The sequence below is a fragment of the Quercus lobata genome, chromosome 3 (assembly GCF_001633185.2).
Source record: "Quercus lobata isolate SW786 chromosome 3, ValleyOak3.0 Primary Assembly, whole genome shotgun sequence".
Classification (NCBI taxonomy): domain Eukaryota; kingdom Viridiplantae; phylum Streptophyta; class Magnoliopsida; order Fagales; family Fagaceae; genus Quercus; species Quercus lobata.
The window spans coordinates 19,212,727-19,280,218 of NC_044906.1; the positions used below are offsets into that span (position 1 = coordinate 19,212,727).

The window sequence follows — 67,492 nt, forward strand, 5'->3', positions numbered from 1 at the left end:
AATGAAAATGTGCATTAGTTGAATCAGCAAGAGACAGTCAACTGATGAAACAAAAATATTGCAAAAATTATAAAAAAAAAAAAAAAAAAAAAAAAAAGCATCGAAGATACCCTGTACAAGACCGTGAAGAGTCAACTTGGTCTCATCATCAACATAAATTTCCATTGGCTGAAAAAAACGAGTGTCAATATAAAGTGCATCAAAATACCATCTTCTACAGCAACCAAAACTCAAAAACAATAGATAAACAAATAACTGGCAATCCAAAAAGTCAATCCTTATGGAACTACGATGTATTGATTGAACTTACTCATCTCTCAAATAGTAGAAACATCCAGCTCCTACCCAAGAAATAAGAAGTGGAACCAATATCCTCACCAAGGCCCCACAAACACAATCACCCAACCATATATAACCAAAAGGATCAAGAGAAATGGTTACGCCCAAAGAAAAGTTCAGACTAGAAGTAGGAAAAACTAAAAATATTGCTAGTACTACAACTACAAATTCATTCCCTTGCATGACAAATTGAAACCTAAGCCACAAAACCGCACAATTGACACAACCAACAAGGCAATGACATGACATTTATAAATACAAAGAATATCATAACTTTATGATGCCTTATCACACCTCTTGCATAAATTGTTTGCAAACAGGGCGGATCTCTTTACTGAGAGTTGCTGAAAACATCATAGCTTGCTTGTCATGAGGAGTCATCTTGAAGATCACCTGCACATCTCTCCTCATGTCTGTAAAACATACAAGAACATGGACAACAGAAGGCTTAAAATAAGAAAATTATTATCGCAAACAATGCAATACACTGTAAAGAGAACAAGAGAATTGCAAAGTATCACATTTCAGAACTAATTCACATAAACAAGGGGATAAAAGGCAGAAGAATAAGAAGACCATACCCAGTGATTCTAGCATCTTATCACACTCATCAAGAATAAAATGACTCACATTCTTCAATCCAAGATCTTTATCCCTTGCCAGAGCCAATATTTTTCCAGGTGTTCCAACAACAACAACAACAACAACAACAACCACAATAACAATAATAACAGAATTAAGACTTGATTTCAATTCCTAAGCTAAAACCCCAAAAAAGAGAGAACAGAACTAAATTCAGCCCCAATGAGAAAAAGATGTACAGTTCTAATATACTGTTTTTGTATCACGTTGGTAGATTTTAATGCCAGAGAAAGCATTTTTAATTCCACAATCACTATTTTTGTATCAAGCATTTTTAAACAATTGACAAAAATTGCAAGCAATATAAGACTTGATTTCAATTCCTAAGCTAAAAACCAAAAAACAGAAAACAAAATTAAAAAATAGAGATAAAAGAAAACAGAGTTTATTAAAAATAATAGAGATAAAAGAAAACCCTACCGAGTGGTGGTCTCTCTCTGAAACAAGCCCGCCCAAATCGGCAAGGATAATTTTCATCACAACCACCACCTCCGATGGTGGCTTCTTGTCTCCTTCGACCAAACTCTCTTTCTTTCTCTCTCAATCTCATATCCCTACATAGATCTAACATGAAAAAGCATCAAACCCTAACCCGATTCTCCCCAAACCCCAACCCTTACTTTCTCTGATCTGGGTCTAAAAAGGGTGTGCGTGTTTGGGAGTCGGGATCTCTGATGGTGAGCCGCCATTTTTTCTTTGTTTTTGCTCATGGGTCTGATGTGGGTATGCGGGAAGCGGTGAAGACGGGGTTGACGGAGAGGCAGAGAGCAAGCGTGAATGTTGAGAGAGTGGTGGAGGCGCAGTCGGGGTTGAGAGAGTGGAGAGTGACGGATAGAGCTCGGAGGTATTGAGAGAGAGGAGAAAGAGTCTTAAGTGAAATTCAAAAATGGGAGAGAGAGTCAGTGAAATTCAAAAATAAGAAGCTGAAATGAAAGTTTGGGTGAGTACACGGATTGCCAGCGTATCCTGGTGAGGTGTCAAAATAAGAAGACATTGGATTAAATGGGTGGCTGGGATTTGAGGTATTGCACACCGTGCAATACCCTAGGTATTGCACTGGATGTGAATCCTTAAAATCTATACCAGGATCCTCTGGCACAGACCAAGACTTAACACTGGTCAGACACGGTATTATTGGAGGGAGTGGGACCCTATGAGATCTGATGGATTTTACTAATGTGAGAGCATCTCCAACATAACTAGGCATATCTAAAATTTGAAGAAAAAAACCACTACTTACGCCCAAAACGAAGTCCAGCAGCCTCTCTATCTCTATTTTTTTTTTTAGATTTGCTACAGTGACTCTCCAGGCCTGGAGAGCACTGTAGCAATCACTGTAGCGTTTGCAAAAAATATTTCTCATTAAACTAATACCGGTTGAATTAAAAAAATAGTTTTTTCTCTTTCCCTCCTTTCTCTTTCTTCTTCACTCCGTCTCTCTCTTGCTTCTCTTTAGAAAAAAACTCTCTCTTTGCTTCTCATCAGAAAACGACGGTGAAGCATAAAATCGATGAAGCTCTCTCTCACAAAACGATCTGCCCAGATATTTTGAAGCCCAAATTGTGGCTCAACCACCAGTGAGGAAGAACGAAAATCTGAGAACATCGGTCAACAATGGAAATCTGAGAATATCGGTCAACAACGAAAATCGGTACCCAAAATTTGATTTCATGGTTTTTTTTTAATAATGTTTGAATTTATTGGTGGTTTTGCATGATTTGCTATTGCTACTGTCTGGATTTAGTTTTGGATTTATGGGTTTTTTCTATGTATCTCTGATTTGTGTTTTTCTTTTCACTCTGTTTCTTGATCTCATCTATAGCTATTTAATCAATCTTATTTAGAGTCAATAAGCTAATCTGATTCCTTTTAGTTTCTTATTTTTTAATAAATTTTTTGGCTTCATCTCTATTTTTGCATGCCAACTGTTCGACTTAAGGCCTTCCCTGATACAAAGCTTAATCCCTTTCTTTCTTCCTTCCTTCTTCTTGTTCTTTTATTTTTTTTCAATGCATTTTGATTCATGTGTTACAGTAATATGATTGAAATCTTGCTCTGAGGAAAACAGAGAAGGCAGGGGGAACTTGGGAAAATTTTTCTTAGACAGTAGTTGTTGAATATATATATATATATATATATATATACATACATATATATATAGACACACACCAACAGAGAGGTTTCTGAGAGAAGCAATGGGCGGGAATAAGAAAACGGCGTCATCTTCTTCCTTGACTTCTGAACTTTTTAGGTCCAATTAAAGAATCTTCTTTGTCATCTGGGATTTTTGGGTCTATCTTTGTGCCTTCAACCAAAGTATTGGTTTTAATCTCAGTTCAATTCTGTTGTTTTGAGCTAATGTTTAGAATCTATAAATATGTGATGTATTTTCTTTGATTGTTTCGATTTGATTTTCATTGATTTGATTTTTTTATGTTCGTCTGTTTTTTGCATTTTATGGTATTGGTACCAATTTTGTTTTTACAGTGGGCGCCTTCTACAGTTTGTCTATCTCTCTCTCTAAAACTTTCTCTCTCCATCTCAATTGAACTGATTCATACTCCCTTGTCATCTCCAATTGAATTGATTCATCTCAAAGTTCAGGGAGTGTGTGAGCTTTTTTTCCATGTTCTGTTATATGTCTTTATCATACTTTATGTTTCGGAACCTAAAAGATTGGAGATTGGATATAATTTTCAGTTGCAAGGGTGATACAATAGATTGCAAAGAGATGAAGTGGTAATTCCACAGTGCAAGCATCCTATATAATCGTGGTAATTCCACATTGCTAATAAGAGGGTATTGAGTTACAATTGGAGGGTAGTAAGTCTTGTAATTCCACTTCTAACTGTAGCTTGATCTTCATGACTATATGTCTTGTACAAGTACTTTAAAAATTCTATGTAATTTGAAATTTATCAAAACTATGTAAATCTTAAAATTTATCAAGTTTTTTGAAACATATGACTATTGAGAAATATTACCATTTGAAAAATATGACCCTTAAAAAAAGGCCTATATAATTGTTGAAAATTTTGAAAAAGTTTTGAAAATTTTGAAAATGTTACCGTTGGGAAGTTTAAAAATATAGCTGTTAGAAATTTGAAAAATATAGTTATTGGAGAAGAATAAAAAAATAATAAAGAAAGATTATAGAAATAATAAAGAAAGAATGTAGAAATAATATTTAAATGAGATGGAAAAAGAATAGAAAGTCTGTTGGAAAGTGTATTTTAAAAAGTGGGTAGCTAAAAACTAAATGTTACTGTTCATTCTCCAAACAGGAAAAAATTAGACAAAAATTTAAAGAGGCTGCTAGAGATGCTCTGAATTTAGGATCATTATCTGATGGATTTTTAAGAGCACAATTAATTTTCATTTTTTAAAAAAAGCTTTCTCGAAAATTGAAAAAAAATTGACTATTTTTAATTTTCAAAAAAATATTTTTAAAAATAAAAAACTTAATATGTGGTTTTGGGACATACATTAACTGGATCTTCGTCTGATTAGCTCCATAGAAACGGTTGTTCCTTAAACTTTTGAAGAACTCAATAAGGACCTCAAATTTCTTGTGTTACTGTGTCACGTGTGTGATAGTGGCTTTAGGTAAAGGAGCTGTTTTTTTTTTTTTTGATAGGATAGGTAAAAGGAGCTGTTCTTTCTTGGTAATCCACTAATATTATGTGATCTACAAAATGCTTGTACACTATACTCATATTTCTTTCTTGGCCTTTATGAGTTTATTCCCTCCACTAATATTGAATTTTATGATATATATATAAATATATATATTTTTTTTCTCTCTCTCTCTCTCTATATATATATATATATATGAGTAAATTATAAAAAATTATCTGAAGTTTATATGAGTAAAAAAATTGACCAATTTGTTCCTTGGTTACTAACACCGTTTGTGCACCATTTATTAAACTTTTTTTTTTTTCTCCCTTTTCTTCTTCTCTTCCTTCACGACAGAAAATTTCTTTTCTCTGTCTCAACCTCCAACAACACACTAGCAAAAATCACAAAAAAAAATCCCTTTCAAACTAATAGAAACCCAAAAGAAAAAAAAAAGAGCAAAAATCCAAGCCAAACAACTCACCTAAATCTCTCTGTAAATTCCCAATGAAATCTTTTAAAAATCCCAACAGAAACCCCAAAAAACTAGCAAAAATCTCAGCCAAACGACATAGAAAATCAAACCCCAACTATCATCAACCTCATAAGAGAAAACAGAAAAAACACACCATATCACAAGATCGGCTTCATCGTCTCCTGACACTACCCAAATCCGAAATCCAAAGGCCAGCCACAATCCACGACGCTGCCACAAAAAGGACGAGAGAGTCTGTTGAAGGCAAGATCCAGATCAAAGCACCGCCACCATCACCATGTGGGTTCCGATCTGACAAAACTCCGATAAACGGCGTTGATGGCGTCGAACCTGCGGTGGAATCGGGAAGTCCTTTGTGTGGTGGTATAGCCGGTGACCAAACTCATGGGTTTCACCGGTTAGAGAGAGCTCTAAGAGAGAACTCAGAAGAGAGTTTAAGAGAGGTTGAGCCTCATGGGCATATTTGAATACCTACTGGTTGGTTTGGATCTGCGTTTTCAAACCCGTTTTTTTTTTCTTATAAAGACCAGCGCTGATTACTGTTCATGAGACATAAACAGTATATTAAGCCTATCAACAATAAAAAATTAATAAAAAATTAATGCATAGTACTTTTCACACATTTAAAAATTATATTACTATAATATTTTCAATTTTTAATTTTTAATTTCAGTAAAAATAAATTGTATTCAAACGGCTCTGAGCATATTTGTAATGAGTGAATAATTTAGTTTCAAAATTTTTATATTTATTGTCTAATTGCTTTCGTATATGTTTTTGTAAAATTCTTGCATTTATTTTTGCCTTTGGAAGTACAAAATATGTGATTGTAAATCTTTGGGTCCAAGTTGTAGTAATGTGCTTCAAGTTGCAAAACACAAACAAAAATGTGCTTTTCAATTGTTAACAAAAAGAGAGCTTGATAAGATTTCTTATTCTGGTGTACAAGGACGAAGTTGCCAAGTTTAAGCTAGTTTTGCAATTTGTTGATGTGCAATCTTATGACATTGGTAGAAGGGAATGGAGGTTGTTGAGTGCTAAGTGATGAGAGTTACTTTCTGCGCTGCATAGTTGTCCAAGGTTGTTGGTTTCCAATGGCTGATTTGTTCAATTGTCTAAGATCATTTGTGACCTTGAGAAGTAAATGATTATACATGTAAATCTTTGATTGTAATATTATTCTAGAGAAATCTAATTGAATTATGGTAAGCAATCATTTTCTATAAGAATGATGTGTTTTTTCTCTCAATTGTCGCTCCCTTTGTCTCTATTAACTATTTGCCCCAATAAATATTTGGTCTTAGCCAAGTGATCTCTTAGTCACTATTTTGTTAAGGGATCTTAGTTTTCTTTATACTTTTTAAAGAAGTAATAAAAGCTGGGAGATTTCTTTGTATATGGTTTATGAGAAATATGATACGAAAGTTTGCAACAATTGTAAAATTAACAAGCAATCATGCAACTTACTTGAATTACTAGCTAGTTTTAACACTAAAAGGAGTTGGTTTTAACACAAAAGAAATTAGGATTGCAACACAAAAGGTTTTATACCAGCAATTACAACATTTAAATTTGAAAAATAAGGAATCACAACCACTAAAATGAAGGAAAGAAAATAGCTAATAACTGACACACTAGGACTTAAAAACAAGAGACTCAATAAACACAACTGGTTAAATTGTGATTCCACCTACATGGTAGACATCACACTAAACTGACTTCCATAACTCTTAGAATGGTTCATAACACGCAACAATAGAACAACTATATAACACCAAAATGATAACAAGGGTCTATACAAAAGGAGCTCAAATCTTGTGTTTTAAATGGTTCACAAAAGTTAATAAACTAATCAAACATTATTTATTCCATGTGGCTGAATATAAATCAACATTACAAGCAATTGATAAGCATTCTATGAGAATCTACCCAACACCATAAGCTAGCTAAAGCTTATTAAACCCAATCTAAACTAATAATATTAAAATACATGGGACTTAAACTTCATTTTCATCTCCTTATCAAAGTGGATGTGTTTAACTTGATCCCTATCAATGTCTCTCCAAAAATGTTGCATAATTTGGTCTTGCACGCTTGCCGTGACAAACATGTAACACATCTGATAGATAACATATACAAGAGCATCATTGTTTCTTTCTTCTTCAGCAAACCCAACAGAATAGAAGAATCGCATGCCTGCACTACCAAAAAAAAATTTATTATTACAAAGAATGAACCAAAATCTGAAAATTCCAAGTAAGCTTGCAAACTTTAGTTGCATCTAAAAGAAAAAATCATTAAATTGCAGAGATGAAAACGAGCAATTCTTTCAAGGTTTAACATTTTAATTTATACTATGCAAACATCCTAAAACCGTTTCAAGTTGCATTTTTCAAACACCATTTATGCAAAATTATCAAACATATGTAAATAATAATTTTTTTATAAAAAAAGTTATGCTCTTACATAAACCTCATTCATGCCAAAGCTTGATATAGTATATTTCCTTTTTCCCCTTCTAAACAATACCACCACAAATGACATCACAACACCCATCCATGAAAATTGCCAAGCAAATAAGTGTTTTCACAAAATAATGTTTGAAAACTCAACAATCCAAATTCAAATAAAACAAATGTACAAAGCTAGTAATCATTGCTGCATTTTATCAAACAGATGGAGTTCATAAGAAATGAACACAAGTTGAAAAATCAATAGGACATAAATTCCTATGTACCCCATACAAAAATCATTCAAGATACATCATTCCATCAAAGACTAACCATAATCATCAAAGAGATCAACATGGATATCAAAGGAATCAAAAGAAAAAAAAAAATCATCAAGAACACGTATGGCAGAAAATTTTAGGGGCCAAAAAAATTTGGCAATTTCAAGAAATCAATCTGATTCAGTGACTAAGTCTATCAATTTGATCTTCCATTTGTAATTCTACACAGATTCAGTGAAGTATTACAATCAAATTCATGAAAATACATAATTACACGATTCAGGTGGTGAAAAAAAAAAAAAAACTGAGAATAGAGAAGTGTTGAGGGCCATTTATGGAAGCCCAGGCAAAAAGAAAGCCCAATAATGACGACAACAAAGAATTGACAAAATAGATAGCAAAAGCCCATTAGGCCCAAGCGGCAGGAATAATGGATCACATGCCCAATAAATAAATAAATGGGTCTTGAAGAGGCAAGCAGGCTCAAAGAAGCTAGGAAAAAAAGAAATAGCATCCCATGGGTAGTGTACGAGGTAGAAAAGTGAGAAAGGGCCGCCGCAGGCTCAAGATAATGCAAACTAAGAGAGTAAGGGGTTTATGGCAGGCCCATGAACCCCAAAGATAAGAATAAGGTTATTGGGCTGGAGAAGCCCAATGAAGTTAGTAAAAAGCCCATGGGAGTGTGGAATTAGCAAATGGGCTGAGGAAGCCCAAAGAAAGTAATCGGGCCGTGGATGCCCAAAGGAAAACCCAAAGGGACATAGGAGCCCATAAGTAAAAGCAAAACAGTGCCCATAACAGGCCACTGAGAAAAGGGATAAACGGCTGGCCCAAAAGAGGTCCAGCAGGATTAAGTTATTGTGGCAAGAATAACAGTCCAACGTTGCAAGAAATAAAGAAAATCAAGAGTGGATCGAAGAAATGTAAGGCCCATCATCAGACAAAGCCCAGCTTTTGAATGGAGTGGTAAACCAAAGAAAAGCCCACATAAAAGGTCAGAAAACACGGACGGAGAGCCTTCAGATTACGGCAGACGCATGAGCAGCAGGCAGACTCTTGGACATATAAAGGGAAGCACGCGCAAGGTCCAAGCACCACCAGCCTGTACCCAACCAATATAGGATATGGTGGGGTCATGGGCCAGAGGTAAGAGGTAAGGGGGGTATGGTTTGGTGGTGGGGAAAGGGAAAAAGATCTATTTTGCGCCTCCTGCTCAAGCCCTTTTGGGAGGTACGTCCTGCTGGGATGACAGATCACCAAAAAAAGGCAAGTTTGAGGGGGAACTGCTGGGTGCATGCCTTGAGAGTAGAAAGAGAAAGCATTTATACCGTGGCAGGAAGAAGTGTTATACAGAGGAACGAAATAAACCTGCCTCTGTCTGGCAAGAGTGGATGTCGCACAGACTTGGTGGTCAGCAAGTACGCCAAGACCAGACAAAGACGATTAAGGGGCAAAACAGTAAAACATTGGTCACGGCAGGCACTATAAAAGGGCCCTTGTCGTGCCCTGAAAAAGGGATCGAAAAACAGAGCATTTTACGGAGTAGAAAGAAAAACAGAGTAAAAAGAGGGGAAAAAAGATAAGAAAGAAAACAGAGAAGAAAAGAGAGAAAATTAAAGAAGAAGGAGAGGAAATACAGTAGGCATGCACCGGTAGATTGGTTTCCCTCTCTCCCTCTTCAAATCTTGCTTTCTTCCAAAACGTAAACAATGACTCTTTCTTTTTGGGCAATAATCATTCAGGTCCGACTCCCTCAAAACCATTAATCCCCACGACATGATCTTTTTCCTGGGAGATTATTTGCATTGAGAAGAGACGTTCTCCCCTCTTTGGCTTTGCTTCGGCAGACTAAGCTTAAAACTTGATTTATGCCCATTTGATTAGCTCGTATTATTTTCTTTACTTTCTTGTGATTGACATTATCATGACTGTAATCATGTTTTATAAGTAGGGATTACATAGCCATTTATTTAAATAGTCAGAATACTTTGTTTTGGTTATTATTATTATATTTGCCTGCCGTAACTCGTCTGCAACAGTTCTGCTTGCCGTAAGTTTACTCTTGATAGACAAGGCATAAGTTTGTGCACAAACCGGCCTAAGTTGAGTTACAATTGAACCGGCCCCAACTCCCTTACTCAGAAATATTCAGGCCCATCACCGTAGGAGGCAGCCTAGCCCAACACACAATACACAAAAAATGCCCCTACAAGAAGAGAAATAGAGACAATAAAAAAAACCTGTATTTGGGTAACAAAAAGTAAAATTTGAAATATCTTGGAAAAAAAAAATTACTTACAAGTTTAGAGGAAAAAGAAAACAAAGATTCACAAAACCCATGAAACGGTTGAAGGTTCGCTTCGTCAACTAGAAAAAGAGGAGAGTTAAAGCAGAGATGAAGGTGGGCATGTAGATGTGGTTTGGGTAAGAAGCAGAAACTGAGGGTGGCGATGGCGGTGGCGGTGGTGGCGACAGCAGAGGGAGGAGGACTGGAGAAGTGAGAGGGTTTTTTTTTATTTATTTATAAATTTGTATTAGAGAGGTTGTTTTTGAAATAACGAGATGCGGCTTGTTGGGGATTTTCCTCACCTTCACACAGATTGATGAGCTGGCACTTCACAAGAGCCATTGGATGCTTTCAACGATTGAGATTTGTACTATTAGAAATACTAATGAATGTTCTTAGGGTATTGGTTAATAATTTATTTAAAAAAAATTTTTATGGAAAAAAAAAAAAAAGCAATGAATGTTTTGACAACTTTTTCATTTCTCACAAAAGTGGTGTCAAAACTTTTTTAAAATAGATTGTTAACCATTAGCCTAAGGGTACTCGTTAGTATGACCCTTTTTTCAAATACCTCTTTTTTATGGTAAAAAACAAAATTTATGACAATATTGATTTAATTATTTGTTGTGAGTTTTAAAGAAACAATTGAGAGTTTTACATAACTGTATGCAAATGAATTGAAAGATGAATAGTTGAGGCATTCTGTAATTAGTAAAGATTTTTAGATATCACATTATAAAGTATATTCCAAAATAATATGATTATAGTAAAGTTATAAACATATGTTTACAATTGTAGACTTGTGTGAAGTGTGAAAGAGTGAAGTCAAAGTATTAACGAAATTAGCATAAATTATGAATGCTTAGACCAATTTTTTAATAATTCATGTCCAAAATAAATAGTTTTTTAACAATAAATTATGATATTTTCTAGAGTAAACAAGCCCAATTTCATGTATATTCTCAAATTGAAATAAAGTGTCAACCACAATTAATAATAGATTATAAAACTAATTTTTAAGATTGTAAATTTCTTATATGTTTTTATTCTTTGTCAAATGAGTTATCCAATAAGTCATTTATAATTTTCTTTTTAATGTTTTGAGATGTTGATATATATTGTGTAGAAATAAAATTTGTGTATTTTTTTTTTACTTATCTTTGTGCTATTTTGATTTGATTAGCAATGTTGGGATTTGTATAATTTTAAAATTATTGAACAAGTATTAATTTTTTTTAGCTAAGTTCATAATTGATATGAGTGGTGAATTTAAAGTAATGCATTTTACATCATCAAGTAATTTATTGCGTGACTTTCCAAATGAGAAATACATGTTTAAAAAAAAAAAAAATCATGTGAAAAAACGAGCAACCTTTCGACCCGTTTTTTACCCCCTTAAAATGACCCATTTTGACCCATAACCCAATTGACCCGACTTATCCGTTTGTCTTGTCTACCAAAAATTATAGTGGGATTCAAATCATGCTCGAAATTATTGTGAGGAACAAGAGAGCTGCCAATGCTTCCCACTGTAATTTATGGCGATAAGGGCTCTCTAACAGCTTGGTTAGGAACCAGACGAAACCTTTTTTGTTTTTGTTTTTAACTCCTTTTTTGCCCAGAGTTGTAAAACCCTACCTATTGCTTTGCTAAAAAAACTTTAGCTATCTTTGAGCAACTTTAACCCATCATCAAACTAATTACACTAACCATGATTTCAGAAGATTATACTCTTCCAGTCTCCCTTAAATTGTTAAATAATGATATACTTACCTTAAAATTTGTTTAATAGATGTAACAAGCAATTATCATTTGCATTTGCATCAAGTGTGCCCAATGCTAATTTTTTCGCATTTAACACACAAAATACCAAAAAACCATACTTTATGTGATGTGTCAAATTCCAATTTTTAGAAGGGTATTGTAGCATGTTGTAAACAAAATTTATTTATTTTTTTAATACAAGATAGTGAAGAGAGAAAGGTTTCAGGTTTAGAGGAATTAAATGATTTTTTGTTAGTTATTTATTTTATTTTAATGTGTTATAATGTTAAAATACAACATTTTTGTACGGTGTATTGTCAAATGCTATATTAAAGTAGCAAAAGTAGGTTTTTGTGTATTATATTAGCATTTGGCATAATATAGCTGATGCTAGTACTCTAATAATTTTTAGAGATTATTCTATTTTTAAAAATATTTTTACATTTTTATTAACATTTTTCTTAACCAGGATTAATCGTAATTATTAAAACAACTATAGTTTTAACTGTACTTTAGTGCAAACCCAAATTTCAAGTAGGACCGTAGGACCATGCATGAAAAGAGCCAGCTTGTTTATAAAATATATAAGATTATTCCGATTCTGAATTTGAGGCTAGGTTTGTATAGTGCTTGTTTTCAAAGATCTGAATCAATCCAATTTGAAGTTTTGAGTACTCTTTTAGAGGACCTTGGATGGGCCCAAGTACCCATAAGGGCCACAGCCATATACTGGCACTACATGGCCTGGTGTTCAATGCGAGATAGGCCCAAACCCCTGGGTCTTTCATGTAACTAAGATCCACATTGGCCCTAAGTTGTAACATTTCAATTCCTAATTTAAAAACCCTATCTTTATTCTTTCTTCTTCTTCTTCTTCTTCTTTCTTTTTTTCCATTTTTTTTTTCAAACCTATCTTTATGTTTTGTAACATCTCCGGCTGCACTTTCTCCAACTATTTTTTTTGCTTTCTTTCCTTAATTTAGCTCCTATATGATTATATCCAATCTAACCCTATCTGGAGAAATTCTCATGATGAGCATTTGAAGTAATGATTTATTACTTGCTTATATGTGTTTAAATTGAATATCATATTATATTTCACATAGCAATTGCATGTATATATGTGTGTGTTTATAATCTTCATTTTTATTTCTTTAAAATAAATTAAGTATTAATCCAATAATTGAACAGATGAACCATATATCATACCACTTCTTTAAAGGTTCAGTTTTGATAACTATAGGACTCACCAAAAGCCTTATGGCTTAATAGCATCGCTTAATCTTATTTTTAAAGAAAATCAGAGTTCTAAGCTCTCTTCACCCATTGTTTTATAATAGAAAAATACTGAACTTAAGTAAAAGATTAATGTAGTCAAAGGGATACCAATTTGGGGTAATCTAGTTTGCTCAGCCAGCTTAATTTTTCTTTTCTAGAAGAAATGATCTATTTGGAATATTAAATGATGTTAGATGTTAAGTAATTAGATTGAGAATTAAGGGAAACAGGGTAGATTATTTAGGTGTTTTTATTTGGGCTTGTAGCTTGAACATGGCCTCTCATGGGGATGCGGATTTCGCAAGTGCTCCAAAGCCCACCTTTGTAAATTCCTCCTCTTGGACCCACGTGTAAGCTCTATTTATTTGCCTCCCGACTATAGTCTTTCAAAACTCCCATTAATTTTATATGGGCTTGGACAAAATAAAATAAAATACCAAACACCCACAGACACATCTTATGGTCTATTTATTTTGATACAAAAATTTATGTAAAAATTGTTTTTCATGTTTTTCAATGTTTAGTAGCATAAAAAAAGTTGAGTTAAAGGAAAATTATATTTGGTCAACATAAAAAGTATGATTTATTTTTAGATATTTTTTTCTACTAATTAAAAAAAAAAAAACAATTCTATCTCATAATAAACTAAATAAGGAAAGTTAGAAGATTGTTTTTCAACTTAGTTAAAGTTGCTATCAAACATTGAAAAATGAGATTATTTTATAGAAAATACTTAGAAAATAACTCATTTTCTATAAAATATTACCGCTGAAATAAACAGAGCGTGAAAGAGTAAGAGTACTAGGCATAGTATATAATAGTAATTCTTTGAGAGGCCAATAAACGTACGGTCCAAATCCTTTGACGGTTCTTTACTAAATTTCCACCCTCTGACTTTAGAGCCTTTGCATCATCTTGTGAAAAAAAATTTGTCTATTTTAGTGTAAGAGCCTACTTTATCTATTTTAAATATTCACTTTTTAAAATACTTCACATCAAATTATTTATTTTATAATACATTTCATTAAAATATAAAATTTTCTTGATTTTTTTAATTGTTTTTATTTCTTCATACACAACGACCACTATCTACTCTCTTCCTTCATTGTAACAAATTTATAAATTTACACAATTACACACGATTATTGATGTGGGTTATTTTTAGACAAAACTATATAAATTATACACATTTTTCTATCATATATAAATGCTCTTATATTATTAGTTTAAGGTCCATGTCAAGGACGTGAGGGTCGAGGAAGATTGACCAACATATACTAGTACCCACTTTTTTTATTATTTATTTGATAAGTTACATAAGGTAACTTAAATAGATAAAACTCTGTGTATTACCAAGAACTTAATGAGATTATTATCATAGGCATAACATATTGTTGAAGCGTTGTTACTCAAACTTCTCAACTCTTACCGATGTTAATTACTACCAAGCCACATTCCGATGTACCAATACCCATGTGCCAAATAATCGAAAGTGAAATAATTACTGCAATTAAACTGGACGCCGTTTTTCTGGGCAAAGAAGCGTATCTCGTACAATTGGTCAGTGTTGCTGGCTTTATTGCATTGCTGTCTCGACCATAGCTCAGTGGCATGAAAAATGGCCCTCATGATTTCTCCAGTCTTGTAAGTGTTACCAGCGACAAAGCCTATTCCAAAATAGGGAAGTCCAAGTTAGCTATATATCTTCAATCATTAAAAAAGAAAAAAAAAAAGAAGTTACAAACAAAGTCTATAATCTATATCTATCTATATTCTATATATAATAATACAATGTAAAAATATATACAACCTTTCATGAGTTGAAGCTTTTGAGTCAGATCTCCAAGATTCTGCATCGTACAAACAGTGGAAAGGAAGTAATCATATTGACTTTGGAAGACGCAAGAGCCATGCACAAAAAAAGAACAAATAAACGCCAAACTATATAAATATATATACATAATAGTGAATGATGATAGCAATAATATGCATAATATGCATAATTTGTTGAATCTGAGACTCGTATATAGTACTCTCACTTTCAGTCCTCCTAAGGCCGAGACAACCACGACCACCAAAACCAACATGAAAACATAAAACACTTCCATTTTTTTTGTCATCCTACGCCAGACCTCAAAAACCCTACGAGTTCCACAATGCATGCATCTGTGGGGTTAATTTATATAGAGACCATGAAAACGTTTGGTGTTTATTTTTTTTGCCCTAAAATATTTATTATTATAGATTGTACGTTTATATTTTGGATCCGGATATTGGGTGTGTTTAATAAATAAATCATTTAAGGAAAGTAAAATATGCCCTAATTAAATGACCTTAGGGTTTTTGTTAACAAAACCAAACAAAAACTGAACTTCCGTGAAATTAAAAACGCATTTATATATCTAGATAAGTATCGGTAATTCGATATGATATGTCATATGTGAGAAGTGATAACTAGAATATCGTGTTATATAATATATATTAATTATTGGTTTTTTTGTAATTAACCTTTCAATAACTTGCCTGGGATGATAGCTGTGTTTTCGTTGAATATATGAAGTCAAACATGAGCACAAGAAAATGTGATTTTTCCTTTGATAGTACATGTAAGTAATGGACCATTGGTGTTAGAAAAACTGAATGATTGTATTGTATTTCTCAAGTAACAGAATATACATGAGTGCCTTTTATATAGAAGGCAAAGTGTGTAGTATAGTAAGTATGCTATACAAGTAAACAAGGTGAGCCTAAAGCCCAACATACCCTAATACATGTTAACAGCACCCCTCAAACTCAAGGTGGATGTGAGACCAACTTAAGGTTGTCAACCAAATTACGAAGACATCCCTTAGGATGTGACTTGGTGAAGATATCTGCAAGTTGATCTTTAGAGGAGATTGAGATTAGCTTGAGAGCACCATGGACAAGATGATAACGGATAAAATGACAATCGATCTCGATGTGTTTAGTTCGTTCATGGAAGACATCATTGTGAGCAATATGAATGACACTCTGGTTGTCACAATAAAGAGGAGTGGCAGAGGATGTGGACACACCTAAGTCTTTGAGAAGCCATCAAAGCCAAAGGAGCTCAGATGTGGTATCAGTAAGGGCACAATATTCTGCTTCAGTACTAGAGCGGGCCACATGAGTTTGTTTCTTGCTTCGCCAAGAGATCAATGAAGAATCAAGAAGAAAGCAATAACCAGTGGTGGACCTACGATCAGTGGGATCTCCTGCTTAATCAGCATCAGAAAATGCACGGAAAATAATAGGAGACTGAGTAGAGTAGAAAAGGCCATGGAAGAGAGTGTCCATTAGGTATTGAAGAATGCGCAGAACAGCAGCATAGTGAGTCGATCGTGGAGCAGAAAAATACTGGCTCACCTGGTGAATAACATAGGAAATGTCTGGACGAGTGACAGTGAGATAAACTAGGCTACCAACCAAGCGTCTGTAAAGAGAGGGATTAGACAATGGTTTCCCTCCTGTGGGAGTCAGATGCGCATTAAGTTCAACTGGAGTGTCAACAGTCTTGCTATCAGTTAGTCCAGCTTGAGACAATAGCTCAGAGGCATACTTGGCTTGAGTAATATAAAGTCCATCTGTATAATGAGTGATTTCAAGACTCAAGAAGTAGCTGAGATATCCAAGATCTTTCATCTCAAATTACTGATTGAGAAAATCCTTGAGTTATTGAATGCCAATAAGGTCATCGCCAGTTATGATCATATCATCCACATATAGGAGAAGTAAAATAGTGCCTTTGTTAGTGCGACGAAAAAATAAGGTAGAATCATAATGACTGGCCATGTAACCCAAGCGAGAGATGGTAGATCTGAATTTGGCAAACCAAGCTCGTGGAGCTTGTTTAAGGCTATAAAGTGCACGTCGAAGGTGATCAACAGAGAGACCAGGAGGAGGTTATATGTAAACTTCTTCACTTAAATCTCCATTAAGGAATGCATTTTTGACATCCATCTAAAAAAGGTCACATTTACTGGCAGCAGCAATAACTAAGAGGGCACGAACAGATGAGATACGAGCAACCGGAGCAAAAGTCTCTTCATAATCTATCCCATACTTCTGTGTAAAACATTTTGCAACAAGATGAGTTTTGTAGCGCTCAATGGACCCATCAAAGCGAGTCTTAATATTGTAAATTCACTTACAACTAACCACAGATTTCCTAGAAGGGATGGTCACCAAGTACCAAGTATGGTTTTTAGAGAATGCATCAAGCTCCTCTTTCGTTACAATCTGCCATTAAGGGTCAGTGGAAGCCTCACGATAGGTGTGAGGCTTGTGTAGTGTAGCAAGGGCAGTGTAACAATGATAGTCAAGTAAATGTGCAGGAATGGATCTTATCCGAGTTAAGTGATGAGGTGGAATGTCTTGTGCATGATCTTCAGGCGGAGCAGGAGCAGGGGACCCAAGCTCAGGGTTAGGTAGCTCGTCTTCAACCTGTTCATCTTCCACTTGTTCATTAAAGGGTGAACTAGGAAAGGGATAAAGGATATCCGATGGTTGGACAGAGAAGTCTACAAGAGAATCAAGAGCAACTATAGGAGGATCAGGAGCAGCTACAGAAGGAATATGTGCCTCATTTGGATCATAACACCGATACCCCTTTTGAGTTTCGCCATAGCCAAGAAAACAACAAAGACTTGACCGAGGCTCAAGTTTGTTATGCTCATGTGGCTGAAGAAGAACAAAACAAGCAAAATCGAAGGAGCGAAGGTGGTGATAGTCTGAAGGTGACCCAAAAAGGTGCTCATATGGAGTTTGATTTTGGATAACAGGACTCAGAATGCAATTAATAGTATGAACAGCATGAAGAGCAGCTTCGCCCCAAAAAGGAGCAGGAACTTTGGCAGAGAGAAGAAGAGCACGAACAGTGTCAAGAATATGACGAAGTTTTCGTTTCGGCTCTACCATTTTGTTGAGAGATACCTGGAAGAGTTAGTTGATAAACAGTGCCATAGGAATGCAAAATAGTTTGGAAAGCATATTGAGTGTATTCAAGAGCATTATCAGATCGAAAAATTTTGATGCGTTTGGAAAACTGAGTTTCAACCATTTTTGCAAAATTAAAATATATTTGCAATAATTCAGAACGATATTTCATATTAAAAATCCAGCTATAACGAAAGTAATCATCAACAAAGATAACAAAATATCGAGACCCACCAATACTAAAGACAGAGGAAGGCCCCCAAATATCAGAATGAATAAGGTCAAAGATATCAGTGGATATTGATTCACTAATATTGAAAGGCAAAGCTGGTTGTTTTCCTAATTGGCATGAAACACAATTAAAATTTTCGATAGACACTGAACCTAACAAACCTCTAGAAACCAATTGTTGTACCCGAGAGGAAGATGCGTGACCAAGTCGAGCATGCCAAAGAGTAAGGGAAGGATTTGAAGAAACTATAGCAGCTGCAGCAACAGAAACAGGAGCAACAAGTGGAAGATGAAGGTTGTTCACGGGAAACATACGCCCAACTCTAGGACTAGTCCCAAGCTCCTGTCCCGTCCTTGGATTTTGCACAATACACCCAAAATAATCAAATATAATGCAATAACCCAACTCAGCTAATTGTCCCACAGAAAATAAATTGTAAGAAAGGTCAGGAACATTAAAGACCCCAGGAACCGAAAGGTTGGAGGTCGAAACAAAACCTATATTATGATCAGACATTGTGGAACCATTTGCTGTGCGAATATTAAGAGGGTGTGGTGCAGGTTTGAGTTCAAAAAATAAGGACGAGTAAGGTGTCATGTGATTGCAACAAGCGGAATCCATAAGCCAAGAGGAAGGAGACATACCAAATAAAACTGAGAGAGAAGAGGAATAAGATGCATTACCAATCATACGAATGACATTGACGATGATGTTTTTAAGGTCATCTGTGGACATGGTGAAAGTGTGTTTTGAAGACTTAGACTGTGTAGAGACGGAAGCCATTAGTTGGACACTCTCAGTGTTAGCAATAGTAGCAGCAAAAATTGAAATAGCTGATTTGTTGCGATGATAGCAAGTCTCAATATTGTGGCCAAAACATTTGCAAAAATTGCAAAAACGTTTGTTGGATTCTCGGCGACGATTATTGCAACAAGAAGAAGACCTGTCCTTATTCTTCATTTAGAAGCAAAATATGCAAAAATGGACTGCAAAAATGAAATTTACGTGAAAAACTGGGCAAGGAGCACCTGGACTGAAAAAAGTCAACTCTGAGAAAAAGTCAACGGTCAAAGTCAAAGTCAACGGACAACTACTATGATGACGTCAGCAAGATGACGTAAGTTGAAGACGTCAGCTAGGGCTGACGTGGTAATGATGATGTCAGTAGGTGACTAGCGTCATGTGGAGCGTGTGAGGTGCATGATTCAATCCTCGCCAGAGATTTGGTTAGCGCGTGGGGAGTCCGATGAGGTCAATTCTTCTTTGGTGATGTCGATCGGAGAAAGAAGATTCCGATGACGGCAGCGATGAGTTGATCGGAACAAAATTGATGGCGCGTGAGGTGCGTGAAAAAGCTACCAAATCTTTGACAGGCGCGTGGATGGTCAAATGATGATGATTTCGGTGGCTTTGTGTAGATCGGTTGAAAATCTACTCGGTGATATGTCTTATGTCTTAATCGGAGATCCGACGGAGGCAGTGATCTTGGTGGTGGTGATCAAGCTTCTGGCGGTGAAGATTCAACCTTGGCACCTCTGACGGCGGTGGTGCAGTCAGGAGAGGGCACGGAAAAGGTTTACTGACCGATGAAGTCGAGGCAGCAGAAAATATTAACAAAGACAGGACTACAAGATACAAGAAAGTTAGAGCAATGATTCTGATACCATATTAGAAACACTGAATGATTGTATTGTATTTCTCAAGTAATAGAATATACATGAGTGCCTTTTATATAGAAGGTAAAGTGTGTAGTATAGTAAGTGTGCTATACAAGTAAACAAGGTGGGTCTAAAACTCACATATCCTAATACATGTTAACAGGTTAATCCCATAGAATGTTAGAAATAGAAAGTATAGCATTTTTCTTTTGCTGAAATGTGAATGGAAAAGGGTTTTTTTTTTTTTTTTTTTGCCTTTCAATAAGAAAATATTTTTGATCAAGTGCAACAAGACACCATCAAACAAAGAAGCAAGAGGGATGATGCTCTAGTTCATGGTCCATTTTCCTGTACTTGAGAGGAGGACCGGCAGAGACTGGCTAGGATACTATGGCAAAGGAAATGAGATCAGACTATTCCCAATCTGTTTTGGACAGTCCTTATAAAGTTTTCGACAATTCTTCAGTTTGGATGCAGTTTTGTTAACACAGGTATATCTAGGTGTGGTCGTCTTTCTTTCCAGCCGCCATACGGTTCGCCTTAAAGCCTTAAAGACGGACAAGGAACAATTGGACGGTTCCATCCTTGGCCTTATTGCATTGCAACGTCGGCTTTACTTTAATGGCACCAAGATTAGCGTTTTTGATATCTGAAATCAAGTATGACATACCAAGGAGAATGCCTGTTCCAAAAAAAGTTCGAGAAATTCCAAGTTAGTTTTCTTCAATCATAAATAATAGTAAAAACTTAGGAATAAAGTCTCTGTCTATATAAATATATTGAACCTGCATTTAAAAGCATAGTAGTCACATTTCCAATTAGAATCCATGACCAACTCAAGAGTTGATGAGAAGTATTTGTCTTGATCATTTGGAATGGCGAGATGCAAGTGGCATGCTTATCATATTCATGTCTCCAAAAAATTTTGTTTTGATTTGTCCGAACAGGTTCGGCCAGAATTTTGTCATATCGAGGTTTGTATTAGGATTTATCTGCAAATATATATCCTAACTATATCTATAAATAAAGAATGATGATAACAATAACATGCATGAATATTTTTGGATCTGAGAAACGTATAATACTTTTGAAATATTAAATGTCTTTCCAACGCAGTTAACAGATCGACCATTCTTCAGCTGAACCCGTAGGCTGCGCACAGTAAAATATAGGGGGATAGAAGGACATGGAGTTGTGGTCACACTGCAGAATGACGCTGGCCACTGTTGGACTAAGAAAAATTCATCCTAAGGCTTCGTCCTGAATGTCTTGATGGGTGGAGCATGGTGCTCACGAGCCCTCCCATGGCTGTGGACAACCCCAAAAACCAAAACCAACAAGAAAACATAGAATACTTTCATTTTTGTCACTCTACACCAGACCACACATGTACAGCCTCTATATATACCAGTCAAAAACTTTTGGTGCCGTTTGCCCTTACATTTTTTTATAAATTGTATGGTTTAGTTACCATGTGTACCAACACAATAATGTGCGGAGGAGGCTAATTTCAGCTTTGACTGAAAAAATATATATATTATTCATTATAATATTTTTTACTAGTGATGGGCCCAAAAAAGAACAAATAATAAGAATTTGCAACAATACTCTAATAATATAAGCCAATCAATAAGATCAAATTTGGAATATAAATAAAATATAACAACTATTTTTTGTGAAGTAAATGTAGTTGCATTTTTTTTTTTTGGGGGTTGAGAAACAAGTAAATGAAGTTAGTTAAGTGCTTCTAAGAGAACAATTCAATATGTATTAACCTACCCAATAAACAAGCCAATCCCACTCTCAGGGAAAAATAAAGGTCAGTACAAAGAAATGAGCTGGTGTTTTACTTTTTTTAGATATTTCTGAACAATTTTAAAAATTTGAGAGGGCTTAATCTAAATAGAATTTTTTCTCAAAATCTTAAGAGAAACAGCAAGTAATTTTAAATTTCAAATATTATTTTGTTACTACCATTAATGGAGATTTTGAAAAGCTAGGGGGGCATTGCCCCCGTGGCCCCAATGTAGCTTCACCACTATAGAACACCATGATTCCACAAGCCTAGTTGGTAAATATGCGTATCTTACACATCTGTCCATAGCAGTGTCCTTCGCTTCATGTTTGTGGTCTATCGTTGGGCGTTCGCCACCAAAGTCTTGCTAGAAGCTACCGCATTCAACCATGGTTATTGGAAATTAGAGATTGGGATTTTTGTGTGTGTGAGAGAGAGAGAGAGAGAGATTGGGACTTGCGTGTGTGATTCTGTGAATGAATTGGAGAGATAGAGAGGCAAGGGAAGCTAAGAAAGTGAAAGGTATTAGGATTTAGTTTTAGATTGTTGTGTTACTGGGTATTGTGTTTGGGAGCTATGAAAGTTAAAGAATAAGAAATTAAGAATTAAAAAAAAAATCATTTTCTTTATAAATAATTAAAGAATATCATAGCGGACTATATACCATGTAACACAGTGACATGGCATTTCTTGAAAAACTAGGATACAATATGTTGAGGATGCTACAATTAATAAATTAATATATATATATATATATATATATATATGGAATAAGTTGTTTATTTTTAATTTAAAAGGTATGTAACAATAATGAAATGTTTAGAAATATATTTTAAATTAATTTAAAGACAATAAAATATTGTTTAAAGCATGAATGAAGAGTTAAAATAAACTAGATAACTATAAAAAGAGTTCAAATAAACAATACTCAACGTCAAAATAAAATAACTGAATTAAAAAATGATTTTTTTTCCTTCCTGAGTGCATACTTGACACGTTTATGCCTGGATATGTGTTGTTTAAGATACGTATATGACACCAGTATGTTGACAATTTTGCCGTGTTCATGATTCCCAAATTATATATGCAGCCTAAGAACCACTAGACCACCAGCCTAACAACTAGTAGGGGACATTGCCATGTGCCAACTCTAGAAATCGAAAAATTCTTAGATGCTCTAGGAGCATAGATGGTTCTCCCTCCTCTTACATTCATGATGGACCCCATCATGAATGTAAAATGAGAGAGCATCATTCTCTCTACTTTAGAAGTAATTAAGAAATACTTTACTTTAGAAGTAATTAAGAAATACTTTGAAAAATCTAATCAAAACATGTGACACCCTTCAAGAACCAATGTTATTATCCCATAGACAAAGGGGACCCTCCATACAGCAGAATACAAAGTCTGGCGGCAAAGCTCTATATTAAGCCCAATGAAAGAGATGTCACATTTCAGTGATGTTTAATTGACAGGTTTGATTCTGACCTTTAAAAGATAGAAGACTTTAATTAGCGCTAAGAGGTTTCCACTGTCACATTTCAGCCATCTCTCACGAGGTTTCCACTAAGGAAGCAAGAACGAAAAGCCCAAGTTTGCCCTACTTTAACTCTTATTTATTTATTTATTTATTTATTGATATATAAGAATAAACATAAAAAAGAGAGAGCAAAGAATGACTCAACCCATCTCAATCTTCTGGTGGAAAATCCAAGGAGGAAGAGAAGAGATAGAAATGGGACTATCCCAATTAAAAAAGCAACCTAATCATCCCAGCCCTACTTTAACTCAACTCATTTGTGGACTGTGGAGTACTAAAATGCCTTAATTGTGGGTCCAATAAAATTAATCAGGGCCTCTATGGTCGGTGATTTCAAATAATAGTTTTCAGTATTTAAACACTGCAGACCCCAAAAAAAGTAACATATTTGGTAAGAGTGTTTTTTTAGGAGTGTTTGAGTAATGTTTCTTATTTTAGGGTATTTAAACACTAAATTTAGAAAACTCCTTTTACTAGTTTTCAATTTTTAAGTAACATTGTTCAATGGCAATTTTGTAAATATTTAGAAATTTGTAGGACCCACATGATAAGACTTATCATAACTCCTCTCTCTCCTTCATGCTTACCAACATGCCACATCTTTCCCTTTTTTTTTTTTTTTTTTTTTTTTTTTTTTTTGAGGAAGAAGACAATGAAAATTTATTAAGAAAAACCAGCTAAGTCAGCTTGGACTATAAAAAAAATTGTGGTGGAACATACTCCATTCACAAAAGAAAGTTGATATGCGCAGCATACCTGACAAGATTATGAGCAACCTTATTACATTCTCTCTTCACATGAGAGTAACGTAATTTTTTAAACAAAGTAGAGCAACGCCTAATATCTTCAATAAGCAAACCATTACACGACAGCACTTCAAAATCATTCACAAACCTGAATATTAATACCTGCGAGTCCCCTTCAAGAACAGCTCGTTCAATCCCAATTTCTGCTACAAACTGGAGAGCTTTGGAAGCAGCTAAGGCTTCTATATCTTCTAGAGAATGAACCTGGGGAAGTTGCTACGATAGAGAAGTGAGCACCAAACCATTCCTGTCACGAACAAACACACCTATAATGGAGCTATTCAACTCTGAGAAGGTAGCTCCATAAAAAACAATCTTGGCAAAATCATTTGGGGAAGTCTTCCAATAGGCACGAGGCTGAGGGGGACGAGGTGGTGGTTGTGGGTGGGTAGACATCATCCAGGCATGCTTGACTTGTTTGTGCTAGCTGATGTAGATTGCAACTTGGCTGAGAAACTTAGACTTGGTTCCTTTGGTTCTAGATGGACCAAACAATAAATACAAAGAGATCCGGGTATTAATGCTCCTTCAGAACCCATGACAGCCAGTCTTTGAAGTCCATAAATTGACTTGTCCTAAGAAAAGCCAATAACTGCATATCAGACCAAACAATATCAAGCTCTAGACATAGCCAAAGAGCGTGGAGAGTTTATTCCTGTGTGTCGCGACATCTTTCACAGGTAGGGTCAGAGATAACTATTCAACGAACCAAATTTGCTTTTGTAAGTGACGGGTTTTGGCATGCTCTCCAAATAAAATTCTTCACCTTGTTGGGTATACGTAATGACCAAATCCCCTTTCATAGTTATTTGACTTGAATCTCAAAATCATCACCTTCCCCCAAATCTACCTCTTCCTTCTGAAAATGATAACCAGGCTTGCAGGTATATTTCCCATCCTTTGAGAAGGGCCAAAATAAAATATCGTCAGACTTAAATAGTGCAAGAGGGATTGTCTTAATTATTTCAGCCTCTTGTGGTGCAAAAATACCATCAATCATCGCTTAATTCCATTGCTATGGCTTTGTCTCTATCAAGGTATCGACTGTGGTTTCCTCCATAGAAGGAATTATAGGTGATGACACTAGGGGTGGGTGCTTCCTTGTTAGCCAGTGGTTCTGCCAGATTTTCACAGACTTCTCATTCCCAGTCTGCAACCTAGAACCTCTCAATATCACATCCTGACCCTTAAGAATGATTTTCCAAGCATAGGAGCCCGACCTTGAGTCCTTTGCTTCCAAAATTGAGCAGTTTGGAAAAGAACATGCATCGAACACCTTATAAAAGAGGGAATTTGTATTTTTGAGCAGTCACCAAGCTTGCTTGGCCAGCAAAGATTCATTGAAAAGTGCTAGATCTCGAAACCCCATTCCTCCTACTATTTTGGATTTAGTCATCTCATCTCATTTAATCCAATGAATTTTCCTCCGATCTCCACATTGGACCCAAATTATTTTTTTTAATCATGGATTCAATATCATTGCATAATCCAAGTGGTAGCTTAAAACATCACGTAGTAAAAGTTGGTATTGCCTAAATGACAGCTTATAAAAGAACTTCATGGCCTGCCTGAGACAAAACCTTCCCTTCCCAACACTGTAACCTTCGCCAAAATTTTTATTTTATGTAGTTGAAACTCTCCTTTTTTCCCCTTCTAATCAAGGATGAAGCGCAAGATACTTCTTATATTCTGTAATTTCCTTAATTCCCATAGCAATTTTAATGGCTTGTTTAGTGGCCTTTGACATAGATTTATTGAAACATGGCAGTCTTATTTTTATTCACCTTTTGACTTGAGGCTTGCTTATAAACTTCCAAAATATTGAGCACCTTTGCACATTCTTCAGAAGTAGCCCTACAAAACAAAGGACTATCATCTGCAAATAATAGATGGGTTAGTGCAGGACCTCATTTGCAAAGAGAGAAGTCTTCGATATCGCCCCTACGTTTTGCATTAATGCAAGCCTTTAGTACAAAGTAAAAAAAAGAAAAGGAGATAATGGGTCTCCTTGCCTGATCCCCCTTGTAGGATTAATTAGTCCCTTAAGCTCACCAATAATCAGAATAGAATAGGAACTACCTTCACACAAATCATTATCAGGCCAATCCACCGTTCACTAAAACCCATCTTCCTCATAAGGTACTCTAGAAAATACTATTCCACTCGATCATAAGCTTTGTTCATATTGAGTTTGAGGGCCACCCATAGTCGCAAGAATCATAATTCTTTAGGCAAAACAAGGTTTCAAAAACTATCAAAATATTATTAGAGATAAGGCAATCTTTTGCAAAAGCAGATTGATGTTCAATAATAATTTTTGGCAACACTTTTTTCAATCTGTTAGCTGGGACTTTAGAGAAGATCTTGTAGAACCCATTGCACAAACTAATTAGGTGATACTCAGTAACATGCTCAGGATTTTTGATTTTTGGGATAAGAGCAACAAAGGTATGATTAACAGGATAGGGAAGTTTACTTGAATTTAGCCAAAATAAAATAGATTTAATCACACGATGATCCACCATTTGGCAAAAATGTTGATAAAATTGCAAAGGCATCCCATCTAGACCAGGTGCTTTGAGCGGAGCCATCTGTTTTAAAGTTGTTGTTACCTCATGTTCTAGGAATTCTCCTTTTAGCATTTGCTCCATCTCCTTTGTTATGACCCGTGGGATATGGTCCAAAGTTAAACTTTGATCTGTTGGATTAGAGGTAGCAAACAAATCTTGGTAATAATGAAGAAAGACTGCCGCTATATCCTCTTATTGGGTCTGCCAAGATTCGATTGAGTTCCTTATACTTTCAATGAAATTTTTTCTACACAGTTGAGTTGCTTTTGTATGAAACAATTTGGTGTTGCTGTCACTGTGAGCCAACCATAGTACATGGGAGCACCGACTCCACATCCGTGCTTCTCAATCAAGAAGAATATTAATTTCATACCTGTGCTCCCTTACCCATGAGTTGTTTCCACTGTACATTGCTTTCAACTTGGCTTGAATCAATAATTTCTTCTTCCTTCCTAATTCCAATCTGACATTCCCAAAGATACTTTGATTTCCACCATATTAAGTCTTTTCCACATCTCTCAACTTTCTTCAAATCATAGCATCCCCCTCTGCAAAATTCAAACTACACCATGAAGCTTCCACTATTTCACCACATCTTCCATCTGATAGCCACATCTCTTCAAATCTGAAATTCTTTTCTATGGGGGAGGTTCCAAACCCGAAAGGATGATGAATAGAGGAGAATGATATGAGGAATCATAGTGAAGATGGTGAACATGTGATCCTAGAAATTTTTGGAACCAAGCATTGGTTGCCAAACCTCTATCAAGTCTATCCCATATTGAACGTCCATCTCCAAAATGTCTACTCCAAGTGAATTGGTTACCAACAAAACCAAGATGCATAAAATCATATTCATCTAAGACATCCCTCAAAAGTTGCATTTGATGATGGTTACATGTTGCACCTCCAAGTTTTTCTTCCTACCTTACCAATTCATTGAAGTCCCTTGCACAAAGCCATGGTGCATGCAGATGGTAAATTGTCCCAAGCTTCATTCCTCCTTGCTGTTTCTAGTTCTCCGTAAAACCTAGTAAATCACCATTCATTCTCTGTATTCTTATGAATACATGTATCAATAAAATACTTGGAAGAATCTTTAACTATTAAATTGATCGAGGATTTCCAGAAAAGAGCTAGACCACCCCAATGACCTTCCTTAGGAACTATCCATTTTTTATCAAAATCAATATCATGCATTATTCGATCTAGCCTTGCTTCATCTGTAAGTGTTTAAGCTATAAACACTACAGAAGGATCTTTTGCCTGGATAATCTCTCCAAGCTCCCTCCCTGTACGTGGGTTCCCCAATCCATGACAGTTCCACACTAAGCAATTCATTGTGTTTGGCGGGGTCGGGAACCAGCCTCCACCAATTCATGTCGAGCCAAATCACTCTTCAAAACCTGCTGTCTTTTGCTTGGTAACTCAAAGTGAATTTCCGTTTGTTGGAGTTGTTTTTTGCCACCCTTAACTGGATTGATAGTGATATGTTCAATCCCAAAATTTTCCTATCTTGCTTCCCATGTCCACTTTGGTGCTTCCTTAACTTTGACAATCTGAGCAATTTCCTCATGACTACCACGTGAGACATCTAATGAAATTGGTATAGCACTGCAAGAAAAGCAATTTCCTTAAATCCACCGCTGTTCCATGGGTAATGAGATCATAGTTCATGGCTCAGTGCTGCAAGAAAAGAACATGACAATTTGCAAGATAGAGATAGTTTGCAAGATAATGATAGTTTGCAAGATGACGATTTGCAAGGTAAAAGATAGATGTAGTTTGCAAGAACATGGAATGCGGTTTATAGATCTAAATGACATGAGGATGAATACAATTTGCAAGAGTAGGAAGTATATACTTGTAAAACTACATAAGAAAATGAATAGGGTCTAACCTCAAGGAGCTTCCAAGGCCCCACTAGCTAATGTAGAGTCCCCCAACTGAGTATGTCCAAGGATGAGTACAAGTAGGCAAGACAAGCTTGGCCTCTTTTCACCTCTCAAGCTTGCCCAAAGTCACGGAAGAGAGACAACCACCTTAATGATACCTTTTGCCTTTCATTGGTGAAGAGATATGCTCCTAGTATGTTTAGCAAGAATGCCCTAGCCAACTGGGCATAATCAACGAGTGTCACCTAAGAATAAGGTCAGTAGTCCACCTCCATATCGAAATAGCAGATGCTTTCGCTTGAATACCTACACCCTACTAGGTCTATGCTTTGCTGAGCACCTAACTCACCCTCTAGATCAATGATGGGCCCATTACACCTAAGACTGGTCATTTGGTGGAAGTCGTGGGAAGTCATTGTCATCTCCTAATTGGTGATGTGAAAGGTATGGGTAGTGTCCCACCACCTTTCGACCAATGTCTACACCAGGATGCCATTGGCCGTACTCTCAGGAATCGAGCGAATGATAGGCTCAAAACTAGCGCCACACACCAAGGTCTTCATGTCGTCCGTCAAGGCCCTGTACCGTGAAGAGATGCGACTAGTGCTACCTCTACCTGTGAAAGGGGGCAAGACCTGTAAAAAGATGAAAAGAGAGCATGAAAATCACAATTGGATAAGAAAATGAGTGAAAAATGAGTCAAGATAATCAAAAAAATGAGTTTCTGAGTACCCAACATGCGCACGCAAGTCCCATATATATGTATGTAAGGTCCCTACATGTGTGCACATGCTAGGGCATGCATCCATATAAACTGATGAACACGGATTTGTATGCATAAAGAGAGTATGTGCATACATGAACACTGGTTGTGCATGCATTCATGACACATGCGCATACATAAACACAGACAGAGAGTGTTCTTCGATAGTTTCGGTCTACCATTGATCAAAACTCATCTTAAGCATGTTCCTACCCCTCCTAGGACCCTAGGTTTTCATGTAGACCCATCCCAACACAAAACCCAAGCATTTACAAGTCCAAAAACAGAATAAAATGGAAGATCAGAGCAAAACTTGAAAATGAGAAAATTTTGGAAAACTTACCAATCCAACCCGTGCATTATCTGAAAGATGGTTTTGGGGCCTGTAGATCAGCGAAGGAGTCTTCGTTAGCTTGATGGCTCCATTCCAATGCATGATGTTGAAGACTTCGTCGGAAATCATGTAGGAGGTTTTCTTGGTTTTGGAATTGGATTAGGGAGGATGAAAGAGTTTGGGAGAAGATGAGAGAGTTTAGAAGAGAAAGAAAGGGTCAGATAGTCAGAGGTGAAGAAATGAGAGAGGGCAGAGTTTTTTTGTAGAGAGAAAGAGGGAGTTGAGGAGTTAGAGAGAAAGTGAAGAGATGAGGAAGATGAAGAGAAATAAGAAGGTAAAAAAAACAGTTGGTAATCGTTGGAAAAAAATGAAAAGGCGGGAAGGCATCTGATAACTACACTACAAGTAGTTTAGGCCTCCCTCTAAACTATGTGTAGTTTAGCAAAAAAAAAAAAAAAAAAATTCCTTCCCAGTGGACCTCGGAAGGTGGAAAGTGCAAAGAAAAATTCAAAAATACACCGAAAGGACAGAATTACCCTTTATAGGTTGAAAAACATAAGGATTCTCAAAGCATCCCCAATGGATCAAAAAGATCAAAAGCATGCCCTAGCGGATTGGAAATCATTAAGGAAACTCCCCCGTGAGTTAAGATTATCAATCAACTCCCTAAAGAATCATAAAATAGACAAGTCTTCCCCAAAATAAAATCATCAAGGGTTCCCTCGTGGGTCCAAAATACCAAGACAACTCCTTCAAGGCTTGTAGAAAAAGAGTTCTCCCCAAGAAGTCGGGAATTACCAAAGAAAGTCCCCTATGAGTAGAACTAACACAAGCTCCCTAAGAATCATAAAGGGAAGAAGTTTTCCCCCAGTGGGCTTCACACCATCAACAGACTTCCTCATAGGTTGAAAATCACTAAGAGAGCTCTCTTGTAAGTCACCAACACATACTCCTCAGCGAGTCATTTTCCCTGATGGATCATACATTACCAAAGACTTCCTTGCAAGTCAGAACTACCAAGATTGCTACCATATTTGTGCACATATCCCACAGGAATTGAGTATGCAGGCACAAACCCTAGAGAAGTCAAGAAAAGAAGAATACAAAGCTTAAGTACATATCCTTTTGGAATCGAACATGTACATCATAATTAAGGTAAGAGTCACTAAAAATAGAAGAGATTTAGATAGAGATAAAAGTCACATAGAGGCAAGAGCCTCTCCAAATTCGAAGATATTGAGATAGAGACAAATACTACCTAGAGGTGAAATCTACCTAGAGAAGTTTGAGGTAAAAGCCCCAAATGGACACTACAAAGACGTATCCTTTTAGCTCATAAGAGTACCTTGTTTGCTTGGTTGATGGTTGAGGCCGTTGGCCATGTTTTTTTTTCTCTTTTTAGTGACTCTAAGATAGTGAGTCACTCGCCTTTTACTAGCAATTGGCAAAACAGGTTCTTGGATAGTGAACCTATTATTGCTCGTTTCTTGATTAACAAAGGTGGGAACTTGGACATACGAATCGCACGCAACTTTGCAGAGTTGCACCTTGCCCCATGTATGTGTGTTGTTTATCGTGTGCATGGGTTGGGCCTGAGCCGTATGTCGAAACAAAAAATTTTGTCTTTTATTCTTTTGATTTTGTTAATGGGGCTCACAAATAAAAAAAGTGGCATTTATAGATACCGCATTTTGTATCCCTTACAACTCGGGCTCCCATTCCCCATTGATGTTAATTCTAAAGCCTAAGGTTGGTTTAGGGACCAATCAGATGAAAATTGACCTGAGAAAAGTATTTGTGTAAAATATAACTTATTTTTTGGCAGAATAAAACTATTTTTGGAAAATAAGGACCACGAAGACCCTAGGGCATACGTATGCATATATGCGTATATGCACACATGCTCAAGCTATGCGTGTGCATGCTTTATGCATGCATACGCATATACGTGCATACGCATGCATGATAGGGTTCCAAAAACTATGAAAGGAAAGGTTTTCTGCATTAAAACTTAGTTTGAAACAAATCTCACATCGTCTGGGAGCCACCCTAAACCCCTATTTTTCGACTATACAAAGCCATAAAAGGTAGAATTTCAAGGAGGGGGGAATTTTGGTGGTAAAACACATAAGACTCACTAGAAAATTTTGAATCAAAGAGAGACTTTTTCACAAAACATCCTGAAGTCAAATTTTGTTTGATTGAGACATTTTCTGCTCTTTATCTTTGAGTTCTAAGTTTACTAACTCATCTTTGATTTGGTTGTAAATAGATTGACTGAGGGGAATGGTCAAAATAAAGTTCTAGAGAGTTCTAGTGTTAAGGTAAAGTTTCTAACTTTGGCTTTTCGCTTTCCTTTAATTTTCTTTATTCATATATGTTTTTATTTGAGTTTATGTGTTCTAATATGTTTTTCTAACTTTATGTTTTCTTTGTGTTTATCTCTGAGCATGTTAGGCTATTAGTTTCTTTGTTTTAGTGTTTTTGTTCTTTAGTTTATGGGTTAGTGTTCTTAAGGCGTGTATGCGTGCACAAGCTCATAGTATGCGTACGCATACAAATGGGTTGCATACGCATGCCCTATGAATGCACACGCATACTCTTGTCCATAAATCCTAATTCATTTTCTGTTTGTTTTTTCCTTTGTTTTATCCACATCTTAGCCTCTGTTCAACCTATTTTATCTACCCTTGAATCTCTATTTCTCTATTTTGTTTGGTTTTGTTTGTTTTATCTCTTTTATGTTTATTAAGGTTTTGATTTGCATGGATACTATGAACATGCATATGAACATGAACATGCATTGATGTATAGATGCTGTGATGCAATGAGGTAAGTCATGCACTCATATGAACATGCATTTGTTGGAGTATGAGCTTGATATGTCTAATCTAAACATGAACATTTTGGTTGAATGTGATGTCTATGATGTTTAGATGCTTTAACATGTTTTGTTGATTTTGCCATGTGATGTTTTTGCCCCTAGAGATGTTTGTTTAAATGTTATGATAGATGAATGTTTAGGTCGGGGTTGATTTATGTGATGTTGCATGTTTTAGATGCATGCTAGAGTGTGTGTGTGTGTGTGTGTGTGTGTGTGAGAGAGAGAGAGAGAGAGAGAGAGAGAGAGAGTTAGAATAACATATTAAACCTGCCTTTAATGAGATTAAGACTTGGAACACAATAAGTTGAAGCCGACCCACGAGTCAAGTGGGATTGGATTCCTAATACCTTCCCATCTCCATATCTAAACAGCAGACACGTGCTCTAGTAAAAGATCAGTCCTTCCATGAAGGGCACTATATTTATGGTTCTTAGACCTAATCTACATGGCAACTCCATTGCTTCACTATGGTTCACCCTAGGCTAAGGCGTACTGCCCTATAACCACGAGATATGATACCACGCACATCACAGGCGCTTGTGCCCACACCCCCTTATGGCACGTTTCTTATCGCGTCACTTTCAAATTGACTCGTTTATGACTCAAACCCGCTAAGACCCGATCCTAACTTGCAAAAACTTGTGTCATGTTTGTGTCACGTTCATAGGTTGGGTCAAACATTGACACCCCTAGTTTTGGCATGTGTGTACTATGTTTTGTGAAAAAGGCGCCATGTGGTATCATTACATCCATCATTCAATTGTGAGAATCCAATTATGGTTCAAATGATGTTTTTAAAATTTAATTTTAAGGAAATAAAATTATTTATTGTAAAATAGAAATAAATAATAAATACTAAATAAAGCATAAAAATCTTAGTTTAGGCAAAAGGCTCAATGGATTATATATAAAATAAAATAAATCTCGTGTGAGAGTATGAAGGGCTACTGTGTGACACGTTCATAAAAAAAGTATTTCATTTATATCTTTCTACCTCATCATCTTTTAAGATATATATATATATATATATATATATATTACCAAGTGGTTCCAATAAATTTTATTAAAATTTAAATTGTAAGGAAATAAAATTATTTATTGTGGTGTAGAAAAAAAAAATAGAATTTAAATAAATCATTAAAATCTTTACTTAAGTAGAAGGTTAAATGGATATACATTCATTTAAAGATTTGCTTAGGTGGAAGGCTAAAGAGTGACACATGATGGTAATTAGAAAATGATGAGGTGACCACCGCACACCCTTGGTACGATGGTCACTCCACAAGTATAAGTGTTTGTGGGGTGTGGGGTGTGGGGGGCAAGGGCCGGGGTTCAAGTCTCCAGAAGGGAGCTTCACACACATATATACTTAGATTAGGTTATAGTAAAAATTCTATCTTGTATCCAAAAAAAAGAAAAAAGAAAATGATGAGGTGGAAGGCTAAAGGAAATAGTTCTCTTATTTATTGTGAAATAGAAATAAATAATCAAATTTAATGAATCATTAAATGAAAGAGTAATACATGGTATAAGGTTAAATGTCTATACATTCATTTAAAGATTTACTTAGGTGAAAAGATTAGGGTACGTTTGGTACACTGAATGAGAATTACAACAGGAATTGTAATATTTATTACTAGTAATAAAGTGTGTTGTAATGTAATAACTAAATCTATTCATTAGTTTGATTATGAATTATAACATTAAAATGAAACTTAACATTTATTTTAGGAAATATCTTATTCATACAATTATATCTCCTTAAAAATTTTTATTTTTAAATTTAAGAGAGATATGTGTAACTTTTTATGATTTTTTATTTTTATAATTGTTAGATTTATATGGAAAGTTTGTTTATTTGGAAATATATTAAGTTTTGAAATTATTGAACTTACTAAGGAATAGCTAATACAACCTTTTAAAGAGAAATAGTTATTCCTCATTTTGAAGAATAGCTATTCATAAGGAATGACTATTCATTGTAATAAAAACATAACCAAACTAAAGAATAACTAAACAATAGTAATAACTATTACATTACAGCGTCTATTACAGTCTACCAAACATGCCCTAAGAATAATACATTGTAGTAATTAGAAGATTATGAGGTAGAAGACTAAATGAAAGAGTAATATACAAAAGCGCCACTTGGAAACAACTCATGCTCCCATTCTATATTAGTAATGTTTTGCCTTTACTCATTATACTACTTTTCAATCTCTTTTCATTATTTTTTCCTTCCAGTACTTCAAAACCCTTTGTATCATCTCTCTCTCTTCATTATTTTTTTCTTCCAGTGTTTCAAAACCCTTTGTATCAGCTCTCTCTCTCTCTCTCTCTCTCATGCATTTTATTATTACATGGTTTTCATTCTCTGGTTCCTATATTGAATTCAGGGTTTGCAATAATATGCTTTTGCTGCTGTTCTTTTTTACTCTCCCCTTTGCAGGTATGCTCTCTCTGTGTGTGTTTTCACATGAGATTCTTTCTTCCAAATAACATGAGTTTCTTCTACTATATTTATGTAGTATGAAGAGTTTAAATTCTAAACTTAAACCTGCAATTATCTGTTGTTTTTTTGTGAAAGACATTTGATACTGTAACTTGGCTCAATTTTTGAATTAAAATAATAATTTGCTTCTTTACAGAGAGTTTTGACAATAAAAGACTTTATTAGTTAAATTAAAGTAATAATAATAATACTAATATAAATATAAAACCAAAACTCAAGACCTTTTTCTTCAAGTGTTATGTTTGTGCATGTATATATGAATATTATATCGTGAGGGCTTGGTTAATTTATAAGTTTTTCATTGGTAGTTTTTGTTCTTTGTTGTTGTTTTCTTGTTTGCCAAAAACCTTGTTAGCGATCGCCAACCTGTTGTTGGATTATTATACTTTTTTTTTTTTGGCAAAAGGCTTCTTTTCTTTGTGGTTTTTCATTATGACATGTCTAATTTAATTCTCTTAAACCTTAATCAGATACAAGATATTAGTTTTATTTTCTCAAACCTTAAACTATAGCCGCAATTATGTTGCATTCGTAGTAGTTCTACTACCGCAATTAATAAAGGCATCAATAGGTTGGAAACCCATCTAGTTAGGTCTAAATATATTACAATAGCATAGAAATATCTTGTAGAATGGGCAACCCAAGAAGCTCTTAAATTGCAAGGCATCCAAGAAGCTCGAAAGGTGAAAAAAATTTTAATAGAAATCCTCATAAGCCTTATAGCCGTAATCTACAATATTCTACGATATTTTATTTTTGAGATAATATTTTTATTAACTTTAGAATAAAAAGTCAAAATAAAAGCCCATTATTTACCCTTAGTATTAGTTTACGTAAGTTTATCAATTTTACAACTTTTGTGGGATTTTCCCCATTTTAGCATAACTTCTTGCTTAACAAGAATTAGGGTTTTTTCTTTAATGACTTCTCTTATAAGGTAAGGTAAGGATTTTCCCTATTAACATAATTTTTTGTCAAACTTTTTTTACAACTCAGTTTGTAGAAATTCCTATTTTAGTTGGCATAATAACAGCATCTTCTCTCTATGCCCTTTAACTACGAATGATAATATAAATAAAAGGGGAATTAGTGTGTAAAAGGGAATTGTTGAAAAAATATATATACTTAAAAGTAGGCCTGTAATCGACCGATTGCATTCGATTTCGGTTTAGTTCGGTCGGGTTTTAGTGTTTGGGATGTGAGAAACAAAAGCAAGAAAAAAAGAAGAAGAAGATGGGTGGGAGAAGAAGAAGATGGGTGGTTTGGGATGGGAGAAACAAGATCAAGAAGAAAAAGAGAAGACGAAATCTTAGCAAGAAGACAAACCATAATAGCAGCACTTGAAGGAGAGAGAGAGCTTTTAATTTCAGTAAGGTTCGAACCTAGGCCAAGTATTGTCACACACGTGTCTTACCACTAAACTAGTGGTACTCATCTTGAAATATTTTGTACATAGTAATATTTAAGACATATCGGTCTGTTTTGGTTCGGTTCGGACTTTTATTTTTTGAACTTGAAACCAAAACTGAAATTTTCGGTTTGCAGAAATGAAATACAAAATCAAACCGCACCAAAACTGAACCGAAATTTTGGACATGGTTCAGCTGGTTTTTTCGATTTCTCAGCACACCCCTACTTAAAAGATAAGAACAAAACAATGCCAAGTGCTAGGTTAATTTTCAAAAATTGATTGCAATTAAATCTTGGTAAATCAAAGCATAATAATATTCCCTTTACTTTTTAATTGTTAAATTGTTTAGCCTTTTTTTTTCCTCCACATTGTTAACCAAAAGAGATGGGATTTTTTTTTTTTTAATTTTTAATTTTTAATTTTTTTTTATGTTTTGTAGGGTTTGGAGCTAATGCTTTAACATATGATTACACTGCCAACATTGAGGTAAGCTTCTTGCAATGAATTACTATTCTATATTGTAAATTGATTAATGAATATAGGACACTAGGATATATGTATTATATGAAATCTAAAAAAAAATTTTTAAAAAAATTCTTCTTTATTCACAACCTCAGTGTTTGGCAAATCCTCATAAACCTCAATATGGTGGAGGAATTATCATAAACCCTGAGTTGAATCATGGTTTAAGAGGTTGGTCTACATTTGGGAATGCAAAAATTGAACAAAGAGTATTAGAAGACAACAAATACATCGTCGCTCATAGCAGAAATCAGCCAGAAGATAGCATATCCCAAAAGCTTTATTTGCAAAAGGACAAGCTCTACACATTCTCTGGTAAATTATCTTTTTCACATCGATTTTGAAATTCCCCAAACACTTGTTACCATCAGTACAAATTTGCATCAATTATCTTTACCAAAATTTTCTTGCTTAAACATAGGTTTAAGGCTTCTCTAGTAACATTGCTTCTCACCTTGACAGCACTGTCCTAAAATTGGGACATAATCTTTTTGCAATTTCACTAATCTGCTTAGTGTACTACAGCTTGGATACAAGTCAGTGATGGAGATTTTCCAGTTAGAGCTATTTTAAAAACAACTACCGGGTTCAAACATGTTGGTACTGTTTTTGCTAAATCAAAGTGCTGGTCCATGCTCAAGGGTGGATTCACTGTAAATGCATCAGGTCCAGCTGAGCTCTATTTTGAGGTGCTTTTCACTCTCTTTTTCTTTTTCTTTTCTTTTTTTTCCTATTATGTGTGTTCCTACTATAAATAACAATGATGATGATCCAACTTTTATAAGAATTCGAAATTGACTCCCTCCTTCCCTATATATAGGTTCCCTGTTAAGGCCATGCCTAATTAAACTAGTTTGCTAAGAGCAAAACTTTATCTAACCATTATTAGTTTATGATAATATGCGGTCTTGTTATCATAATAAAACTTGGATTATTATAAAAAAGTAATATTAGGAATACAAAATTTTTCAGAAATTTTAGGAATAAAAATATGCCAAGAAAAAAATTAAAAATTTTTTTCTCAAACACTTAATTGATTATAAAATATTTCGGAAGAATTTTAGTATCTAGAAGTAAAGAATTAAATTTTTAAAAAAATGGGAAACATCAAAGCCATCTAAATGCTAACATTAGTTTTCAGCATTGGATTGTTTAATACTGTTCAGCGCTATTCATTGGCCTAAATATAATATTTATTATGCATTGGTTTTTAAAAAAAAAGAAAAAAAAAAAGCCTGAAACGTCCAAACACAAAATGTGGACATGATCCAAACGTAGCCTAAGGCTGTCCATTTAATCCTACCTTTTCAATTTAATTCTAAAGTCCCGTGTTTATTTTTTATTAGTTTCTCCAACCATCAAACATTTGCTAATCTCTTCAGAGCAAGAATGCATCGGTGGAGATATGGGTAGATAGCATTTCATTGCAACCTTTCACCCAAGAGCAGTGGAAGTCCCATCAAGATCAAAGCATTGAGAAGGTAAATGTATAATAATGACAGTATCTAAAGGTTCCACTTTCTGAAGTCACTAATATAAAAACTTAGAAAAATGTAACAAAAATATGATTGGCAAATTATGTATCAGTAAAAACACTTCAATTTTTGCAGGCACGTAAGAGAAAGGTGAGGATCCATGCAGTTGATGAACAAGGCAACCCTTTACCTAACGCATCAATCTCAATTATACAGAAGAAAGTAAGTTTCCCATTTGGCACTGCCATAAATAAAAACATTCTCACCAATAAAGCATATCAAAATTGGTTCAGCTCAAGGTTCACAGTCACAGTATTTGAGGATGAAATGAAATGGTATACCACTGAACCCTCCCCTGGCCAAGAGGACTACACAGCCGCTGATGCGTTGCTTCAGTTTGCAAAAAAAAACTCTATTCCTGTCCGAGGTCACAATGTTTTGTGGGATGATCCCTCGAAGGTACAGGGTTGGGTTTCTTCACTTTCACGAAATGATCTTGCTGTGGCTGTGAAAAAAAGGATCAATTCAGTTATGTCAAGGTACAAAGGCCAGGTTATTGCATGGGATGTTGTGAACGAAAATTTGCACTTCTCTTTCTTCGAACATAAGCTTGGATCTACTGCCTCGGCAACATTTTACAATGGTGCTCATTGGATTGATGGAACAACTACCTTGTTTATGAATGAATATAATACCATAGAGGACAGCCGTGACAGGTCATCAACGCCGGATAAGTACATACAGAAGCTGAAACAGATTCAACGCTTTCCCAGAAACAACAATCTGAAACAAGGAATTGGGCTTGAGTCTCATTTCAGCATTGCTCCAGACCTTGCTTACATGAGATCTTCTATTGATACTCTTGCTTCCACAGGATTGCCCATATGGATTACAGAACTTGATATTGCAAGTGCCCTTGGTCAACAGGTAATTAAGATGCTCAAGAGGCAAAAGTATGGAACATTTTTTTTCAAAATATCATTTATGGTTTAATTAAAACCAAGGACATTTACTTTATTAAATCTATAAAACTTCACCACAAATTTTTTAAGCTTTACAGTTTTTCAAGTTATTATTTTAATACATACATTTTAATTGAGTTTAAATTCTAGTTAAGATTTCCTACAAAAATTTCATATATATAGAATTTTACCATATCATATATGAAAAGATAATTTTATACAAATATAATCATAATAAATATTTATTATTTACTAGCATAATTATCAAATTGTATCTTTAGAAGGAAAAAAAAACATAGATAAATTGTCATGTGTGTATATATATATTTATTTATTTATTTATTGCGATAGGAAACAATATATATCATATTTTGTTGAACTTTATGTGCAATATTGCTTGGGTTATATATTGACTAGTTGCTATAGGACTAGAAGCCCATGTCCTTTTCCAGGTGTTTTTTTTTTTTTGGGTGGTAATTCTTCCTTTATAGATGCCTTCATCCAAGGTTTGCTATGAACTATTCTTCAATTTTCTTCGACTATGTATGCAGGCACAGGCACGGTACTTAGAGCAAGTTCTAAGGGAATTACATGCCCACCCTAAGATCAATGGAATCATAATGTGGTCTGCATGGAAACCAGGGGGATGTTACCAAATGTGCTTGACCGATAATAGCTTCAATAACTTGCCAACTGGGAACGTCGTAGACAAGTTGTTGCGAGAGTGGCGTTCTAGCTTGAAAGGCACAGCAGACGGTGATGGATTCTTCGAGGCTTCATTATCTCATGGAGATTACGAACTGAAAATCAGTCACCCTAATGTTACAAGTTCCTCCTTGGCTCAGAGTCAGAGGTTTGAGGTGTCATCAGCAGATACTTTGGAGCAAACAACATTGCATCTCCAAGTTTCAGCATAAATTGATAGTTATAACAAGAGAAGGGTAATTTGGTCCCTAAACATCTTCTTTGAAACATCATGAGATTTTATTTGAGCTACAAGAATCTTAGTAGCATCAGTGATTTTCTCTTGTATCATCATTAGAGAAGAATATTCGCAATAGCACATTGGAAAATAAATTTGGCTAAAATGCAAAATACATCTTCTAAGTTTCACAACTTTTTATTTCAGTTTTCTAAGTTTGGGTTTTGTCATTTCAATCTTTTAAGTTTAATTTATTCTCAATTTAGTCATCTGTTAGCAATCTGTTAGTTCCTACTATTATCTATAGCAAAACTATGCCATTTTTGTCTTTTATTTTGTTCAAGATCAGAAACTAAACAGAGTATTCAAATCAAGCAAAGAAAATCAAAGAAAATACAAGAGACTTCAAGAACTGGAGAGAGAATTTTCTGAGTAAGAGAGAAAATTCTTATTGCTCAATTACTGTGATTTCAAGAAGTGAATGAATTACAATGCACTACTTTACATTTATACTATGGATTACTACTCTACCAGAAGATAAAAGAGCGGGAAGATCACTAACTGCCTCTAACTACTTATAACAAATTTTCCTATTTACATGCTTCCAATAACAATTAGCCATCTGTCTACTGATAACTCAGCCAACTCTCTCATATGCATATCACATGCTGCACTTAACCTTTTAATACTACAAGTAGCTTTCTCAGCAAAACACCAATGCTACTGTCATTTAGACTTATTGTCTTCTTTTGTACTTTAGTCTTCTTTACACGAGCCTTGCTGTCTTTCTTCACCACTGCTTCACTCTTACTCTTTTGATCATGCTTCTTAACAGTCCCCCTCAAGACCAGAGCTGCCTTTGAAGTGGCAACAGCTTCTATGTCTTGGAAAGGCTTTGGATAAATGATACAATTACTAAATATGTTTAACAAACCCAATCTATTTATCAAATTCATGAAAGCTGATACACCTAAAGCCTTTGTAAACACATCTGCTAACTGCATATCTGTCTTGACATGGAAAGTCTTGATCATGCCTGCTTGAATCTTTTCCCTTATCAAATGACAGTCAACTTCAATGTGCTTTGTTCGCTTGTGAAACACGGGGTTCGCAGCTATGTGTAAGGCAACCTTATTGTCACAGTATAAAAATGCAGCTTTAGAATGTTGAATTCTGAAATCTTCAAGCAAAAAGAAAAGCCAAGTGATTTCACAGCAAGTTGATGCCATGGATCTGTACTCAGCCTCAGTTGAGGATCTTGAAACAACATTCTATTTCTTAGACCTCCATGAAATCAAATTATCTCCAAGAAATACACAATATCCTGTTACTAACTTTCTTGTATCTGGGCAACCTGCCCAATCGGAATCATAGAATGCTTTCAATTGGAAATTTGACTGAGCTAAGAAGAAGATACCCTACCCTGGAGTACCTTTAATATAATGTAGAACCCTGTATGCTGCTAGTAAATGGGGCTGCCTTAGTGCACTTAAGAACTGACTTAACCTATTTACTGCAAAACATATATCAGGCCTAGTCAAAGTTAGATACATCAATCTACCAATCAGCCTTGTGTATTGGGATGGATCATCAATTAAGTCAACTTCACCCTTGGACAACTTAACATGCTGTTCCATAGGGGTCTTCACGGGCTTGCAACCAAGCATTCCTGCATCAGTCAGCACCTCTAAAACATATTTTCGTTGGTTAAGGCTTATACCTTTCTCATTTCTAGCCACTTCTAACCCCAAGAAATATTTCAGACCACCTAGATCTTTTATACCAAACTTAGTATCCAAGATTTTCTTCAGGTTTGTCACACATTGGGCATCATTACCAGTGATCAAAATATCATCTACATACACCAAAAGGGCTGTGAAACTTGAACCCTTTAAGTGCACAAAAAGAGCATAATCTGACTTGGATTGTACAAACCCCAGTTCACTAATTGCGGCTGACAATTTTGCATGCCACTGTCTACTTGCTTGCTTCAAACCATAAAGGGACTTTCTCAGTTTACACACAAGAGGTCTAGAACCTGAACCAGCAACAGATGCAGCAACAGAACCATTAATAGAACAGTCCCCCTTGCTGTGAAATCCCTGGGGCAAAGACATGTACACTTCCTCATCTAAATCCCCATGTAGGAAAGCATTATTTACATCCAATTGATGTAAAGGCCACCCTTTGACTGGAGTAATGCTCAACAAGACCCTGACAGATACTGATTTAGCAACAAGAGAGAAGGTCTCGGAATAATCCAAGCCTTCCTGTTGAGTATAGCCCTTTGCCACCAACCTAGCTTTGTATCTCTCCACTGAACCATCAAGATTATATTTAATTCTGTAAATTTATTTATTAATTTTAAGGAAAAGTTAATTTTAAAAAATAAAAATAAAAAATAAAAAAACCAAGAAATTAGATTAAGAAACTACACCCTATTTGGAGAACAACAGTGAAGTAACATTTTGTGGTGGCTTTCTGGTCATTGGAATGGATTTGGATGGAGTGGGGTGCCCAAATTCGCACAAGCTAATATTCTCTTCAATTTTGGTATGGTGAACAACCAAACTGAGGCTTCTACCAAGAACATTCGCAAGATTAGTGATAAACAAATCGGGGTCTATTCAACGCTTTATGACTAGGGAGGGAGATCCAAGATGGCTTTCTCTAGGCAAAGTGCTGAGGGACCTATGTATTACAGCAACTGTGGTGCATTTGGTGAATGTCAGCATCAAAATGATACTAAATTTGAATACACTTGTCCTACCTAGGTTCCAACCCAAGTCACCAAGTGAATGGTCTTTGAGACATGCATCTGGTAGGTGTGTAAGAAAGTGTGGACAAGCATTTATATGCAAGAGTGGTGATGGGTTTGTGAAGGTAGAAAATGTTCCTCCAGTTGCGACCATGACAACAATAGTGAGCACAAACAAAAGAAGCAAAAGTTTCTTCATGGCCTCAATTCCCATCCTCAATACCTGACATTGTTGCCGAATTCCATGTCCTTTACTTTGAACCCTTACTACTTTGATCTTCCAAATTCGAATTTCGATAATCTAGAGGCCCAACTCAAATTCTCTTGGTCTCTCTTCTCCCTCTTTCCCCTCTCGGTCTCTCTTTCCCCCTTTTTCTCCCTCTCAATATCTCACAGTATTGGGTGGGTGGGGATTCAATTTAGTTCTTCAATATTGTTCTCCGAATAAGATTTAATTTCTTAATCTAATATATGTTTTTTTTTAATTAACATTTTCTTAAAGTTAATAAATAAAATAATAAATTGAAAATTAAATAAATGACAAAAACGGCGTAGTTTTGCTATGGATAACAGCAACAACAAACAGATTGCTAAAGGATAACTTAATTGAGAAAAAATGAAATTTAGAAGATTGAAATGACAAAATTCAAATTTAGAAGATTGAAATGAAAAGTTATGAAACCTAAAAAAGTTAATTTTTGCATTTTGGGAAAAAATTTTATTTTAAGAATAAAACGTAATATAATCCCCTATGAAAGCTATATATTTCTACAAATAAATTTTTTGATAAATTATATAAAATAATTAGGCAATATATAGAAATGTTTGTATTGAAACTGTGGTTTTCAAGGCTTTCAATGTGGCAGAAAATTATTACTCTAATGACGTGACAATTGTGAAAGGCTGAAAATGAACTATATAAAGTAGGAAAAAATTGGCATCTGCCCTTTTACAAAAAAAAATTCAGCATTTTGCCCTCTTTCCCAAACTAATTAGGAAAATGCCCCTTTTTTGAAACTCGATTTTCTCAAAATCGAGTTATAAAAAGAAAAATTTCTGGAGCCCTATAGTGGCGTTTTAAGGAGCCTATAGTGACGTTTTAAGGACCTATAGTGGTGTTTTTTTAACTCAATCTCCATAAAGTCGAGTTACATGCAATTTTTTTTTTTTTTTTTTTTTTTTTTTGAAAAGGGCATTTGCCAATTTTCTCCATATAAAGTATAAACTATAAACAAACTACGTATACATATATCGATAATATGCATCTCGCATTAATCATTGAACGATAATGACAAATTTAGGGAAAAATCTATTGTAAAACTTTCATTCTATCATAGTGAATTTGTTGTCTTGAAGATAGTTTAAGTTAAATTATCCTCACGTTTTTTACCTTGAAACTATTGGTTTCATTGATTTTCATGAGTTATCATATCGCTGTCTTCTTTTCTTTTCCGTACTTAGTGATATGATTATTTGTGTTTAACCTAGATCTGAATAATAAAACTAAGTAACAACTTGGTTAATTAATTAAGTTAAATAATCTAGTTTACAAGGGTCTAAACAAACTGACTACATATTGTTTCTTAATACAATAAACATATTAATTATTGTTGCTAAGATAAAATTTTAGAAATTATCTATTGTTTTTAAATGCAACAAACATAATAATTGTTGTTATAAGTGAACTTTAATTATTATTATTGCTTGGAATGCTTTTATCTATTATTTTATGTCTTTACTCATTACAATTATTTTATTTACCAATTCAACTCAACTTTGACAACTAGTGGCCTTTACAATTGTATTAAGAAAATTTTTGTTGTGTTAACATTTGCATTTATCTTCACACAATCAATCCCCTATTGCATGCCCCTTGTCTATTTTCTTTTTTCTTTTTTCTTTTTTTTAGAATCACTCTTGTCTAATTGTTTAATTGTTTTTTAGTGTAACATTTCCTATTTAAAAAAACTAAGATATTGTCAAGAAAATCATATTCAAGCTTATTTTAATTCAACTTAAAAAAAAAAAAAATTGGGTCAATAGTTCAAAATTTTATTTTAAAGGATCATAACAAAATTATTTTAAAATTATTATACTAATTCCTTTTTTTTTTTTTTTTGCCAGCTCAGGGAGTTCAAAAAGCTTCACTTGCCGCCGCCTCTGCTAATAGCATCAAAATACAACAACATAATAATGTTTGAAGGCAGATAGTCAAACCTCGTAAAATCTTGTTGCCGAGTGACCCTGTTCTTTGTGAGTTTTTTTGGACACTAATTAGCTTCCCAGAAGTAATAGCTAACCTTCACCCTTGGAGTTTACCCAAAAGATACGAGATGGGGAGAGAATGAGACTGTTCAAAAACCATGACTACTTTTGCATCCAATTCTACTTTGACAGCTTGCATATTCTATGCAATGCAGATCAGAAAACCGTCTCTCTCTCAAGGCTCACAACTCTGCCTCAACGCTGGTTGCTATTTCTATAGCTCTGGTACAACCTGAAACCCAAACACTTAGAGCCTGTTTGGTAAAGGTGTTTGATTATAGTTGTATACTTGTATTGGCTAATGAATGAATTACATAGTTGAAGCTATCTATAAAATAAAATAAAAAAAATTTATTTTTACCACATTGATTAATAGTTTAATACAATCATGCTCTATTTGGTTAAACATAATTCTTTCCTTTGATTGTCATTTGACCTTCATTTTGCCTCTAGAATTCCTTCATCGCTTTTGTCATTTTGCTTTGGGCTAATTATTTATTCATTTATCTCGGACCATGTTAAGCTTTCTTGGAATGTCAAACTTTATTCAGAACGAAGTTTGGCCCACTCATAGTTAAGGCATTCAACAAACCTAAATTGCTCGGGTTAAGTCCAAGAAAAAGTGTTCATCCAAAAAAAAAAAAAAAAAGTCCAAGAAAAAGTTTACCTATGTCCAGTTATTTAGTAAATATGTTCATTTAATTAATAGCATAAATTTGTGAAGTGGTAAAAAAATATCAATCATTGTAATTAAATATGGTGTGCAGAGTACCACAGATTTTTAAATCTAATAACATGTTTATATTGGTTAATGAAATCACATGGTTATAGTTTTTTTTTTTTTTTTTTTAAAGAGTTTCAACTTATAGCGTTCGCTTTTGGTAATATCTCTTTTATTATCAGACTAAGATACCAGTTAGTTTTTGGTGTAGGCAAGAATTGAACCCCAAACTTTTTTAACCATAAAAAATTTTACCAGTTGAGCTAACTGGAACCTAAATATAATTATAGTTTTAATTGTCCTTGAAAAAATAAAATGCCTTTTATTTTATTGGTCAATACAACAATATAACTAAATTCAATTACAAAAACTAAGACATTACATGTAAGAAGTTGTACCCAAAATTTGTCCCAGGTTAAAAAGCCTTTTGATCATATGAGAATTCCCCACTAATAATTATGAGGGACAAAAAAGTAGCTTTCTTAGAAAAAATAGAACAAGCAAAGTTACATTTTTAACTTTTTGGCTATGGAAAAAGTAGGGTGAAAACGGTTTGGTCTGATCGGTCTTTTGCATTTTTTAGGATCGGATTAGTCTGTTCAATTTCTCCAAACCTTGGACTACTTGACGGGATAGGCTACCAATTTCAACTGGTCCAAGTCCAATAGGTTTGATCCAAATTTCAGTCTTGGGCCTGCACAGTTGCCCTTCCAATTTTTGGGCTTTTGGCAAATAATTTTGGGGGATTTTTTAAAGGGAAAAAAAAAATTGAATCAAAAAACTTAAGTTTGAAATCTCAGATTTGTGGTAAAACCCAAGAGTTTGTTCTGACCCCCAATTAAAAATAACGGCTAAATTACTTTACTCTAACTTATACTAAGTGTGGAACAAAAGTAAATAAGCACAATGAACTGATAACACTACCCTAAGTCATATTCATCCATCATCAACAATAAAATGAAAGATTAAAGAGTAGGGAAGAGAGATGCAAACACAAGATAACACCGAGATATGTTATCGAAGAGGAAACCGAAAAACTCAACAAAAAACCTCTCCGCGTCCCTCCAAGTCGAAATCGATCCACTAGAGAATAAAGTTGGAGTATGCGGATAACAAAAGACCCTCCAAGCTTAGTCTACCCCATGTACTTGAGCCCTCCAAACTCCTGCTACCAATGGACTTCTCGAAGTCTTGTCTTCTCTAGCTTTCCGGGTCTCGCAATTAAGCCCGATTGCATCTACCAATGAATGGCTCCTTCCAATGCTTCCCAATAATACCAAAGTCTCACTGACACTCAGAATGGGTGTGGTAAGTGTTTGGGCTAACAACCTCTCAAGGATCTAAAGATGGAGAGGTAGGAGTTGAGGAAAACCACAAGGAAATGTGTAGATGATTATGGATATAACAATCTCTAACTCTCAAGTGTATTTGCTAAGGTTTTCTCTCTGAAAAGCACTCCTTACAATTCGTGAATAATGAGGATATTTATAGTGTGGGTAAAGAATTTGGTTAAGCAACACAACTTTTTGTTAAACAGAAAGTTTCACGGGTCCTTTGCAGGTTGGCCTTTCTCACGAAACACTCGTGAATCTAACAGCCTAGCATGACTCTTCAGCTTCTAGTCGTGTGCTCCACACATGGTCTTTTTGTGAGTTGCTTCTCGCAAGCTACTCGCGGGTTGCTTCTCGTGAGCTACTCACGAGCTAGTCGTGAAATCCACTAATTCATCTTTTGAAACTTGATTCTTCACTAATCTCTCACAATCATCCCTTAAAAATAAACCCATATACATACAAGGAAAATGATTGAAGAAATTAAAATCAAATTTGGCACGAAATTAAAGTCAACACAAAATAGTTAGAAATCACAACTTTACAAAGTTCACTTTTAATTATGTAACTCAAAGGGTTGTCTGTGAGTGAGAGAGTCTTGCAAAGAGATTGTGTTTGGTTTAGGTGATTTCATCAGTCAATTCTCAAATCTTATGGGCCCCCTTCAAGGATGCTGGTTTGGTTTAGTTTTTGTTTTCAATTCCCATAACTCATTACTCAAAAAAATGAGTTAGAGTGGTAATGGAAACTAAAACAACTTTTTTGTGTTTTCAAATTATGAGAATTGAGTTACAATGGCAATTTTGTAAATATAACCAATAAGTGGGACCCACATGGTTGAGTTGTCTCTATCAGTAATAAATGATTTATCTTTACTAAGTTTTCTCTCTCTTATCTCTTCGTCTAGAACACTCTCATCTCTCGTCTCTCATCTCTCTCTCTACTCTTGCATCTCCTCCAATTAACCTCTACTGCTCTAACTCAATAGATGCTCCAGCATGAGACCAATCAATGAAGAAGCAAGTCAGAGGTGGAGTGGGTTGTGGGTTCTGATGGTGAGATCGGTGGAACAAGGGTTGTGTTTTGTGCAGTGGTTAGGTGCTTTGCATTGGGTTTTTAGGGGTTGGGATCGGTGAGTTTTTGTGGGTTGTAGTGGTTGTCGATGGTGGTAGGAGGCGGAGTGGAAGAGGATCTTGGCAGTGTAACACAACTTGGTGTGTTTATGAGGGAAGAAGTAGGAGTAGTGGTGGCTGAGGGAAGGAGGAGAATTGTGACTTGTGAGTATTGTTACTGTTCTGACTGGTCAAATTTGTGGGACCACTATGTTGAGTTAAAGATGAGTATTTTTAGTAGAAAACTAAAGCCAAACATGTTTGGGATCAAGTTAAGAGAAAAAGAGAGAATAAAATATGAGATAGGAGAATCAGTACTGACTCATGAAATTATTGAGATATGAGAAGAGAGATATAAGTGATGTGAGAACTAAATAGACCCTAAGAAACTTAGGTACTTATGTTATTATGGTTTTTAAAAATATATATCAAATACACAAAAAAAAAAAAAAAAAATTATATACTTACATGTTTGGTCTGCTTCATCCTTTTTTTTTTTTTTTTGGCAATTTTGGAATCGGGATAGAAACCCAAGAATTTTAAACTAAGGACCGATCAGACCAAATCCATCAAAAAATCAAATCAAACTTGACATTTGGTCCAATCTAGTTGATTAGTTTGGCCTATATGGTTTTTTTTTTTTTTTTTTTTTATTTTTTTATTTAACAATCCTAAGAAAAAGGGGTCATTCCTTGATTCACACAAAAAATAAGAGTATGATCAATAAAGTTAGTGACTAGCCTTCTTTTTTTAGGGAGTATTGAAAACAACATTGTCCCAACTCACTCTACCATATTAATCTAGTAATGCATCTCATATTTTTTTAAAGGAAAAAAAATGCATTTGTACCCTTTTATGTTTAGGGTAATTCACAATTTTCCTCATAATCTTTGAAACCAAATAATTTCTTCTTCTATATTTTGGAAGTGAGCAAATACTCCCATTTTGTTACTCTCTCCATTAAACTTATTAGAATTTTTTTATTCTTAGAATTTTTCCTTTGTGTGATGTCTAAAAAAGCCTAGCTAATAACAAAACCCCAAAAATACCCCCATAACTAAACCCTAGTAAATTTTGAATAAAAAAGAAAAAAAAAAAATATATATATATATATATATTAATGTGCTTGGGTATAATTATCCCAAATGCAGTGGGTGCTGATATGGTGGGATGATGTGATATAATCCCACAACCACATGTTCTTGCGCGATTAACTTCTCAAAAAAAAAAATTTGGGATTTTAATTGGCAACTCATGCAAAAGATTGCCTAGAATCTATGTGATCAAATTTTTTGTAACTTTACAAATCTATGTTAATGATTAATAAATAAATTATAGTGGAAATTATATTATTTGGACTATTGAGATAAAATGATTCCTTTTATAAATTTATAAAAATTAGAGTCACCAACTTTTTATTGTTGAAATTCATATATAACTTTTTCTACAAAATGAACTTTCTATATTATCAATAAATTACAAATAATAATATGATATCTTATCAATATATATATATATATATATATTAAATCAAGTCTCATACTTACAATCTTGTTCATGAATACATTATTTTGTTTGAATTTAACTTATTAAGCCTAAAGTTGGGCTTGAACTTGCCTCCTTTTCTAACTAGACAAACATAAAGTTTTTTTTTTTTCTTTTAAACTTGGCTCATTTACATGTACTGGCTTGGGAGACACGTGAGCATGTGCTGCCTATTGAGTGAGAAAATTGAGATAAAATTCTATTTGAAAAGTATGAAACCATGTAAATAAAATATGCATGTCATATAATGTTAATCTCATTTGTATAAGAATTTTGATTACATAAAGTTAGGGTAGTTATTTCACATATAAATATCTATTTTACTTTAAAAGTTTCTTCATACCTAATTGCTGAAGGCAATATCCACTTACTAAAAACTTCTGAAAATGTTGACGAATATCATTATTTTCCAACAATAATCAACTGAGTTTTGCTAAAACATTGTCACAATATTTAATTTTTTGCAATAAATTAATAGTGTCATATGCTACAACTGAAGCTCTTCGTCCAATACCAGCAAGCATCCACAATGAAAATTTTGTTATATTCATACTCCCTTGTTTATTTTTTACATTTTATGAGCATAGGAGTGATGTTTAGTTTACTTAGTTTTTAACAAATACTCATTTTAAGCAAGAAAAGAAATTAAAATAAATAAATAACAAAGGCAGTGTCATCGAATTTTCTATTAGCAAAAATCATATGTCTAGAAGATTTAAATCTAACAAACCAATATTCTTTAGGTGACATATAAAATATCCTATTTCACAATTCCAACTTTCCAAGCATTACCACCACCTTAAACTCAAAATACATGAAGAAAATTTTTGGGATATTAAAATTTATTGGGTGTATTTTTTACATTATAAAATGAAATATTTTATGAATTATAAGATTTCAATAGGGTTTAACAGAGAGCGTAAAGTGTGAGGTATTTGCTTGTTTCCAAAATATTAAGGGAAGATTGCTTGATTTTAAAGTGTTTGGGGGGGGGGGGGGTTGGAATTGTGAACTATCCAAAACGTAAAAGATGAAAAGTGTTTTTTTCCTAAGTTTGTTTGTTTGATTTTTGGGAATCAGTTTTGTGTGTGTGTGTGTAAAAAAACTATGTTTTTTATTTAAAACAATGTGTTAAAAAAAGAAGAAGCAAAAATACAAAAGTTAACCCAAAAAAATTGTGTGTGAAATAGTGAATTTTAGCTCATTAAAATTGACAAAAAAAAATTCTAGAAATACAAAAAATAATGCCACAACATTTTCACAAGACCTTTATGTTAGGACATATGTGATTCACTTGTTAGGATCATTTGTCACTATTTTATGTAATTGGCTAATACTTGTAATTTGGTAGATCTAGGATGTGTTTAATACTTCAAGAAACTGTGTTTCAATATTAAGTGTTAAAGTCATGTAAGTCTGTCCAAGAAACAAGATGAAGAAGTGTTATTCATTAAAACTGGATAGCTAGCTATCTATTGAGACCTGTAGAGCTGTTGAAGCCCGTGGCTCGATAGCAGCTCGACAGATAGGGTATCTGTCGAGGTTTATGAAAAACAAAATTCCAATTCTGTTTTGACTCCAATTTGTGATTATATGCTTGGGCTTTCTTTTCTCATAACCCTAGACATATAAAAAGATTATTTTAAGGGTCATTAAAGAGTTCACAAGTTGCACAATAGTTGAACAAAGTTTGTTTAAGCAAATTGTGACCGGAGACAGAATTTGCCCTAGTTCATCATTCTTGTGAAGAAGTTGCCATGTTTGTACACTGTAGGGTTTTGTGACTAAGCATCTTCTTGATTTTCATCATGGATGAACTAAAGAACTTTGCAGATAACAATCTTCTCTAGTTGGTGATTAAAGTACTGGGATCCACACAATTGGTTAGTCACGTACTGGGAGCCGTGCATCAAAAGGAGAAATTGTCACTACAAAACAAGTCTAATTAGGTATTGGGGTAAGGGTTCAACTGTAGGTTGGTATAAGGTACTGGGATTCCTTTACTTGTAACCGCTTGTTGTGATAATAGTAGAATTTCTGGAGTGGTGGCCTTAAAATTACCCGGTTGGGTTTTTGCCATGTTTGTTTTCTCCATTCATAAACAAATCACTGTGTCAATTTAATTTCCACTGCACTTAGTTTAATTGGTGATTTGTTTATTCTACCACGCATTTGCATGTTAATTTGATTAATTAATAAACTTGGCTAATTAATCAATTAATTCATCACAAGGGATCAATACGTTTTTGGCCTATCAAGTGGTATCAGTGCAGGCATACTTTGATTGGGTTTTAATCTTTGTTGTGTTGATCCATTGACCCCTGTTTGTCATGGATAGAGGACAGTCTTTAATCATACTTCCTTTATTTGATGGCATTAACAATGCATACTGGAAAGTACGTATGAAAGCTTTCTTGCAGTCTCTAGATTAGAAGGTGTGGCAAACTATTGAGATAGGCTGGACCAAGCCAAAAGAAGTGCCGGCCAACTGGGATGAAGCCAAGATCAAGGCGGCTAACTTCAACAGTAGGGCATTGAAGGCCTTATTCAGTGCAGTCACAAATGAGGAATTCAAGAAAATATCCTCTACTGAAACTGCTAAGGAGGCATAGATCACCCTCTAAACAACCTATGAGGGAACCAAGGCTGTCAAGGATTCGAAGCTACAGAGGCTCGGTACAAGCTTCGAAGAGATTAAGATGGAGGAGGATGAGTCATTCGATGAGTTCTATGCCAAGCTCAAGGACATGGTGAACTCAGCTTTCAGTCTTGGGGAAACCATTCCTGAACCTAAGATTGTGAGAAAGGTGCTCAGATCTCTACCTGAGAGATTCCATGCCAAGATTATGGTGATCAAGGAATCAAAGGACATTGACAAGATTATTTTGATAGAGCTGGTTGGTAATCTACAAACTTACGAGCTAGGGTTAACGAGGATTGGTAATTCAAGTAAGAGCAAGAGCATGGCCTTGAAGGCCAAGAGTAGTGACATAGATGAGTCTTCAGACGATGAAGATTCTAAGATAAAGTCTTACATCACTAGGCAATTCAAGAAGTTCATGAAGAATGCCAATGGGAAGGGTTTCGACAAAAACCGTAGGCAATCCAGTTCTTCTCAGTTTAAGAGTCAAGACAAAGGGAAGAAGGATGCTAAGGATGGCGGTCAGTACACTGTTCCCGCAAGACCTAAGTGTTTTGGATGTCAAGATTTCGGTCACATGAAACAAGAGTATCCTACATATCTCAAGAGCATTGGGAAGAGCAAGGCACTCGCTGCTACTTTGAGCAACACTGAGCTTGAGAATGATTCCAATAATGAAGATGACGGAATCTTGAATGCCTTCACTGCCACTGTCAATCCTACTGAGGGAATTGTTGAAGATGTGGATGAAGAAGAAGAATTGGTGAAGTCCAAGTTTGAGAAGATGGATGATCAAGATGATATCCATACAGCCTATAAGAAATTATACAAGCTTTTTGAGAAACATAAGAAACTTTATAGGCTGACCACCAAGAAACTCAGTGATGTGGAACTTGATCGTAAAGAACTTTCCACAAAGTTTGATGAAGCTAATCAGACAATTAGAGCATTAAGGTTCGAGAATAATTTCTTGGCTGAGAAGACCAAGAAGCTTGAAGCGGAGCTATTTCAAGTCAGAGCTCAATTGGAGAGGACTTCAAGTGCAAAACTTAACGAGATGCTTAGTCTTCAGAAATCTACTTCTGATCTAATAGGTTTAGGGTATGGTCTCTCTTCTTCTAATATTGCTTCTACTAGACTATTGTTTTTGTTTCTCCTAGTAATAATGCTATTAAGAACAATAATGTTAAAATTGATATAGCTAGTGAGAATATAGACAAAGGTAAATCTATCTTTGGAGCACCCTCTAAGCAAGATAAGAAGAAAGCTTAAAACCCTAAGGCTAAGAAGACTAACTCTCAAAAGCTTAAACAAAAGAAGCAGCATCTTTGTCATCTTTGTGGAGTTGCCGGTCATACTTGACCAAATTGGTATAAGTGATTAGCCACTCAACAAAGGAATGGCATGATAACATCTAGAAGCTAGAATCAGCTTCAATCCTCTCTTGCTCCCCTTAGAAATCTTCTCAAAACCCTTTATGTTCCTTTCAAACTTGAACGGTTTCAATTCTTTCCCCTCACCGCCGGTTTAAGGGTACACTCAAAGGAAAGGTTCTTCCAAGGCGTGGAAGGAAAAGAGCACCAAGTGATTCTATCACTTTTCTCTTTCTCTCTTCTTGTTTTTGCTTTTGCATAACTTATGTGTTTTGCTTTTATTTTGAGCCAGTATAGTTTTTTTTTTTTTTTTTTACTTTGCTTTGTTTAACATGTTTTTGTTTGTTTTCAGTTTTGTTTATTTTATTTTTTATATAAAAATAAAAATTGAAAAATCAGAAAAATACAAAAACAGTGTGTTTTATGTGTACATTGGTACTTGTGTACCTTGGATGGTCATTAAAACAAAGTTTTCTAAACTTTGTATCTCTTGTAACTTAAATAAGCATCTCTATACACAACTAAATAAGAGAGTTTTATGGCTCGTGCTTGTGATGAGTAAGGTTAAGTGATTTCTTGTACTTAACACTTGTATCACTCTTTTTGACGGGAATGACTAAAAAATCCTAAGAGAAATGCATAAATAACCATCTCACCACTGTTGCTCACCAATCATGAAATGACATTTGTGCGCTTCGGCATAGCAAAATTGGAATGTCAAAAACTTAACATAATTGGGTATTTCTTTTCTATCTCTTATATGTCCATGTATGATTTGCTTAAAAAGAAAAATATGCAAAGAAAAATAAGAAGCAAAAATATCAAAATACTTTAAATATGATTACAAGCGTGTATTGTAGGAGATGTGGGAGTTATAGGATGTACCTCGAAGGTGATAGTCCCCATCAAACAATTATGATTGTGTGTGAGTTAAAGTGATTTTCTCATATCTCAAATCGTCATAACATGTATACACTTATGCAATCTTGTGATATTTTTCACACACAACACGCAATATTCTTTGCTACTCTTGATACATGTGCAGGTACAATGTGATTTACCCATCACAAGTTTTACATGTGTTAATGTATGCTCACCAAACTGTCTTAACTTATTTTTGAAATATAAAATTGGTTAGACTTGTTTAGTGTATGTGTGTGTGTGTGTGTGTTTGGGATCTATGTGCTTAAAATTGTTGTTGAGAGATGATTTTGAGAGCTTAAAATGTTGATTGGATCCTTAGTTAAGTTGTTTGCTTGACTGCATTCATATTTGTGTTTTTTCCTTTATTGAAAAACTGATTTTAAGCAATCTTGACACCTCCTCGATACCTGGCTATCTATCGAGCTCTTAAACTGTTTCTTATCGTAATCTCAACACTTCCTCGACAGCTAGGTGGATCGATCGAGAAAGTTCTTCGATCCTTGATAGCCTCTCGACAGTTGGTGGATCAATCAAGCTTCTTTTCTTGTGTCTTTGCCTTGTACCTTGACACATTCTCGACAACTGCATCTGTCGAAGTTGTTTTTCTTGACACCTTCCTTAAAAGATGGCTCGACACCTCTCGACACCCATATCTATCGAGATTTACTGACCTTCTATGTAAAGGTCCAGCGCGATCCAGTTCTCATTTCCCTCGATCTCTCTCTCGATAGCTTCGTGATCTCTCCTCCCAAACCTCTCTCACTCACTCCAAACTTCTTCCTCTAGGTTTCTTCAAGTTTTTACCAGTTTTTCTTTACTTGGTAAGCTTCAAATCTCTCATTTTCCTGCATTTTCGTATTTTGAAACCTAGATTTTGGAGTTTTTGAAAAATTTCGGGGTTTTTCAAAATTGATGAAGTTTTGGTGAAATTTTTGAGTTGGGATTTGCTTATGTGATCTTAAAACTTCATGCATTATATCTCATGTGCATTATAACAGTATTATCATAAATTTAGATAGGTGCAAATTGATTGTGTGCTGGTAGGATTGGATTTGAGTGAGCCCATGATGCAATTTCTTTTGCATGTCACATGTTCATGCATTCTCCATACATACGTGCTCCTTTTTTCAATATACTTTCTATATTTGAATTGTGTTGGTACTTTTCTGATTGTCTCTTTCTCTCCCTTTCTTTTCTATTTACGTTAGTCGTGTCTATGGCACTTAAACGTAAGTCAGTTCTGTCCTGGAACCCTCTTCGTTTCAGGGCATCGTCTTCGTCTTCTGATCCTACTCCTTCTCATATTTGGTTCCGTGATGAGGATGCCCGAAAGGACTTCTCGGAGAACTTTTCTTGACGAGGTGTTCATTCGGAATGCCGAGTCATTTTGGCGGACTTTGCCAACACTGACCTACCCGATGTCATTCATAATCGAGGTTGGGAGTCATTGTGTGACATCTCGGTCACATGTCCATCCATGCTGATTTAGAAGTTTTACTCCAACATGCATGGATTTGACTATTCAGTACCTCTCTTTTCTACTCGCGTTTGAGGTACGCGCATTGTTGTCACACCGCAGCTTGTTGCGGATGTGCTTCGTGTTCTAAGGGTAAAGCATCTTGACTACCCCTGATGTGAGCGTCTGAGAATTGTGTCCAAAGATGAGATGATTTCTGCATTCTACAAGCGCCCTTCTGATTGGGGTGATCATCAGTTTACACCATGTAAGGCCTTTGCTAAAGGTCCTAGATTCATGAACATGGTAATGACTTTTGTTTTGCACCCACTCTCTCACTACAACTCTATCACAGAGTCTTGTACTCGATTTTTATTGTCTCTTCTTGAGCATCTTACTATTGATTTTTCTTCACATTTCATTCTTTCTCTTATAGATGTGTATAGGGATACGACTACTCATGATAAGCTCATTTTCCCTTTGGCTATCACGCAGATTTTATGCCATTTTTCTGTTTCTTTTCCCTCTTCTGACCATTTTTCTGTCATGTGTACCATAGACGCCGCTATCGTTAAACATAGCGAGGCGCAGTTTAAGTCACGGCAGTCGAATTCAGTAGCTCCTCCCTCCCATTTGGCTCCATCTCATTATGCTCCATCCACATCCGCTCCCTCCTCTTCTACGAGCAATGTGTCACTCAAAGACATCATGGCGCAGCTGCAGCGCATGGATGCTTGCCTTGATACACTCTTTACAGAGTTGTATTAGGTGAACGTTCATGTCGGTAGTATTGCACGGCGGCAGGCGATCATGGGTGGCTTTGCTCCTGAGACTTCTCCTCCACCTCCTCTAGTGGCTTCTGATTCTGAAGATGAGGATGATGATGAAGGTGATGATGATAATGCTTCTAATGATGATGATGATGGAGATACTAGCTCTACCGATGAGATGTCTACTTGACACTCTTACCCTTTGTCACTCGTGACAAAAAGGGGGAGTAGTTTTGGATATGAGAGTAGTCATTCTTAGGAGGAGAGTTAGTATAGGACATTTTTGTTAGGGGGAGTGTTGATATTTTTGAGAGATGTAGTGAGGATTACATGTATCTTTTTCTTTTCTCTATTTTAGATACATTTATTCTTGTACATGGGTCTTGTGACCATTATTGACATACATTGTACTTATTTTCTTTATATATGTTGATGTATGTTTCTTTCACCTACCCTTGCATGTTTTATTTCTTTTCTTTCTTTATACACATGGTTCTTATTACTTGTATACAATATATTTATTTCTATTTCATACAAAGATGCCTTGATGAGTTTTGTTTAAAGTGTTTCAGAAATACAAGTTGTCAAAGTCTACTTGCCATAAACTCTCTTCTTACAAAGTTTTTCAAGAGTTTGTGTTATGATAGATTTTATTGTATTCAACAAGTGAATATGAGTTGAGTGATTTATGACTTCTCTCATATGTTCATTTGTTTGTTGTGATTTTGTCACGGATTGCCAAAATGGGAGATTGTTAGGAACATATGTCACTATTTTATGTAATTGGCTAATCTTTTGACAAAATGCATTTTACTTGTAATTGGGTAGATCTAGAATATGTTTAATACTTCAAGAAATTGTGTTTCAAGATCAGTATTAAAACCATGCAAATCTGTCCAATAAACAAGATGAAAAGTGTTATTCATTAAAGATCGACAGATAGCTATCTATCGAGACCTATAGAGCTGTTGAAGCTCATGGCTCGACAGCAGCTCGATAGATAGGGTATCTGTCAAGGTTTATGAAAAACAGAATTCCAGTTCTGTTTTGCCTCCAATCTGTGATTATGTTTTTGGGCTTTCTTTTCTCACAACCCTAGACATATAAAAGGATTATTTTAAGGGCCATCAAAGAGTTCACAAATTGCACAAGTGTTGAGCAAAGTTTGTTCAAGCAAATTGTGACCGGAGACAGAATTTGCCATAGTTCACCCAGTGGGGTTTTTGCCGTGTTGGTTTTCCCCATTCGTGAACAAATCACTGTGTTAATTTAATTTCCGTTACACTTAGTTCAATTGGTGATTTGTTTGTGCTACCACACATTTGCATGTTAATTTGATTAATTAATAAATTTGGTTAATTAATCAATTAATTCATCACAAGGGGTCAATACATTTTTGGCCTATCACTTTATTTTTTACTGTAGCTAATTCCAGTATGATATTTTTATTATTTTATTTATGAGAGGTGCTACGTCTACAAAATTTTCACAACAAATCATAGTGGTTAGTTATTATTGGTTCAAATTTGAACATAACACTAAAATTACTTTTTTGCCTCAACAATAACAACAATTAACAACCTGCTACTTAGGATTTGTTGTAAAAATGTTGTGAAAATGTTGTGAACATATCATATCTCTTTATTTTAACGTGTAAGGAACTAACACCTCAAAAATTGAGAAAATATTGTGATAATTTTTTTGTGACAATATTTTACTATTTTAAAATTAAAAAAAATACTATGGTAGCTCATATATATTAGATATATAGTTTCAAACCAAATTGGGTAATTATAAAGACAAAAATAAAACGATGTAAAAAAAAAAAAAAAGTGTCAAACTTGCGCATTTAAAAAGACAAAAAAAGAAAAGAAAAAAAGAGGTAGAATAAAAGTGTCAAACGGTGAGTGAGAAATTGCTGTGGGTAACCTATTGGCTCTTTTTATATACTAGTTTGGGTAGGATGTGCAAGGCACATGCTATCCCTTGAGTGAGAAATTTAATATAGAAATAGTGTAACAATGATTTTTGGCTCACAAAAATTGATTAAACCAAAAAAGTTTAGAGACATAACAAAATATCATAATATTTTTACAATAACTTTATTTTTGTTGTGGTAGTCTCGATCTGATAGTTTATTATTTTATGGTGATCTATAAGAAACTTACACTTTGGCAGTTGTGAAGTATATTTTGACACATGACAACAACAAAATTTCATAATATTTTCACATTATCTTTATTTTCAGTTGTGGTGGGTCCTAGTATAATATTATTTTATTTTATTTTGACCTATAAAGAACTTACTCCTCAACAATTGTGAAAATATTGCTACAACAACAAAATGTCATATTTTCACAATACCTTTATTTTAACTTGCGGTAGGTCCTGGTGTAATATTATTTTATTTTGATTTATAAAGCAACTGATACCTCAACAGTTGTAAAAATATTGTGACAATAACAAAACCATCATCCACTCTCTTCCTTCTTCCTCGAGAAAAAAATAAAAATAAAAACTGAAATTCACAACAACAATGCCTGTGTGTATTTGCACAAGTACTATAGCTAAAATGTATTTTGCACAATAAATGCATAAGTTGATGTGGGTGACTTTTGGGGTTGAATGACAAAATTGGCTCTCATACCATTTTACATGAGCTGATACGAATGCTCTATGAAACTTAAGATGTTTTCTTACACCTAATTATAAAAGTACTATAATAATAAAATGTCACATTTTCACAATACATTTATTTTAAGTTGAACACGTTCTAGTATGATATTGTGACAATACCAAAATGTCATTATTTTTGCTCAAGAGTTTTTTTTTTTTTTTAGTTTTTGTTGGTCTTAGTATGATAGTTTATTATTTTATTATATAGAATAAATTCCACACAACTACCTTGAGGTTTAGACTAATATCAGCTTGGTCCAAGACTCCTTAAAACTAATAAACCTAGTCCCTAAAAGACAATTTTGTCCCTAAATAGCTAAACACCGTTATTTTCTCTTCTCCCTCTCTTCTTTTCTATCTCACTCTCTCACCAAACCCATAACCCACTCTCTTGGTAGTGACAAGTTGAAGCCCAGGCCATATGGAGATCTTTGGCTGGTAAAGGTAAGGAAAAAGAATGTGATCCAAATTACGTCCATATTTTTTCATCTCTCTATACATTTGGCTAAGAAAAGAAAGTAAATGTGCTCAAATTCCATAAAACCAAAGCCAGAAGGTCTAAAGCTATGAGCAAGAAAAAGATTTGGACAACCAAAGTGGATGCAGTTTGGCTAGCGATGCGGTGCTAGCTGATTAGGCAAGACAACCAGCAAAGATGGTTAGTGGTGACCAAACATAATGTTTCAACTTTCAACTGGTTGTTAGGTTCAGATGATTTGGGTATAGGTTTGAAAAATTGGATTTTGGGTATACTGTTCATAGATCTATGGGTTTGCTTTCTAATTTGGGTTTTGGGGTTTCTAGTAAATTATGGTTGAATGGATTTTAGGTATACTGTTCCGATTTTTTTTTTTTTTTTTTTTTTTTTTTTTTTTGCTACATTGGGTCAGAGTTGGTGGCAACTATGGGTTGTTACTGATGTTATTGTTTTTGTGTTAGGTGCCCAACACCTTCCCATCTCTATACCTAAACTCCGAACATGTGCTTTAGTAAAAGATCAGTCATTCCATGAAGAGTGATATATTTATGCTTCCTAGACCTAATCCAGGTGGCAATTACATTTCTCCATTATGGTCCACCCTAGACTAAGGCGTATTCCCCCATAACTACGAGGTATGACACCATGCACGTTGTAGGCGCTTGCGCCCACACACACTTATGACATGTTTCTTATCGTGTCACTTTTGGACCGACTCGTTTATGACTCAAGCCCACTAAAACCCAACCCTAACTTGCAAAAAGCCATATTGTGTTCGTGTCATGTTCACGAGTTGGGTCAAACACTGACACCCCTCGTTTTGGCATGTGTGAACTATGTTTTGTCAAAAAGACTCGTGGTACCATTACATCCATCATCCAGTTGTGAGAATCCAATTTTGGTTCACATAATGTTTTAAAATTTTAATTTTAAGGAAATAAAATTATTTATTGTAAAATAGAAATAAATAATAAATACTAAATAAAGCATAAAAATCTTAGCTTAGGCAAAAGGCTCAATGGATTATATATAAAATAAAAAAATCTCATGTGTGAGAGTATAAAGGGCTGCCATGTGACACCTTCATAAAAAAAAGTATTTCATTTATATCCTTCCACCTCATCATCTTTTAATATATATATATATATATATATATATTGCTAAGTAAGGCCAATAATTTTATTAAAATTTAAATTGTAAGGAAATTAAATTATTTATTGTGGAATAAAAATAAATAATAGAATTTAAATAAATAATTAAAATCTTTACTTAAGTAGAAGGTTAAATGGATATACATTCTTTTAAAGATTTGATTTGGGGGAAGGCTAAAGATTGACACATGGTGGTAATTAGAAAATGATGAGGTGGAAGGCTAAAGGATAGAGGTCACTTATTTCTTGTGAAATAGAAATAAATAATCAAATTTAAATAAATCATTAAATGAAAGAGTAATACATGGTATAAGGTTAAATGTATATACATTCATTTAAAGATTTACTTAGGTGAAAAGCTTAAGAGTAATACATGGTAGTAATTAGAAGACTATGAGGTGGGAGGCTAAATAAAAGTGTAATCTATAAAAGCACCAATTGGAAACAACTCATACTCTCACACATAATATTTCTATTTTTATATATAGACAAATATACTAAGTGGTTCCCATAATTGTCTCAAAAATATAAAATGGTTCCCAAAAATTATATTAAATTTTAAATTATATAGAAATGAAATAATTTATTGAGGAATCGAAATGAATTAATAAAAATTAAATAAATCAATAAAGTCTTTTTATAGGTAGATGTTAAATGGATATACATTCATTTAAAGCTGTTCTTAGGTGAAAGGCTAAAGAGTGATATATGGTTATAATTCAAAAATGTTAAGGTCGAAGGCTAAAAAAAAATCTTTAAGAAGGTGACACATGACAACACATCTTGGTTTCACACATGAGGTTTCGGATTTTATATATGATTTTTTTTTTTTTTAGAGAGTTTCAACATATGGTATTCGTTCCTGATAATAGCTTTTATATAATTAGTCTTTGTCTCACACATGAGGTTTCTTTAAATGACTTTTTATATGATTAATGCTAGGGGTACAACAAATTTATTACATACATTGAACTTACCAATGTGTCACCAATCACAAGAGAAAATTTAGATATTCATATATCATGTGGTTGAAGCCTATCAAGCATATTTATTGTCACATCAATTTGAAAACGTAATGTACTAAAAGTTGGAGTACATTTAGCATCATGAGAAAATTTTAAATGACGTAATTTTTTTTTTTTTTTTTTTTTTGTCCAACTATAAAATTTGATAATTTTGGTAGTTATTAATGACATTTTAAAGATTATTTTATATATATAACTATATATTTTACGTTAGACATTTATTATGATTGCTTTTATATAAAAAATTATATATCTTATTATTTAAAGAAAATATGATATACCAATATTCTAATGGATGATTAAACAAAGAATAGAATTTAAAGTCAATTATTATTATATATAACATATATATATATATATATATATATAAAGAGAGAGAGAGAGAGAGAGAGAGAGAGAGAAAATAATGTATAAAATTTTGAAGCATAAAAAACTTATATGACTCTATATTTTGAAGTCAACTAAAAGTCAAACATCTTCAGTTTTATATATATTATTATAGATTACAAATATTGTTAGTATTAAAAAAAAAAAAAAAAAAAAAAAAAACATGAGAGACTACTCAATTATCATCACACATATATACTACACACATGACTCCATGTTGTTTGGCTTCTTTTTCTTTTCCTTTTTTTGGTCCTTGTGGAAAGTAGTATTAAATATGGTTTTTATTTATTTTTTGAAAGAAATATTCTATATGATTTTGAAAAAATAAAATAAAATTATGACATATATTTTTCAAGTATAACTTATATTTAGGGCACGTTTAGTACATTGAATGAGGATTACAACATGAATTATAATCTTTATTACTGTGAATAAAATGTATTATAATGTAACAACTAAATATATTCATAAGTTTAGTTGTGAGTTATAACATTAGAATAAAACTTAAAATTTATTTTAGGAAACATCTTACCCGTACAATTATATTTCCTTAAAAATAATATTTATTAAATTTGACCAAGGTATGAGTTATTTTTTATGATTTTTTATTATTATAATTGTTAAATGTATATATATGAAAAGTTTGTGTATCATCACACATATATACTACACGCATGACTCTATGATGTTTGGCTTATTTTTTTTTTTTTTTTTTTTTTTCTTTTTTCTTTTTTTTTTGTCTATGTCAAAAGTAGTATTAAATATGGTATTTATTTATTTTTTGAAAGAAATATTCCATCTAATTTTGAAAAAATAAAATAAAATTATGACGTATATTTTCCAAGTATAACTTATATTTAGAGCACGTTTGGTACACTGAATGAGAATTACAATAGGAATTGTAATTTTTATTGTTGAGAATAAAATGTGTTGTAATATAACAACTAAACATATTCATTAGTTTGGAAACATTAGAATAAAACTTAAGATTTATTTTAGGAAATATCTTATTCATAAAATTATATTTCCTTAAAAATACTATTTATTAAATTTGAGAGAAATATGAGTTATTTTTTATGATTTTTTATTTTTATAATTGTTAAATGTATGTGGAAAGTTTGTTTATCATCACACATATATACTACACACATGACTCCAAGTTGTTTTGGCTTCTTCTTTTTTCTTTATTCTTTTTTTGGTCCATGTCGAAAGTAGTATTAAATATGGTATTTATTTATTTTTTGAAAGAAATATTCTATCTGATTTTGAAAAAATAAAATAAAATTTTGATGTATATTTTCCAAGTATAACTTATATTTAGGGCACGTTTAGTACACTGAATGGAGATTACAACAGGAATTGTAATTTTTATTGCTGAGAATAAAATGTGTTGTAATGTAATAAATAAGCATATTCATAAGTTTGGTTGTGAGTTATAACATTAGAATAAAACTTAATATTTATTTTAGAAAATATTTTACTCATACAATTATATTTCCTTAAAAATAATATTTATTAAATTTGAGAGATGTATGAGTTATTTTTTTATGATTTTTTATACTTATAATTATTAAATGTATATGTAAAGTTTGTTTATCATCACACGTATATACTACACACATGACTCCATGTTGTTTGGCTTCTTCTTTTCTTTTCTTTTTCTTTTTTCTTTTCTTTTTTTTTGGTCCATGTCAAAAGTAGTATTAAATATGGTATTTATTTATTTTTTGAAAGAAATATTCTATCTGATTTTGAAAAAATAAAATAAAATTATGATGTATATTTTCCAAGTATAACTTATATTTAAGACACGTTTGTTACACTGAATGAAGATTACAACAAGAATTGTAATTTTTATTGTTAGGAATAAAATGTGTTATAATGTAACAACTAAAAATATTCTTAAGTTTGGTAATATTAGAATAAAACTTAAGATTTATTTTAGGAAATATCTTATTCATAAAATTATATTTCCTTAAAAATAATATTTATTAAATTTGAGAGAGATTTGAGTTATTTTTTATGATTTTTTATTTTTATAATTGTTAAATGTATGTGGAAAGTTTGTTTACCATCACATATATATACTACACACATGACTCCAAGTTGTTTGGCTTCTTCTTCTTTTTTCTTTTTTTCTCTCTTTTTGTCCATGTCGAAAGTAGTATTAAATATGGTATTTATTTATTTTTTGAAATAAATATTCTATCTGATTTTGAAAAGATAAAATAAAATTATGACGTATATTTTCCAAATATAACTTATATTTAGGACACGCTTGGTATACTGAACGAAGATTACAACAAGAATTGTAATATTTATTACTGAGAATAAAATGTGTTATAATGTAACAACTAAATATATTTACATGTTCTTTCACCCAATATATATATATATATATATATATTGTGGGGGTGAAAGGTCAGGGAGCCCGTATCTATGTAAGGGCCCAATCCGAGGAAGAACCCCTCCACGGCTAGGAAAGGCTGAGGACGAAGGGAATGGTCTGCCATTAAGAGCAACACTCGGAACCATTCTATGAAAGAGGATAAGTATTAAGAGAGAAAAGAACAAAGAAAGATATGGAAATATCTAAGAGAAAGTTGCTACTATCGCATTAAATACTCTGCAACTAACTGAACCATGTTTTTCTGCCTTTACAACCTCTCCCAAAGACTTTAGGGAGGGGCTGATGGGATAAATATCAGCACTATCAATCTAAATCTACACATGGACGGTGGAAATGAATGGAAAATAGTATAAAATAGAGGAGAAGGGAAAAAGGGAAAGAGGTGGGATGCCAGACTTGTAACAAAGTCTTAAGACTAATGTTTAAGAATCAACCTCCTCGGATAACATCTGAGGACGTCTTTCCCTAGTAAACTTTAGTTATCTTTCTCTCTTTATCATCAAAACCTATTGATCGATCATCTAATTCACTAAAGTCCAGGTTTTCAACCCATTCTCTACAAATTTATTGTTTGAAACTATTTTGGGCCTAAGTCCGTATCTCTGTTATATGCTAGAAGCCCAAAATTATGGCCTTACATATATATATAAATATATATATATATATATATTTATATGTTTGGTTGTGAATTATAACATTAGAATGAAACCTAAGATTTATTTTAGGAAATATCTTACTTATCCAATTATATTTCCTTAAAATATTTATTAAATTTGAGAGAGATATGAGTTATTTTTTATGTTTTTTTATTTTTATAATTGTTACATATATATTGTGGGGCCCAAATGATTTATGGGCCAGGCCCATCTACCCGGGGAGAATCCAAAGGCCCAAGCCGAGGAGGGCTATGGCCCAAACTCGACAAGATAGCCTATGGATACCGCCGAGGGCAGTTCAGTCCTCGGCAGACCCAAAGTCCCCCCAGAAAGAGGGGTAAAAATGGTATAGGACTGAAACTTGGAAGAAAGATCTAAAATATCTAAAATATCCAGGGAAAGCTGCCCTTACTGCCATTTAATACTCTTAACCTGACATAGCCGCATTCTTTGGCTTTTACAATCACCCCCAACGACTTTGGGTATGGGTTGATGGGACAAATATCAGCCTTGAAAATGTTGACCCTATACGTGGACGAAGGACAGTGAACACAGGCGAGTATAAAAGGAAAAATCAGTAACCTAGAGAGGGGGCTGGGAAAAATGGCCAAAATCCAGAGCCTCCCAGCCCACCTCCAGGAGAAAGACTCCAGGGGTGAAGGAAACATAACTATATACGAACACCCCGAAAAACCCACCGCCTGGTGACTAAGGCCTAGTCTTTCAAACCCACGCTCTACAAATGATATTGTTTGGGCCTTTTTAAGTGGCGCGAACCCGATACTGTTACGGTCCGTCGCGAATCGTGTCCTTACAATTGGCGCCGTCTGTGGGGAAGGCTTGTGTGTTGGTATAGGAGGTGGGTCGATAGAGTTTCTTTGTTATTTCTAACCGTTGGTTATAGAGTTCTAGTATAAAGTTCTGCTAGGGGCTACGTTTCTTGACTAGGGGCTTGGCTGAGGAGCTAACTCCCTTAAAGCCAAGGTCCCCGTAAAGAGCAAACTAGGCAATTGGTAGCGTTAATCGTATGGATAAACTCTAGGGGCTTGGCTGAGGAGCTAACTCCCCTAAAGCCAAGATCCCACACAAAGAGAAAACTAGGTTTTGGACAGAACCAAGGCATTGCATAGTCCTCGGACTCAAGCCTATGGGGAAACCAACTACCTGGATGAGGAAAACTAGGTTTTGGACAGAACCAAGGCATTGCATAGTCCTCAAGGCTACCTGCTAGGTCTATAGGGACTCAAGCCTACCAACTACCTGGATGAGGAAACCTATAGTGGACTCAAGCCTATGGGGAAACCAACTACCTGGATGAGGAAAACTAGGTTTTGGACAGAACCAAGGCATTGCATAGTCCTCGGACTCAAGCCTATGGGGAAACCAACTACCTGGATGTGGAAAACTAGGTTTTGGACAGAA

General features: G+C 34.3%; 2 protein-coding genes across 3 annotated transcripts in view; one reads left to right on the forward strand and one right to left on the reverse strand.

The window, feature by feature from the left end:
- The window catches only part of LOC115981942 (DEAD-box ATP-dependent RNA helicase 56-like), a 2,271-nt gene extending 344 nt beyond the window's left edge, over positions 1-1,927 (reverse strand). Inside the window, exons 1-4 of one of the 2 annotated variants that reach the window (XM_031104380.1) lie at positions 1,402-1,927; positions 921-986; positions 634-752; positions 111-168 (exon numbers count right to left, since the gene is read on the reverse strand). In XM_031104380.1, coding sequence (XP_030960240.1) covers positions 111-168; positions 634-752; positions 921-986; positions 1,402-1,552 — 394 coding nt within the window. In that variant the 5' untranslated portion in view covers positions 1,553-1,927. The remainder of the gene's footprint in view (positions 1-110; positions 169-633; positions 753-920; positions 987-1,401) is intronic. The other variant, XM_031104381.1, reaches the window with a different exon arrangement.
- A 28,356-nt stretch (positions 1,928-30,283) lies between these two features.
- On the forward strand, positions 30,284-40,506 carry LOC115980491 (endo-1,4-beta-xylanase 5-like). The gene is made up of 9 exons (XM_031102731.1): positions 30,284-30,344; positions 32,458-32,536; positions 34,985-35,037; positions 36,951-36,997; positions 37,129-37,348; positions 37,559-37,722; positions 38,416-38,514; positions 38,644-39,435; positions 40,022-40,506. The coding sequence occupies exons 1-9, from the start codon at positions 30,284-30,286 to the stop codon at positions 40,385-40,387; spliced, it is 1,881 nt and encodes a 626-aa protein (XP_030958591.1). The 3' UTR covers positions 40,388-40,506.
- The last annotated feature ends 26,986 nt before the right edge of the window (positions 40,507-67,492 follow it).

Excerpts from the sequence above, each read along its gene's own strand:
- LOC115980491 (XM_031102731.1), top strand. The coding sequence starts at position 30,284 with ATGGATCAAAAAGATCAAAAGCATGCCCTAGCGGATTGGAAATCATTA. Across the intron at positions 37,723-38,415 it reads CAGCTGAGCTCTATTTTGAG|AGCAAGAATGCATCGGTGGA; the intron begins GTGCTTTTCACT and ends TAATCTCTTCAG. Across the intron at positions 38,515-38,643 it reads AAGATCAAAGCATTGAGAAG|GCACGTAAGAGAAAGGTGAG; the intron begins GTAAATGTATAA and ends CAATTTTTGCAG.